Source organism: Chanodichthys erythropterus, chromosome 22 (assembly GCF_024489055.1).
Source record: "Chanodichthys erythropterus isolate Z2021 chromosome 22, ASM2448905v1, whole genome shotgun sequence".
NCBI lineage: Eukaryota > Metazoa > Chordata > Actinopteri > Cypriniformes > Xenocyprididae > Chanodichthys > Chanodichthys erythropterus.
Window position 1 is genome coordinate 34231657 of NC_090242.1, and position 72089 is coordinate 34303745.

General features: G+C 37.5%; 5 protein-coding genes across 7 annotated transcripts in view; 1 reads left to right on the forward strand and 4 right to left on the reverse strand.

Moving 5' to 3' along the window:
- Positions 1–3725: 3725 nt before the first annotated feature.
- Positions 3726–13358, reverse strand: LOC137012313 (oocyte zinc finger protein XlCOF6-like). Its single transcript, XM_067375437.1, has 4 exons — positions 13283–13358; positions 12748–12940; positions 5547–5669; positions 3726–4480 (listed from the first exon to the last, which is right to left on the reverse strand). Exons 2-4 carry the CDS (start codon positions 12803–12805, stop codon positions 3726–3728), a joined length of 936 nt encoding a protein of 311 aa, XP_067231538.1. The 5' UTR covers positions 12806–12940; positions 13283–13358.
- Positions 13359–17700: 4342 nt separating this feature from the next.
- LOC137013121 (gastrula zinc finger protein XlCGF57.1-like) lies at positions 17701–20644 on the reverse strand. Of its 3 annotated transcripts, none has more exons than XM_067376738.1 (3): positions 20572–20644; positions 18231–19424; positions 17701–18146 (listed from the first exon to the last, which is right to left on the reverse strand). In XM_067376738.1, exons 1-3 carry the CDS (start codon positions 20627–20629, stop codon positions 18022–18024), a joined length of 1377 nt encoding a protein of 458 aa, XP_067232839.1. In that variant the 5' UTR covers positions 20630–20644; the 3' UTR covers positions 17701–18021. The 3 variants fall into 3 exon arrangements, with proteins under 3 accessions (XP_067232839.1, XP_067232840.1, XP_067232838.1); XM_067376739.1 differs by having other exon boundaries at positions 17701–18597; positions 18844–19370; positions 20572–20629; XM_067376737.1 differs by having other exon boundaries at positions 17701–19424.
- Positions 20645–60706: 40062 nt separating this feature from the next.
- LOC137013126 (gastrula zinc finger protein XlCGF57.1-like) lies at positions 60707–63200 on the reverse strand. Its single transcript, XM_067376751.1, has 3 exons — positions 63117–63200; positions 62249–62416; positions 60707–62051 (listed from the first exon to the last, which is right to left on the reverse strand). Exons 2-3 carry the CDS (start codon positions 62304–62306, stop codon positions 61069–61071), a joined length of 1041 nt encoding a protein of 346 aa, XP_067232852.1. The 5' UTR covers positions 62307–62416; positions 63117–63200; the 3' UTR covers positions 60707–61068.
- A 1625-nt stretch (positions 63201–64825) lies between these two features.
- On the reverse strand, positions 64826–66423 carry LOC137012316 (zinc finger protein 501-like). Its single transcript, XM_067375438.1, has 3 exons — positions 66367–66423; positions 65858–66044; positions 64826–65658 (listed from the first exon to the last, which is right to left on the reverse strand). Exons 1-3 carry the CDS (start codon positions 66421–66423, stop codon positions 64826–64828), a joined length of 1077 nt encoding a protein of 358 aa, XP_067231539.1.
- Positions 66424–69654: 3231 nt separating this feature from the next.
- The window catches only part of LOC137013122 (gastrula zinc finger protein XlCGF57.1-like), a 3349-nt gene continuing 914 nt past the window's right edge, over positions 69655–72089 (forward strand). The window contains exons 1-3 of the mRNA XM_067376741.1: positions 69655–69712; positions 71147–71968; positions 72053–72089. The exon at positions 72053–72089 is cut by the window's right edge and continues 914 nt beyond it. Coding sequence (XP_067232842.1) covers positions 69655–69712; positions 71147–71968; positions 72053–72089 — 917 coding nt within the window. The remainder of the gene's footprint in view (positions 69713–71146; positions 71969–72052) is intronic.

The window sequence follows — 72089 nt, forward strand, 5'->3', positions numbered from 1 at the left end:
AATTTGAATATAATTCCAATTTTGCAAATATTTCAGAAAGAATTTTGAATTTAGCTTGTCAACCATTTTGACAGCCCTACACAAGATTGGAATTGATATTAAAAATGTGAGCCCACAAGAAGCTTGCCTTCCAAGTTGTCTGTGTGCCAATTTGACTTTACATGCTATATTCATTACCTGGTTGTTTACCTTATCAAATAGTTTGTTTAAAAAAAGACACTTTTGCACAGTTTTATATATATATTATATTATAACATATTATAATATTATTGTTAAATAAAATGCTTTGTTCAGTTCTGTTCTTATAACTGCCACAAACAGAAATAAGAAATCAATGAATAAATATTGATTCTGTATATCAGTTATCGGCCACATAAACATGCAAACAATTAGTATTGATAAAAAAAAATTGGTCGATCTTTACATTCAACTAGCTTTAAAAAAAAAAAAAAAAAAAACTGGTTCTGGAACAAATCGCCTACTCTGCCTTTAAGTGTTTTGCCCAAACAAGTTTCTTTTTTTTTTTTTTAGAAACAATTCAGCTCCTCTAGCTGATTTGTATGTTGCTTACATTCGATATGATTTACATGAATTGAAAACTGTTTACTAGGTTTCATTCGTTCATTGCACAAGATGAAAACACAAATCACAATCTTTAGGAATTGTAATATGAAAAACCAGCCAGAGTTTACGTTTCACGAGCGTAATGAAGCCTAGAGTCACTAAATGAACTGACTCGTTTGGTCGATTGGATTAGATTGGATTTTATCCTAATGATAAAATAAAGGTACTCACAGTCTAAAAAAAACAGCAGATTTAGATCAGAATCAACGGCTGTGTTCCACTTCACATGTTTATGTTCCCTTCCCTCGCTGGCTCGCTCACTTCTCTTCTTCTCTTGGACTCGTCTGTAATTGCTTCGGTTGAGCGCCCTCTACTGGCGGAAATCTAACCTTCATAGACTAGTTGCAGGTGTAATCTGCAAACACTATTTATCTGAAATTTAAAATAAAAAAAGGTAAATAGATAAAAATAAATAAATAAAAACTAATAATAACATAAATGTACACATGTTTAAATCCAGAAGCATACATAATGCACACCAATTTTTTAGAACAGGAAATATAATAAATTGTGACTATTGTATTTCATTAGAACATCAATCTTATAATTTAATCAAATCTAGTTTGCACATACTTTATAATATAACATATAGTTTAAAGTTTAACATATAAGTTTAATTATATAACAATATTAACTAAACTTGAAATGGTTACAAATAGTTTGTATAAATAATTTAATTGTTCCCAGAATGTTATAGCTACAAAAAGCAAAAAAACAGATTTTGTTCAAACACTTTCTAGACTCTAAATAATGACAAACAAATTAATTTATCTCATCAAAAGCTGTTAATATTAGAAATTTATATTTTCAGCAATTAGCAATTCTTCAATTCCCACAGCAGTTCAGAGAGAAGCTGAAAGAATACTGATGTAGCCTGATCGCAAAGATTTAACTTAAAGACTATATCATCATTTATAGCAGTACAATTAGACTTTATTGTATGTTATGTCTGAAATAAATGATTCAGTTGTTTGTGCGTCTTAAATTGTGTTTGCCAGGTTTCATTTATTCATTATGGGGAATTAGTTAGACCCCATAAAGGGATCAACCAGCTCAATAAAGACCAGTAGTCAAAGTTAAAGTCCAACAAGCTAAAAGAGAGTTTACCAAAGACCAAGTTCTCTGCACTTCCATAGGCCATAGAAAATTAGCAAGAGGATGCAGCTTCTAACTAACTTAGACATCATCTTTGAAGTTCTATATACAAAAGAAACTTTAGTAAGGGTCACAGGTGAGTCAATGTTTTGAAGGACTCTTCTCATCTTGGCTGCTGTTGAATACTCCTGGGGACTATTACTTTGGCATGGTCGGTCACATGCCACTACTTTAAATCTGCGTATTGTCAGAACTTCACTGGAACAGAACATCCACACAAGAAACATTACCATTTCATTATATAATACAAGAATAAATCCACACCCCTTCAATTACTATGACCCTGCCAAAATGTCCATGTCAAATGAAACTGATTTTAGCAAATTACCCTCTTAGATTAAATAACTCTATGGAAACTAATTGTAGATTTTGCTAAAAGGTACACTTTAACACTAACTTTTGAAAAAAACTGCATGCATTTTGCAGAATACCACTGTTTTGGTTGCGCTTAGGCTCCACTTGACTATGCGGATGAATATGATTATCCAACTGATTATAAAACATTCACTACTACCCTTAAGAGAAATAACCAGCTTAAATGAAAAGGATCTCGAGCTGACTAGCTGAAGACATTAGCTTTACCCATTAATAAACGGTACTTTCTTTAAAATAAATTCCAGCACAGCGCTACAATAACCATAATGAGCCTTCACAATAGATGATGCTTTACAATGAACTCTGTTAGAGTTACATATGGCAATTTATATGTTCAATGAAATACCTTACTCACCTTTTCCACATCACTTTTACAGTGTTAGGGATTACCGGTTTAGGACACGAGACCAGATATGATGAAAGAAGAGATCAGGAGTAAGAAGTGCAATCAATTGGAAGAAAATTTTACTGAAGAATAGTTTGCCATTTCAACAGCAGAAGACAGCTTCAAGTCTCACAGGTTCGTAAACCACTCTGCATACATTCACATTTCCACAGCAATTATACTCTAACAAAGTCTACTTTGACATTTGTAAAATAAACAATTATTACGTGGGTTAAACAATTCTGATTGGCTAAGAAAAACAGACAAAATTAGTAATCTCTAACACATGGACAGATAGTCAGATATATCATATCTGCATATCTCCATCCATCACGATGCTTTTGTTCAGACCTGAATTTAGGTACAGGATGTCCATACATCATGACAAGGCATCTGCAGGTCTCAGGCAGAATGCCAGTTGTCATCAGTACCAATACAAGACCTGGACACAGAACCCCAGTGCACATACAAAGACACACAGGATTCAAAGTTTCTTCAAGGCTGAAGTTGGCCCGAGCTTTAACTATTACAGGAAATATTCCCAAAACATAATGAAGTTGTACTCTCCTCTCAGTAAGCGTTACAGACAATATTCATCATTTTTACTTAGTTTTTGAAAATGAAAATAAATGCTTTAACATACGTTGAAGAAGTTATTCAAACAATTTAATATTTAGAAGGATAAATGTCGATTAATAACTTGATTATAAAAACACTCAAAAGTTATATATTGACACGGCAGTACATTCCAGAATCCAACATTTCAAATCCCTCAGTTCTCACCATCACCGAAAAGCTAATTTTGATTCTTGTCTTATTGCAAGCTCTGTCACATTCTCTTTTTGCCAGCAGAATCTCCTTTGGGCATTTGTTTAAAATGGGTGATTTCCCAGAGGTTTGAGATTTAGCTGCTCAACCTTTCTGGCTCATAGTGACAACTAACCTATGCCACTCCCACATGGGTCAAAGTAGCTGGAGCAACTTTTCTCTATTTACAGATATGACAAGATACAGTTTAATATATAAACACAACGGGCTTACCATAGTGAATAAAGGTAGGGCAAAATCATGTTTTGGAAGAAGGATTGATGGTGTATTGACTATTTATTTAAATTTTGTTCATTTTAATCTGAATGTTAAATTATTCACTTGAAAGTGAGTGATTGATCTGAACATGAACATTTGCTTATTGAGGCAACTTCTGGCAATGCTTTTTCTTATGAGTCTGTAGATGAGAGATTTGGGTGAAACTCTTCCCACATGAAGAGCACTGGTGCGGCTTCTCTCCAGTATGAACTCTCTCATGATCTTTCAAAGATTTTGAATAAGAGAACTTCTTTCCACAGTGTGAGCACTTGTACGGCTTCTCTCCTGTATGAATTCTCTGGTGTGATTTTAAGGCACTGGATGTAGTGTAGGTCTTCCCACAGTCAGAGCATATATGAGGTCTCTCACCAGTATGTACACGCTCATGCTGTTTTAAAGAGTGCAGTTCTGAAAAACTCTTTCCACAGAGAGAGCAAATGTGTCGCTTCACATCTACATGAACTTTAAGGTGTGCTCTTAAGCTTGATGCCAAAACAAATGTTTTATCACACTGATCACAGCTGAATGATTTTACTCCAGAGTGAGAGTGCATATGACTGTTGAGAATGCTTTTGCGTTTGAAACTCTTTCCACACTGAGTGCATGTGAACGGTCTTTCTCCAGTGTGAACTCTCATGTGCTCATTTAGGTGTCTTTTATGTATGAAACTCTTTCCACACTGAATACATGTGAACAGATTTTCTCCAGTGTGAATTCTCATGTGTCGCTGAAGGTCTGATTTATGCATGTAATATTTTCCACACTCATTGCAGATGAAAAATTCTTTGACTCCAGATTTTCCAGCTTGTTTTTGTGTGACATTCTCTTCAGTCTTTGAAACAACTGCATTTCCATCTTCATTTTTTAAATGATGAGGTTTATGAAACCCATGCTGTTTGTCTCCATTCACTTTCATCGAGTCTAAAATCAACATTTTAAATTCCCACAATCAATTCATCTTAATTCTCCTCAGCAGTCACTAAAGACAATTAAGGAATACGTCTCAGGTTACGACTGTAACTATGTTTCCCATAGAGGGTGAATGAGACACTTGGATTGATGCTATGGGGAAAGTCATCAACATGACCATTGTCTGAACCACGTGTGAACACACTCCAATTTCATTGGCTGGCAACGTCTGTGACATCATTAGCGGAGCACCCGGAAATATAAGAGGGTGCCTGTAAATAGGGCTGAATGATTCTGGAAAATAATCCAGAATATAATCTGCCTATCACTAAGGTCTATGAAAGCAGACCTCAGCACTTTTCTAGGTTGATTTCCGTGACAACTATAGCAACCATTAAACACCCAATTTCTTTGGCCATGTGCTTTGTGGCATGGATAGCTAGATCTGCCTCAGGCACAAACGTTAAAGAGTAGGTGCTCAAATCTCATCCCTCAAGAGAGCCGAGCATAGGTTGAGTTCCTCAGAGCAACCGCATCACAAAAAATACATTCAACTCCCTTGAGAGCCGAACACACTCCAATCAAACATTAGATTATCACTCTATTTAGAATCAAGCGAGAACAGAGTCTGCTATCATGAGTGCATTGCTATGAGTGCCTCCAACTCCCTCGAGAGCCAAACACACCCATGCAAACACTAAATTATTGTCCCTCAGGAGGAATCGAAGAACAATGCTCCTTACCACGAATGCATCATGATGAGCATATCGAGCTTCCTCATCAGTCAGACGTGCTGCACCGCAGTGTTTGTCTTAAACTCCCATACAAACAAGTAGCTCCTGAAGACAAAAGAGATGATGACTTGTATCACGGACAACCTCTTATACTTCCACTAATGACAGCCAATGAAACTGGAGTGTGTTCAAACATGTTTCAGAGATTGGTGACGCTGATGACTTTCCCCATAGCGTCAATCCAAGACACATTGTTGATTTCCACTTCGAAAGGGAACACCAACCTGTCTGTTCCTCTGTATCTTCATCTCTCATTCTGCAGGGTTCTACCTCATTCTCCATCTTTACAGTAATATGAAAGTTGTTCCTCCTGGAGCAATTCCTCTTGCTTTCCTCTTCACCTGTAGGAAGATGCGAATAGGGATTAATCAAAACAAACTTCCATATTCTGTAAAACAGGTTGCATCATTACTAGTTCAGGTCTTTTGTAGTGCTCCATTAAATATACAGCTTTTTTACTCAAGATGCCTTCAAATGAGCATTACCAATGTCCAGGGGTATCTGGTGGGTAATAGTGGAACTGAGGACCAGGTGCTTTGGTACAAAAGGGGATAATGAATTTGTAAAAAATGTGACAATACCAGTCTTTCTGTGGTACCAGTTTACAGTGCTGACTTAATTTATCCTGCATTCAAATGGTCCCGTGCATATTCGTGTTTGAGTTCTGAAGAGTGTGTAAAACAACATTTTTATTTGCAGAGTTGAACATTGTAGCCAATCACAGAGAAGTTTTTCTGCACATAAAATGCAGTGATGATCCAAAGATGATCACCGCTAAATTGAAGCACTTTAAAGATGATCACAGATAAACTGAAGCGCTTTATTATGTACTTTATTTTTTATAAATGTGATAAACCAGATATATATATAAACAAAACATACATAATATTACGACTTACAATTGCACAAAAGGCTGCGAATGCACAAGCGAACTTGACTGTGCTAGTCATGAAGGAGCAAGTTCTGTTGTAGTATTTACTAGTTCTCTGGACATTGAATGTGGTAATTTCATTGCTTTCTATGGGAGATAAAAAACCTTCGGATTTTAATTTGTTTTCCGAAGATGGTGGTGATGAGGGTGAGTACTTAATGACTGAATTTTTGAGTGAACTAACCCTTTAATGTGAACACCTCTATTGTTCAGTCAGATGGTTTTTCACCAATTGCAATCTCTAAGGTGTGCCAAGCCCTTAAATCTTTACATGTTTCAAAATTGGCAGTAGGGGTCGACCGATTATCGGCGTGGCCGATTATCGGCGCCGATATTAAGCATTTTTATTGTTATCGGCATCGGCCATTTTCAAAACCGATTTGCCGATAAAACCATTTTATTTTGAAATGCGCGATCTGGCACTGATCCAGCCACCTCAATCAGAGCGCGCCGCTCTGTGGCCTAGACTAAGCCCCGCCCATCGTCCGTCTGATTTGTTGGGAGTCACGAGCCTGGCCAATCAATACGGCTGGCGCGGCTGGAAAATGTTCCGCTCTCACACCGAATGCACAGGAGCTGCTTCAGTGATCATCATCACACATCAATAAGTTATCTCTCGAAGGTAAGAATGCAGTAAACGTTCCTGAAGTTGCAAAACACCTAAATATAATCGATTTATGATGACAAGCCCCGTTCAGTTATTATACTGTGAATTCCCGGTCAATGTCCGTCATTGCAGTGATATGCTTTAACAGATCATCACATCATTGCTGAGATAGTGAAACTAAAACCTACTTCTCTCACCATTCGGCCAACTTAACGCTATATTGTGAATAGATTATCAACACGAATGAATTCACTCACGTCTGCTGCGTTTTTTTTTTTTGTTTTTTTTTTTGTGTGTTGTTCACATAGCTTCACTGAACAGCATCCGTTCCGTTAAGGGCTCTTAGTCAAAATAATGCGCATATTTGGAGAAATATTGCTTTATTCTAACATGATTGCAAAATAATTTATCATACAGATTCAGAATTACCATTATGCAATTTTGAAGAGCTGAAAGGGCATCAAGCGCGAGCTCTGGAGCTCTGACGCCCTGACGCGACGCGAGCTCCCTATTCCTGATTTAGTTATCTCCGCGGCCGCGCTCTCTCATTTGACTAATAACCCAATAACGTAAATTGTCAATAATCTCACATTGCACGTTTCTGGATGATGCTGTCCTGTATACTACTAATTGTTACCCATTTTAATTTACTTGATAAAACTTCAGAGAGATTACATTTATTTTCCATTATTTGTTCATTTGTTGCTGTTTAAATTTGCTTTAAGTTTTACTTTGTTTATAGAATGCTGCTGATGGATGCTCCCAGCACTTTTTATGTTTGTTGTTATTGTTAATATTAATGTTGTTATTATGAACAGTTCTCAGAATTAAAGATGTGTTAAAATAATTTAAAGAGAGTCTTTGTCAGAGGCCTTTTTATTCTTAATTTTGACATTAATTTTCATTTTTACACTAGACACATATCGGTTCAAAATATCGGTTATCGGTCTCCGTGATCTGTAATAATCGGTATCGGCATCGGCCCTGAAAAATGCATATCGGTCTATCCCTAATTGGCAGGTCCTGAAAAACTGGGACCTTATTTTTTAAAGCTAGCATCCAATTTTATTGCCCCACCTCTTACTCATATTTTTAACCTTTCTCTTGTCATTAATGAAATTCCACTTATATGGAAATCAGCTTTCATTCTTCTCCTGTTTAAAGTAGGAGATCCTACACACCTGTCTGTCTGTCCTGGACAAAGTCCTCGAAACCTTTGTTAGCATTTAAATTAAGGGGCTTTCTTTCTTTAACTTGTTTGTTTTATGTATGGATGGATGTTATCTTCCCATTTGAGTTGTATTGCTGACAATCTTGGCCAGGATGCTCTTGCAAAAGAGATTTTTAGTCTCAAAGTGCTTTTTTCCTAGTAAAATAAAGATAATAATAATATTATTAATAATAATACATTTCAATAGAGTGTCAATGTTGACATTTAATCAAAACTAGATTATAACATAGTTTAAAGTTTAATACATCAAATTAAGTAAACTTGAAATGGTTACAATAATAAATGTTTAACGTTTTTGAATTCATGAGTTAAATAACGCCTGTGATATATTACCTGACAATACTTTGACGTTTTACCCACACCCATAGGCTATTCACACCAAACAAACAGTTTGTTAAAGGTGCAATATGTAAAATTTTCTGTCCATTTCGCTAGAGGCCTATTCAAAACAAAGGCGTAGCTTGATGATGCCAAGCTTGAGCACAGAATCTTGGGACATGTGGTCTTCACAGCCGGTGGGAAAGAATTGGGATAGGACTCTGGAAGAAATAATGTTAATGGATGCGATTATTAACGTTACCGTAGTATGAAGCAGAGCAGGACCGAGCATTGTGGGAGCTGAACGAGGCCGCTGGAGCGATTGAGCCTCACGAGCAGCAGAACTTTTATTATGCCACAATCGCCGGCGCTGCTTCCGCTTTTCCGCTCATGAGTATGAGGCAACGCAGCTCTGTTAATCATATTAGATACATTACTGTTGAAAACGTTAGAACATTACTCTGTGTGTTCGCTCGGTGGCTGCTATGAGACACTTTTTACACACTGCAGTAAGATATCGATTTTAGAATATTAATAAATGCTGGATGGCTTGTGTTGATAAATGGCATGTAATTAATTTTAAAACAAACTGTATGATGGAGAAAATGCTGTATTACTCTTAATAAAAATAAAGCTGCATCTGATTATGCTATGTTAGCTACTTGACAAAATTGTGTTTTTCTCTGAGGCATGGTAAAGCATGAGACTCACGGGAAAAAAAATCAAGAACCTTAGATTTGAACAATAAGACTAAACGTGTTGAGCTATAAATAGTTTTCTGACAATAAATATATCAAAACAGTTGTTCTCTTGCCTATTAAAATATGTAAATATTAAAGTGTTTTTGGTGTTTCCATGGTTTCTACAAAATAAAACCGGAAACCGAGGGTAACGCGGGTATGACGCAATTGACAGGCGACTCCTCACATGTCCCTTGGTTAAAATTGCAAATTTCCCACTATTTACAAATAGTTGGAAACATTTGGGATATTGTAAGTACTCAAGTGAACAAAATATATAGCACTGGCCTAGTGGTTTTTGGGTATTTTAATGCAAAATTCGTACATATTGCACCTTTAATTATCATAGGTAGAGAATTTTAATATTTCATTTGCATGAGAAGTTTTACATAACAGCTACTCAACACTGTTAATCTAACAGGGATGGTAACGGGGTTGGTTTTACAGAGGGATGCTTTCTGTCATTTTCTTAACAAGGGGGTCATCGAGCTCTGCTTGCATATGATTTATGATTAAATACTCTGTTTCATTTGTTCATGACATAAAAACGAAAACACAACTCATAATCTTCACAAATTGTAATGTGAAAAACCAGTCAGTAATGAGTTCACGTTTCACGAGCGTACTGAACAGTTGGTTCTTTTCAAATTAATTCCTGATCCGACTAATGATTCACTAAATTAAGACTCGATGTCTTTTTGGATTTATATTTTTCCTAATAAACAATAAAATATATGTACTCACAGTATGAAAAAAACATCAGATTTGGAGCGAATGAACGAATGGCTGTGTTCCACTTCACATGTTTATGTTCCCTTCCCTCGCTCACTTCTCTTCTTCTCATAAACTCGGGTATGTGTCATTGCTTCGGTTGCACGAACGCCCTCTACCGGCGAAAACCAATCCCTATTAAACTACGTAACCTACAAGACAACCAAGATACGATATCTTGTTTGAGATTATACAAAAAATATTTATCTCCCCAAATATGTTGATTTGAGATAAAGATTCAAACTTCAAATATCTGCAAAAGAAGTTTGCAATTGCATTTACTTTATCCTTCAACTGTTGCATGTTACAGATGCTGTTGATTTTAATATAAATCTTGGCTTCTTTTTAAATTTAGATGGTATTATTACTAAAAATGTGAGATATTATAGAGTTACGAGATATAAAAACGTACCTCCAGAACTGCAGTTCTCTCCAAGCAGCTCTATGCAAGTTGTCTGATTTCGATTTCCAATAATAAAAATAAAACCACAGTCTCATAAACAGTGAATTAAATCAGTTAAAGGTACACTATTTAATTTTTGGCACTTAATAAACAAAATGTAATGCCTCTTGCAAAAGAACACTGTGGCCGGAGCTACTTTCTATCTGTTTCTGATGACAAGTATACTTATAACTGTGTTATAACACAGGTACTCGAGTCGGTTACTCTAAAATAGTCAGAATATAAACACTTATTAGGTGCCTAGGTGTACCATAGTGATAAGACAACAACATGGTTTAGAAGATTGATTCATAATGTACTCTCAAAAATATAAATATTTGTACATTTTGAACAAAAAACATGTACATAGTGTACATTTAATTCATGGAGGAAAAAATTTTTTTTTTACTAATTTTAACATTACAAAATACAAGGTGTAAACCACAGTGTAAGAACTTAAATAATCTTACATTCTTTCATACTATATAGCAGCTGTAAAAACAAGTACATTACTGCTTCAATTGCCACAGACACAGAACACATTCATTTTTCCTGAGCAATTTTATCTTCTCTCAGTGATGTATTTGTCAGAGTCCATATTATGAGAGAAATCACCTCTTCAAATATATATAGAATAACAGAATGAGCTGTTACTATTATTGGTTCATTAGCAATGCTGAATACAATGTTAAACCCTTTGATTTAATTTAAACCACTATATCCACTATATAACCACATATATAAAAAAAAGAGAGGCCACTCCAAGTTCAGAAATCAATGTTAAGTGGTCTCTTAATTTTTTTCAGAGCTGTTTATAATCACATTTGTTAATTCTATTATCATACTTTCAGTGTGCAGTGATTTCAATGCAAAAAGGTCTCATATGCACAATTAATGAAAATAACTGAACTCAACAAAGAAACAAAACAAATTCCTTCACAAATCATCGAATTTTAAGACAACACACTAGTTTTCTTTACTCTTATTTTGACCTTCCCCAAAGGCTCTTCTTGACAATCAAACTCCACTACTAATTTTAGCGAAATATAGAGCTTTTGATTAATTTGTATGTCAAATTATTTACTTGTAAGAGCATTATTTGTAAGTGATGGATCTGAAAATGAACTTTCCCCATTAGACAACTTCGGACATTTTTTCTTATGACTCTGTAGATTGGTTAATTGGGTGAATCTCTTTTCACAGTGTAAGCACTGGTATGGTTTCTCTCCAGTATGAATTCTCTGGTGTTGTTTTAAGACACTGGGTTTAGTGAAGCTCTTCCCGCAGTCAAAGCACATATAAGGTCTCACACCTGTATGAATACGCTCATGCTCTTTTAAAATCTGCAGTCGCGAAAAACTCTTTCCACAGAGAGAGCAAAAGTGAGGCCTCACACCAGTATGAACTATAAGGTGTTCTCTTAAGTTTTGTTTAAAAACAAATGTTTTATCACACTGATCACAGCTGAATGATCTCACTCCAGCGTGACGCCGCAGATGATTTTTCAGAAGGTTTTTGGATCTGAAACTCTTTCCACACTGAGTGCATGTGAACGGTTTTTCTCCAGTGTGAATTCTCATGTGATCATTAAAATTTCCCCTCTGAATGAAACTCTTTCCACACTGAGCACATGTATGAGGCTTCTCTCCAGTGTGAGATCTCATGTGTCTTATAAGATTTGATTTGTGAATGCACCTCTTTTCACACTGTGTGCATGTTAAAGTTTTTTCTCCTGTGTGAATTCTTGTGTGCACATTTAAGTCCACTTTGTGAATGAAACTCTTTCCACACTGAGTGCATGTATAAGGCCTTTCTCCAGTGTGAATTATCATGTGCACCTTAAGGTGTGCTTCATGTTTGTAACTCTTTCCACACTCAGAGCAGGTGAACGGTTTTTCTCCAGTGTGCATTCTCATGTGTCTGTCAAGGTGAGATTTATATATGAAACTCTTTCCACACTCAGAGCAGGTTAAAGTTCTTTTGACTGCAGATTTCCCAGCTTGATTTTGTGTGATATTCTCTTCAGTCTTTGAAAAAATGAAATTTCCATCTTCATTTTTGAAATGATGAGGTTTTTGAAACACATGTTTCTCTTCATTTTTATGTGTCAGTTTTCCATCTTCATTTGTCAAATGATGCTGTTTGTCTTCATTCACTTCCATCAAGTCTAAATCAACATTTTAAATTCAAATAAAAAAAGACAAATGACAACAAAGAATTAGTTTAGTTATTAATTAGTTAAAAGTTAAGTTAAGTTAATTTAGCACAAATCTTGTTTACTACTGTGTCTAATAATATCTAATATTAAATGTATTGTTACATTTCAGTTTTCATCTAAATGTTCCTCAGTTTTTTAAGAGAATGAAGGAAAACACCAACCTATTAGTTCCTCTGTATCTTCATCTTTTATTCTGCAGGGTTCTTCCTCAAACTCCATCTTTACAATAGTATGTCAGCAGTTTCTCCAGCTTGCTGCTGCTTCTCTTGTGGGAATATTCCCCAGAATTTAAACTCCAATGAATGGCTCTTGCTCATTTAGCAGATGCTCATCACACTCACAATCGCTCAACTTCTGTTGAAACAATAAGATTATTTGATTTTTTTTTTTTTTAACTTACTTTACATTCTAACTCATCTGGCCGATGTTGCTCTTACATTACATTTGATTTATCATTTAAAATTTAGTTTACTAGGTTTAATTTTTTCATTACTTATAAATGAAAACAATTTATAATCTTCCTAAATTGTATGAAAAACCATTCAAGTTTACGTTTCACGACCGTAATGCACAACATTAGGCTATTCTTAATTCTTAACGGACATTAAACATTTAACACAACATTAAATCTAAATTCTTAACTGACTCGTTTAGTCGTTTGGATTTTTCCTAAAAAAATAAGATAAATATACTCACAGTATGAAAACAGCAGATTTAGCGAATGAACGGCTGTGTTCTACTTCTCATGTTTATGTTCACTTCCCTCGCTCACTTCTCTTCTTCTCCTAGACTCGGATGTGTGTCATTACTTCAGTTAACAAGTGCCCTCTACTGGCGGAAAACAATATCTAACCTTCATAGATTAGATACAACCTTTGTATAATCTGTTTGAGATTATACAAACAATATTTATCTCCCCAGATATGTTTGATTTAGGAAAAAGATTCAAACTTAAAATAATTGCTAAGGAGTTACTAATTGTATTTACCTTCTGGACTCTTCCTCCAACTCTTCTGTGTAACTGATGTTGCTGACTTTAATATAAATATTGATTTCTTTTTAATGAAGTTTGAGCAAAAACTGACAATACTGTGCCTAAAAATAAACAAAATATTGACGTCTGATTTAGTGATTAATTGATTTATTCGTTGAATAATATCACATTTGCACGTGCTATTTGGGACAAAACAGCACTTGTGTGATATACGTTGCTCATGTGATATTGCTTATTGTTGAAACCTTTTTTTTCATAACTGTTCATAAAAAAAAAAATGTGCTCATGACTTAAGCCACTCAAAAAGTACTAGTTTTGTTTCTTTATTCTTGTAACAAAGTCTACACACAAAGTATGTAGTGATGGTGCAGATGATTGCTACGAGTGAATTTGTGAGCAAAACTCTTTTCACACTGAGTACATGTAAACGGTTTTTCTCCAGTGTGAATTCCCATGTGTATCTTATGCTCTGATGTATATGTGTAACTCTTTCCACACTCCGAGCAGGTGAAAGATCCTTTGACTCCAGTTTTTCCGGCTTGTTTTTGTGTGAAATTCTTTTCAGTCTTTGAAATGACTGTTTCCATTTTAATTTGTGGAATGATGAGGCTTTTGCTTTTTGTCTTCATTCACTTCCACTGGGTCTAAAATATGGTTCAATCTCACTTTAGCACAAATCCAGTTTACTACTGAGTAGAGATGTAACAATATCAAAATCTCACAATATAATAATACCTCAATATAAAGTCCATGATATAAAATTTATTGCAATATTCAAAAAAAAAAAACCAACAAAAAAAACAAAACAAATGAAGACGTAAGTGTTCAACAATGATTGAACATTACAATGATGTACAGATTAACCATGTCATATCCTGTCCTCTTTTCTTTATCATTTCATCATCACTATTGCTTAGGGGTATGAGGTATAGTAGGTAAATGAGGATTAGGTAAATGACCTAAAACTCCCTTTTATAAAATTATTAATTCCACCAGCTGGACCTTGACAAAAGTAAAATCTATTATTATTTTTTTAAATATTCTCAAGAGTTTTATTTGTTAATATTAGTTAATGCACTATGAAGTAAAATGAACAGCTGTATTTTTATTAACCAAGGTTAACAAAGATTAACAAATACAGTAACAAATGAACCTTATTGTGTTATTCCTAATTCAACACAAATAAGATGCTCAAACACATGAACGATCCAGACAGGTGAAACAGAATATTTTTGTAAGTTGGATTCATAAAGACTTCACTTGTTTCTAAAAGAATGACTCAGTGATGGAGACATTTTCAACAGTAATTTCTGGCCACCTAGTGGCGTAACAATGCTGATTGGACGAGACACCTGTCAATCAAGACATGCAGAAAAATACCATAATAAAGCTGCAGCAGGAGAAAGTCGATTCGCGTGTTTATGTGTAATATCAGAGCATGCAGTTTTAAAGACCCTAAAATTCCAGATATAGGGGCAAAATGCCCCTGTATGATTGTCTTAACAATACAAGCAAGAGTGCTTTTTTCTGCACATGTGATACTTAGATCAATAAACAGTAAGTTAATATTATAAAATAAAATCTGTCAGTTTTATATTTTTAAAAACTAATTTAATTATAATTTTAATACGACATAGTGACAAACAGAGAGAACATACAGGACTAATTAACAATCAAGAAACTCATGAACGGAACAGATCAAAACACAAACTCTAAACATGAACAAAACTCAAAACATGACAGTAGGGCTGTTTTATGATTATTTATTTTATTTAGTGAGCTGATGGCATCACCTACTGTGAAACATAAAAAAAAAAACATTTTGCAATAATGACAATGCAAAACGTTCACCTGAAAATAATAAAAAATAATAATAATTTCAAAGTTCAGTCTTATCAGTATAAATCATGTTACAGTGGTTGAGAAAAAAGAATGGCAATGTTTGACCAACCTGTCACCAGATTCAAACTTAATTTCTAATTTTATCAAATTACCCCTTTAAATCACTCTATTAAAAGAATCTGAATGTCAAATTATTTGTAAGTGCAATATTTGTAAATCATGTATTTGAATGTGAACTTTGCTCACTTAGACAACTTGCAATGACTTTTCTTATGAGTCTGTAGATTAGATGCTTGGATGAAACTCTTCCCACATGAAGAGCTCTTTCCACAGTGTTAACACTTGTACGATTTCTCTCCAGTATGAATTCTCTGGTGTGATTTTAAGATGCTCAATGTACTAAAGCTCTTCCCACAGTCAAAGCACATATAAGGTCTCACACCAGTATGAATACGCTGGTGCACTTCTAAACATAACAGTAGTGTAAAACTCTTTCCACAAAAAGAGCAAAGGTGAGGCTTTACATCTACATGAATTTTAAGTTGTCTTCTTAAGCTTGATTCCAGAACAAATGTTTTATCACACTGATCACAGCTGAATGACTTCACTCCAGAGTGAGAGTTTGATTATTGTTGAGAGAGCTTTTGGATCTGTTACTCTTTCCACACTGAGTGCATGTGAACGGTCTTTCTCCAGTGTGAATTCTCATGTGTCTCTTAAGGTTTGATTTATGTGTCAAACTCTTTCCACACTCAGAGCAGGTGAAAAATCCTTTTACTCCAGATTTTCCAGCTTGTTTTTGTGTGAAATTCTCTTCATTCTTTGAAATGACTGAAGTTCCATCTTCATTTTTGAAACAAATAGTTTTTTTAAACAGATGTTGTTTGTCTTAATTTTATATGTCAGTTTTTCATCTTCATTTGTGAAATGGTGTTTGTCTTCATTGACTTCCATCAGGTCTAAAACCAACATATTAAATTCAGTTTACAAAAGGACAAATAAGAAACAAAAAAATACAATTAATTCTTAATTTAGCACAAATCTAGTTTACTACTGAGTCTTTGGTCACTTTTCCTGAGCAATTTCATCTTCTCTCAGTGATGTGTTTGTCACAGTCTATATTATGAGATGGATCGCCAATTTAAACATGCATAGAAAAATATTTGGTGCCATGCAGAGAGCGATTTCAATGCAAAAGTCTTCAATATTTCAATGTAATTTAGTCTTCTACACATAAAGTGCATTGTGTTCGCGTGCATCCCGTGCCTATAGAAGCTCACACAAACGAGGATGAACAGCAACCAGGATCTTTAATAACAGAACTCAGAGAACTCTTAAAAAACACTATAAAGTTGACGCATACATTGACAAGAAGGGAAAAAGACTAAGCCAGAACTGAGGATATAAATAAATTAACCAAGCAAAGGAACTAATGAGGGAGTATATGAACACAGTTGGAAACTAATTACATAATTAAGACTGACAGACAGAAACAAAGAAACACAACACAGCAGACATGTGACACACATGCGCTTTGATTTTTTTTTTTTGCACTAGTTTGTCCACAAGGTGTCAACTCTGAACCGGCAAATGTTTCACATTATGAAAAGAAACGGAGAAGACGGAACAAGTTTAACAACAAACAGACATTTTTTTCGTCCATAACATTTTGAGAGAGAAAAAGCAGAGAAACTGAACAAGGATGAATCTCTCTTGTGCGCATGTGTCATATCTGTATCTGATTTAGACTGAACAAAAAACTGTAATAAATATAATGACCTATAGACAAAAAATAAATAAATAAATAAAAATTGTCGACCTGACATTAGTCACATAACAGCTGACTTAAAAATCTCAGGTCATTCAACCCCTACTAACTACTGGCCTGGCATGCATAATATATATATATGAATTAAAAAAGGTTAAAACATTCACTGATGCTCCAGAAGGAAACACAATGCATTAAGAGCCTGGAGCATCAGTGAATGTTACAACATTTTTTAATAGTTGCATTTGAGTCCCTCAGTTGTCATCAGTGTGAAAAGATGGATCTCAAAATTGTTCAGTAACTGTTGTAAAGGGTTCAAATATGCAAAAGATGGTGGAAAACTGAAGAGTCTGCAAGACCTGGAGGATTATTCTAAAGAACGTTGGGTAGTTTAACTGTTCAAGACAAACAAAAGACTCATAAACAATCATCACAAAACAAACAGTCGTGTATCATCCAGGTAATGACACACATTTAAGAACCAATGGTTCACAAACTTTTGAACTGGGTGATTAATAAATTCAGCTATTTTTTTGTTTTGTTGAATGTATGTAATATTTTATGTAAATTATTTTACTGAGGACAGTACTAAATAAAAAATAACATGCATTTAGTATGATCTCTCATTTTGTTAAAATTATTCACATTTTCACAGATTCTGCAAGTGGTTCACATACTTTTTCTTGCACAATTAATGTGATTACCTCCTCAGAATTAACAAAGCACATCCATTCATAAATTGTTGCATTTAACTCACACACTTTTTTTCTGAACTATTACTTTGACCTTCCTAAAATTTTCTTCGTCAAATGACCAAACTTCACTATTATTTTAGCACTGGTGCACATTCTCTCTAGAATGAATTCTCTCATGCTTTTTCATGTTTCCTGACTGAGTGAAACTCTTCCCACAGTGTGAGCATTTGTAGGGTTTCTCTCCAGTATGAATTCTCTGGTGTTTTTTTAAGATGCTTGGTGTAGTGAAGGTCTTCCCACAGTCAAAGCATATATAAGGTCTCACTCCAGTATGAATACTCTCATGCACTTTTAAAGAGGTCAGTAGTGAAAACCTTTTCCCACATGAAGAGCACTGGTGCGGCTTCTCTCCAGTATGAATTCTCTCATGCACTTTCAAGGATTCTGAACGAGCAAAACTCTTTCTGCATTGTGAGCACTTGTATGGTTTTTCTCCAGTATGAATTCTCTGGTGTGTTTTTAAGACGTCTGATGTAATGAAGGTCTTTCCACAGTCAAAGCACATATGAGGTCTCACTCCAGTATGAACTTTAAGGTGTCTTCTTAGGTTAGATGAAAAAACAAATGTTTTATCACACTGATCACAGTTAAATGACCTCAGTCCAGAGTGAGAGCGCAGATGATCTTTGAGAGAGCTTTTGTGAGTGAAACTCTTTCTACATTGAGTGCACGTGAACGGCTTTTCTCCAGTGTGAATCCTCATGTGATCATTAAAGTGTTCTTTCTGGGTGAAACTCTTTCCACACTGAGTGCATGTGAATGGTTTTTCTCTAGTGTGAATTCTTGAATGCACATCTAAGTGTTTTTTCTGAATGAAACTCTTTGCACACTGAGTGCACGAGAATGGTTTTTCTCCAGTGTGAGTTCTTGTGTGCACATTTAGGTGCCCTTTATGTACAAAACGCTTTCCACACTGAGTGCATGTGAATGGTTTTTCTCCAGTATGAATTCTCATGTGCATATTTAAATCTTTATTCTGAATAAATCTCTTTCCACACTGAGTGCATGTGAATGGTTTTTCTCCAGTATGAATTCTAATGTGCATATTTAAGTCTTTTTTCTGAATGAAACTCTTTCCACAATGCATGCATGTGAATGGTTTTTCTCCCGTGTGAATTCTCATGTGCACATTTAGGTGTCCTTTATGTATGAAACTCTTTCCACACTGACTGCATGTGAATGGTTTTTCTCCAGTATGAATTCTCATGTGCACAATTAAGTCTTTTTTCTGAATGAATCTCTTTTCACACTGTGTGCATGTAAATATTTTTTCTCTAGTGTGAATTCTCATGTGTACAATAAAGTTTTTTTTGTGCATATACGTTTTTTCACACTCGGAGCAGGCGAAAGATCCTTTGACACCAGATTTTCCAGCATGTTTTTGTGTGAAATCCTTTTCAGTCTGTGAAATGACTGTGTTTCCACCTTCATTTGTGAAAAGATCAGGATGCTGTTTGTCTTCATTCACTTCCATCAGATCTAAAATCAACATAATAAATTGTCAAAATTCAAATAAAGACAGAAAAAGTATTACAAAAAGAAGTATAGACAATTATAGAAGTATATGACAATTAAAAAAAAAGTTCTGTCATGACAACTCAATGCGCTATGTTTGGTATGTTTGGTCTAGGCAGAATAGCTCTGCTGCACTGTTGCTGTTGACTTTGCTGCTGCTGCTGCTGCTGCTGCTGCAGAGCAAGCACAGGACTTTCTTCTGCCAATATATACATATACATACAATACATACACAGACACGCTGCTGTGAGCATTAAAGACATTCTGCTGCTGCACAACATAACATTGACTGAATTACATGTGGCAGATCCATACTAGAGATCTATACAAGTGGAGCTGGGGAAGGTGGCGGGTTTCTGAAAGCAACTGCTATAGCTGCTTTGCAAATGCTGACCAGTATTTGTAAGTTAAGCAGCAAGTTCATTGCCTGCTGATGCAGCAGGAAACAATCAGAATGATGTGGTTGTTAACAGATTGAGTTATGGACTTGTCTGGCTTTCACCAGACCAAGCTCAATTTAAAATTGAACATTGGTCTTATTCACGCAATTGGATAGTCCTTCAACCAATCAGATCAATGATCCGGGTGACGTACTTTGCAGAGCGACGCGAAAACTCCAGACAGGTTTAGTTTGTATTGGTTTGTAGCATTGATTAGCGGTTTGCAGAAGCAGCAATGGCATCGAGCAATTTTTGAAAGAGAAAGTGAGTGGTATTTACACACACTCGAGCGATTTGTTTGCTAAACTAAAGAAGTCATTCAGCATCGTCGAGAGGTTAAAAGGAATTGGATTGACGGTCGTGCTTGCCGTCTCTTCTCTATCGTCATCGTGTTATAGCCGCCAATAGCGAGCAAGGTGGATAAGCCAGTCTGTGATTGGTTCCCGCAAAAGTGTAACAGAAGCAGTAGAAATGAATGTACAGGTTTCCAGACTCAGTTTCCGGGCTAAATCAAATCGCCGGCAGATCAGACTGGGTTTACCCAGTCTAGTTATGGACCGATCAACCAGCACCATCTAGAGTTTTATGACAGAAATTTGTTTGTATAGATTATTGTTCTTGTCCTTAATGTTCCTCAGCAGTTGTTAAAGAAAATTAAGGGACACACCAACCTATTTTTTCCTCTGTATCTTCCTCTTTAATTCTACAGGGATCTTCCTTTATCTCCATCTTTACAATAGTATGTCAGTAGTTTCTCCTGGAGTAATTGCTTGCTGCTTCTTCAGCTGTGGGAAGAGAGGAATATTCTTCAGGATTTAAACTCTCATGAGATGTGTATTGTAGTCGCTGTTGTTGTATCTGGACTGGACTAGATTTCCAGAGAGGCGTTATGAGAAATTTGTGTTTCACAGACATACTTTGCAATTTTAATCCTCATCTTGCTGGATCTGTCAGATGCTTTCGACAAAGTTAGCCAGATACTCCTGTCAACCCTCATGACAAATGGCATGGAACTGCACTCCAATGTTTCAAGTCTTACCTCTTAGGAACGTCCTTCAGGCTATCACGGAGGGTCCTTGATATCAAGTCGCAACATCTAGCTACTGGAGTGCCTCAGGGCTCAGTGCTTGGACCACTTTTCTTTTCTACCTACATGTCATCACTAAGATGTGTCATTCAGATGTTTGCTGCTCGCATCTCAACCTGATATTTTTCAGACATTTCTTGCTGGATGAAGGACTACCACCTTTAACCTTGCGAAGACAGAACTGCTTGGTTCTCAGCCAACCCAACACTTCATCACAATTTCTCCATTCAGCTCACATCACACCTCTCTTTATAAACTTACACTGGTTGCCAATTTCCACTCATATCAAAGTCAATGCACTGATGTTTGCCTACAAAACAACCACTGCCTCTGCACCCCTATACAACTCACTACTTGAGACGTATGTGCCCTCCAGAAGCTTGTGTTCTGCAGGTGTAGTGCCATCTCAAAGAGGCACAAAATCAAATTTCACTGACCTTTACCTGCACTGTTCACTGCTGTTTGAATGACCCGACTAACTCAACCTGAGACAGTTTTTATTTTTGTCAGCACTTGACACACTAATTCTAACACTTACTATTCTATATACCTAAAAAAATAACTTGTTATGTGTATTTTCCTAGACTAATTGGGACTAGTCACAGCACTTGCATATTGTTGCACTTGCATATTGTTGGTTTGATTGCTTCTGTTGTTCTCCTTATTTGTATGTCGATTTGGATAAAAGCGTCTTAATGAGTAAATGTAAATCTAAACCCATCCGAAACTGCCAAGTCTGTTTTTCTCAGGCTAAGACAGGACCATAAACCCATATGTATGGTTAAACTGTGTAATGTCACTTTTATATTGTTAGAAACTATTAATTAACTTAGTTGATTTCTTATGTTACATCTAACTGTGAAAATATACTTCACATTTATACAGTCTAAATTAGATGTACTTTAGATTTGTATTTAACTCCACTTTAAAGAGGCAAATATTTTACTTTTTGTGAAAACTGGCATTTTGCACATCATGGTTAGTACAGTTTTAGGCTATTTAGATATTACATATTGGTTAAAAATTATGAACACTATATAATAGAAACACAAAAAATATGGTCTTATTATGATGCATTGCTGTATATTAAACTTGCTTGACATTAATTATGGTGAGTAATTAAATGAGTTTTCATTTTGGATTAAATATCTATACAGTGTTTTGCTCAAACAACTGTTCAGGAACAAGGGGGAGTAATTAATGACATTATTTATGGTGAGTAATTACTAGGGATGCTCCGATCGATCGGCCCGAGATCGGAATCGGCCGATAATCATATTTTATGACTCGATCGGTACTCACTAACTTGGCCGATCTCACGAACCGATCGCAATTTGATGACGTCAGCGCGTGAGTGTGAGGACGCGCGGGAACATAGCGCTGCAGACATGTCGTCACCTGTGTGGAATTTCTATGACGTTGCGAGAAACAATGAAAAATTCGCGATTTGCCGTGTATGTTCTGAAGAAATCTCTTGTGGAGGAGTATTGTCCAAAACGTTCAATACGACGAACCTGATTCGGCACCTGAGAACAAGCCACCGCGAGACTTATGCTGAATATGAAAAACTGGCAACTGCAAAAAAGGCAACGGTAACAACTAGTAATACGACTCTCACTCAGCCATCCATTACAGACATTCTGAAAAGTTTTTAAGTTAATTCAGACTACTCCATTTTAGGAGATTAAATGTTTATTTTGTCCTCAACATTTTACTATGGGACAGTTTTTAAGTAAACCTAATGAGCTGCATCACACTTATCCGATTTGTTGTTTTAGGACTTTAAATGTATTTTTCTTGGTTATGTTGTCCTGCTAGGACTGGTATTGGACAATGTTTAAGTTAATTCAGACTTCTCCATTTTAGGAGATTAAATGTTTATTTTGTCATCAACATTTTACTATTGTACAATTTTTAAATAAACCTTGTGGGCTGCATAAGACTGCTTCATTTTGTTTGTTTGTTTTTTTCTGTGCAGGAACACCATTTTAAAGGCATATTAAAATATTCACTGTATAATGAATAATTGTTGTGATTTAGTGCATTGTTAAAACTATAGTTGCATTACATACATTACCATAAAAATGGAACAAAAATAAAATAAAGGCAACATCTATAGTATTTTTTTATCTGGAGAAAAGGTGATCAAAGAGCTTACAAATCAGTGAAGCATTGAAATCGGTACTCGGTATCGGCTGATCACCATGACAAGAAATCGGTACTCGGTATCGGCTGCCAAAATCCTGATCGGAGCATCCCTAGTAATTACATTAATTTTCATTTTTGGATGAACTATCCTCTTAAGTGTTTTGTGCAAACAACTTTAAAAACAATTCAACTCCTCTAGCTGACTTTTTTGTGTTGCTCACTTCGGTAAAGTTGGTTTTATATTCGCACATTCGGACTTCTGATAGATTCAGACTTTCCAATAAATGTGCAATAAATTAATGTTTGCGAATTTTAAGCAGCGAAATGATATTGACAACCAACGATTGTCAACTTACAACATTTTTCACAGTCGATCAAAATAGGCAAGTATTGTTTTAATGGCATATTTACTTGTGAATGTCCACTGAATGTCTAGTGTGATTAACAAGGCTATTGAATACTGATGTCCGAATGTGCGAATATAAAACCAACTTTACCGAAGTGTGTTGCTCCTACAATAGATACGATTTACATGCATTAAAAAACTCTGTTTACCAGGTTTCATTTGTTCATTGCATAAAATAAAAACACAACTCATAATCTTCACAAATTGTAATGTGAAAAACCAGTCAGTAACGAGCTTACGCTCCACGAGAATAATGTAGTCGTGTAGACATCAGTCGGTTAATTTCTGAGTGATTCACTAAATTAAATGATTCGTTTAGTCGTATGGATTTACATTTCTCTTAATAAATGAAAACGAATGTACTCACAGTCTGTAAAACATCAGATTTAGCGCAGAATGAACGGCTGTGTTCCACTTCGCATGTTTATGTTCCCTTCCCTCGCTCACTTCTTTTCGTCTCCTAGACTCGGATGTGTGTCATTGCTTCGGTTGCACGAGCGCCCTCTACTGGCGGAACAACGGTGATGGGAATTATTTAATTTAGATAACAGGCAATGCGTCGCGGTAAAGTGAAAGAAAGTTGCTCATTTAAAGAGATGCCAATACATTCTGTCCGATCTTGAAAACTTAGGAGGAAGCAATCTTTTCTAAACTCCGGAGTGAAACAGAATAGACCTTTATCTGTGTGATTTCTCACACATTATTCCTTTATGAAACTCTTTAGGCCTAAAGCAATCTTTTCTAAACTCCGGAGTGAAACAGAATAGACCTTTATCTGTGTGATTTCTCACACATTATTCCTTTATGAAACTCTTTAGGCCTACACATTTTCCATGAAATTCTTTTTAGTCTGCGAAATTCCTTCTTCATTTGAGAAATGATAAGATTTTTTAAATGAATCCTGCTTGTCTACATTCACTTCTGCTGGGTCACGAATCATTTCCCATAATTCAATTAAATAAAGGGCAAATTAAAAACAAAATGAAAGAGCTGACTTTTGGCCTACTGAGTGCTGTTATTTCTCTATGGCATTTTAGTCTTTTTCTTCTGAAGTGAGAAATTCAGAAGAAAAAGAAATGAGCTCTATATTTCCAGCACAGTTAAAGGATTAGTTCACTTTCAAATAAAATTTTCCTGATAATTTACTCACCCCCATGTCATCCAGGATGTTCATGTCTTTCTTTCATCAGTCGAAAAGAAATTAAGGTTTTTGATGAAAACATTCCAGGGTTATTCTCCTTATTGGACTTCAACGGCCTTCATAAGGTTGAAGGTCAAAATTACAGTTTCAGTGCAGCTTCAAAGGGCTTTAAACAATACCAGATGAGGAATAAGGGTGTTATCTAGCGAAACGACCAGTCATTTTTGAAAAAAATACAACTGTATATGCTTTATATAGATAATCGCCTTGCACGTGCTTCCGCTTTCTATATTCTTCAAAAAGCTTACGCTGAATGTCCTACACCTTCCCTATTCAACTTACGGAATGAACATGGTGCCAATTTAGTTTTTTTCCGTAAATAGGGAAGGCGTAGGACATACAGCGTAAGCTTTTTGAAGAATACGGAAAAACAGACAATACCATCTAAAATATAACACAATATTAACATCTTTATTGAACTGTTGTATAAAATCAATATCACACTTGCACTATTCTGGACAAACAGCACTTGTGTTGCACGCGTGTGTGTCAGCAACAGAAGAAAAGAACACCAAGGTAACAGTTCAGAGTGTTTATTAGCAAGTAAACAGGTATATCAGCTAAAGCAGTGTTTCCCAAACTTTTTTTCTGGGGACCCACATTTTAAATTCGATAAATTCTTGTGACCCAATAAACATTAGGCCCATATAGTTCATATATCACAAAGAGAATTTATGCATTAACAAAATATGTATGACCATTTTTAAGGTCAGTTAAGCTTCCACTAAACTATTTAAAAGAGATACAGATATTTGACAAAGCACAATTATTTTTTATTTACCTGTTGTTGACAAAAAGTAAAATGCAGAGGTGAAATGAGAAAGGAAGAGTTGACAGGGCATCTCATTGTTTTCATATTCTCATCATTACAGTGTCAAGCTGGCCTCCCTCGGGGACGGTATTTTGGCTGTTGGCAGTGTTAGCCTGGTCTTTAGCTGTTTTTTTCTTCTTAATTAGCTAAGCATCCATTTTTATGGCTGGTTGCCGAGTGCAGAGCGCAGCTAAAGAACAAAAAAATAAATAAATAAATAAACGGAAGAAAACGATGATCTCCCTCATGCGGTTAATTCTTGAACTACACATATAGCGGGCGAGAGCCGTGAGGGAACGGCGCGAGTGTTAATGAGCTTCACCTGGGAGGCGCACCGGCCTTGAGTCCCTCACGGAGGAGCTCCGGGAGCATAAAAGGAGGAGCGACTACAGTGAAGGATGAGAGAGGGCCAGGCCTGGACTTAACGTTATGTTTTATTATGTTTGTGTGGCCGGCAGACGTCCGCGAGCGTCTGCCGGCATTACTTTCGTTTTGTTCTTTGTTTATTTTGGTATTAAAGTTATGTTGAACGTTCGCCGGTTCCCGCCTCCTTCTTCCCGTATCTACGAACTGTGTTACAAGCACACTGAAAAATAGTGCTCGACTTGGCGACCCATACAAAATCTCCCGCGACCCACTTGTGGGTCGGGACCCCGCCTTTGGGAATGACTGAGCTAAAGAACACATACGTTTGATTTCCTTAGTGTACATATGTGCATTTTTAAGACGTTTTAAGGCCAACAATAGCTTTAAAACCATGTCAACAAATACATGCATGCACAGTTTTGAGACAGCTTTAATCGCATGTTTGGTAATTTCATGACTTAACTTACAACAGAACAACGGACAGTGCATGCTCGTAGTTTCTTTTGCGCTTTATCTATATAAATATGGATATAGATCAGTGGGCAAAATAAGAATCTAGACAAGGTTTGTTCAAGGAGTTGCAAGATTTGTCCCTAAACTTTTGAAGAAAGTCTCAAAAGGGGCAGGGAAGGTGAAGACAGGTGTGGTGAAGTTTTACTATATTTATTCCCTACAGCTCTACTTGGGAGGCGGCAGAAGGTCTTCAACATCTGGGGATCTCAGTGAGACTTTAAGAGGCCGAGATGCGAGAAAGAGACTTGTTGAAGCTGGGCTTGCTGCCGCGGAAACGTGAGGAGACACAATTATCTACAACTCTGGGGATATTGAATCGCTCTCAAAGCGAATAATATACTCAGCAAGTAATTTGTACGGACTTAAAAGTGTAGAAAAGTACTAGAGACTGTCCAATGTAAACAGTTTTCCTTACTACACAAACTTGCGGATTCATGATAAAATGTTTGACTTTATGTATTAAATACAGAATAAAAACAAAATGTTTAGTTGCACTCAGAGATAATGGATTAAACAGTTTGATGCTGACTAAAGGGGTTGCTTGAATGCAAAAGGGGCGGACTTGGAAGGGAAATTCGAAGCAAGATAATCCATAGCGTTTAATAGTCTAATAGATTACCTACTGCCTTTTACATCAGGCATTGAAAGCCCAAGCACCAATAGGGCTGCTTGGATAAACCTTAAACTTGTCATCTCAGTTAGAAATGGCTAGAGGAATCCCATGGTTCTGGGGGGATTGTTGTTGTGGAAGTGGTGCAAATACATTGCAAAAAGGCCTGATCAACATAGGCCCTGTCCTAAATTGCACACTTCATAGCACTTTCAGTCTTGCGGACTTACAATGGCTGCCGTGTGCGTGTGTCCGTTAAGTCCATGAGACTGTAGGATGTCCCATTTGTCAAATTTAGGTTTCAAAAGGGTGCTCAACCGTTTTCCCAACTGTCAAAGTGTCAAAATAACAAGCCCAATTAAGGATCGTAAAAAGTCATTATCAAGTATGAATGTAAAGCATTTGAAGTAAATAAAAAAAAAGTTGTAATTTCTTTATACAGTACAAACAGCCTGTGAAAATGAAAATTTTAAATACAATTATAAAATGTTAAAGCTGCAGTCCGCAACTTTTTTTGGTTAAATATTATCCAAAATCAATTTTTGAGCAAGTACATAATCAGCCAGTGTTCAAAACTATCTAATTTTCTTGTCTCGACTCACAACAGTAAGCTTGTAATAATGTTTTATAATAAGAGCGACATGGCGGATTTCCGCAAGAAATTTGAGCATGCAGCAGTTCCTCTGTGCGTCATTACGTCCGTAAACAGAAAGAAGGAGTCCTGTGGAGAGGCTAGTCAGTTATATCATGTGAGGATGCTGCCGATAGGAGCACATTTATAGCCTTTTTCTGTAATCCATGAAAGGTCCAAATGACAATCATCAGTGAAAACAGGAGATTCACCCGTAGCCAAAAAGCATAAGACTTTGACTGTGGAGTGGCTACAGAAATTGAAATCTACAGGTAACGCTAATACACACTAAGTACACGCAATGCTGATGTTGTTAACAATAACAATTTGAGAACAAAGTAAAACAGTAATAATAATTTGCACGTTTTGGCATGATCCGAGCTAAGCGATCGTTAGATTTAATCATCATTGGCAGCGTGATTTATTGTAGCCCAAATGCTTTTTATCTCAGTTGGTCAGTACAAAAGTGGCAGACATGTTACTTACTTGTTCAGATGATACTTTCCAGTGAAAATTCTTATATTGGTCATACTTTCAAGATGTAGAATCTGTGATTCTGAAGTTCAGTATCCACCAGTGCGGTGACTGACAGCAAGCATTAGATTCATCTGCGCTGACGAGCCGTGCCGACTCACAACGCACGCACAGATAACTGTTCCGCATATGACTGCAATCGCAAAAAACTAAACATTCAAACAAACCTAAGATACCTGAGAAATATATCTCGTCTGTGTATTTATTCCTCTTCTCGTGCTGATTAGAAAGACCGTTTGAATGTGTTTCTCCCAAACTTTGTTTATAAAACATAATTTGTCGGTTGAATTCTGCATTCTTGTGAGATGCAGACATCCAAGAGGTGGACAATTAACTGTATAGTTTAATTAGTGACACTATAGCTTACATTTTAAAACCTTTATGGCAACAATATGTCATCGTTTTATTTTGACTGTGGGAACATTTTTATTAAAAAAAAAACATTTATTTGAATAGGGCAACATTTGTATTTTAAAACCTTTATTTTAATATGGAAACATGACACCTCATTTTACAATATTTTTATGATTACATCACTGACTCCTCCCCCATCAGCCAATCACTGTGTGTACTCCATAGCAACGAGGTCAATCCCGCCCTTACTCTTAGCTTAAGACTTCAGTCTGTTCCTTAGTGAAAGTTGGTCTCAGCAGCTTTGTGAATAGGTTTTAAGAGAAAACTCTTAGCTAAGAACTTTTACTGCTATTTAGGAGAACTCTTAGTGGTAAGATAAAATGTTTTGTGAATACGGCCCGTTATTGTTTAATGTTGTTTGTGTTATCTGAGTTTTATGTGTCACCATTGTGCTGAAGGGTAGCTCTTGTGCTTCAGTCAGTGATGATCCAGAAACACTGATGTTCTGCTGCATGTTGCTTTATTTAAAGACAGTAACTGTGTAGTTGCTGATGCAGTGATACAGCAGTTACATTAGTTCATGTGTGTGTTTTTGTCAGCTAATGATTTAATGCAAGAGATTTGCAATTTAAAGAAAAGGTTTCATAATATTAATCCAGGAAATACCTGTAAAGAGCTTTAAGTGAAAATAGTTTTTGTTTGAACAGCCACTTTTATTAGTCAAGTTTTTGACAAGGGCAGCGGGGACCTTCTGAGAACATTTCCAAATAAAGTATGGTTCCCTAAACGTTCAGAGAATGTCTTGAATGTTCCCTGAAGGTCCACCAAATAACGTCCCCCAAACCTTAAAAGAACTCCACATCCCCAGCCAACATAGCATGGTGGGGCCCAGATGGGTGTCACCTGGGCAGCCTAACTAGGGCCCAGACATTTTTGTCCATGGTTTCCATGGAGGCCCCACATGGGTTAGCCCAGATGAACTGAACACTGCTCAGTGTCTGTTTTTATTTCGGCTCCCACATTTAACAGGTTGGAGTTTGCACACTGAGACAGGCGCGCTCGAGCCACGCAGAAAACGCGTGCACGCTAGAAATAGAACCGACGCGTGTTCTTCCAGCCATGGTTCCAGCAACGGGAGTGTTCTCTGACTAGAGTGCAGAACAGCGGAGTTTGGATGGACCGAAGTGCATGTCTGAGCTTGTGTTTTGTTGCTTTGACGTTGTGGAAAATAGAATAATAGAAACAAAATGTATTAGCATTTTTACCCGTTGTTAGAAAGGCCGAGTTCTGTGCGCATGCGCTGATTCCATCAGTCATCATTGAAGAGAGAGTGACTCAGCAGAAGGTGCAAGGGCGCTGTGTGTATGCAACGTGTGCGTTGATAAACAAATGTAAGTTCTTTACATAATCAATAGTTGATAAATATTGATTAAGTGTAGGTACTGCATTAGTACAATGTTATACTGTTCATGACAGACGAGTATTTATCATCATTGAAGCCATTATCGCGTGCTGTCGAGTGCCCATGAATATGTTGATTATATTCAATATTACTAAGATATATCTTGTAATCAGTGTTTGATACCTATGTATGGATGTATTATCATCACATTTGTTACTGATATATCTGCTATTTATAGTTTGTGTACGCGATGTTCCTGATTACATGCTGCTCGTTTGAATAATTTTACGATTAGTTTCGTTTTGAATGTTTTCCCGTTTTTGACCACTGGGTGGCAGTATTGTATAAGAATTCATGGCTTGTATGGTGATTTCTTTATTTAATTCTAGATTTAACTTGAACTTCTTTATTTGAGAGATTTGTGACTGTTAATTGAAGTAATGCTGTGTAATAATAGCCAAGATGTTTGTTAATATATATCTTTATTTCTTTCCTTTGTAGACCACACCTAAATTTATACACACAAAAGCCTGTAAATCCTGTGTAATGCTGTGTTGTGTACCACCCAAATTGTCAACATTAAACCCCCTTTCATGGAACTGATCTGATTCAGTGTGTTCTAACCGACACCCCATTGAGGAAAGCTAGAAACAGACCATCACCTAATACAGTCCGACCTTTTCAAACCTGCTATTGAACATATGGTCCTTCGAGCCGGATCTGGCGTTTCTCATGGATAAAGCCTTGATCAGTGGCCAAATGCAACCTGAAGGAGCATCAGCACAGATTGTAAGACCCAAACGTCAGGTTCATCCTCCTGCCTACTTTAAAGACTTTGACCTTACGACTGTGCGTCATAGAGTACTTAGCCAGCCGGCATTACCTGACACAACACAGCATACACAGGTTCTTGGAGATGCTGCAGAGAACATTCCTTCGCCCTCTACCAGAGTATCGAGTCCCATAAGTCAAGGTCCATGGGATACAGTGGATAAATGGTCCATGGTCGGCGAAAGGGCTCCTTCCTTTCAAGTTATGGATAATACTGAACTGCAACCACCTAGTGCCAGATACAGCCCAGTGCAGCCAGTTCATCATCCTCAGTCTTCTCCATATCATCGGCCATGGGAAGAGCATCAGTCCACGCCTTCGCCTCAGATCTCTTACACTCCACAAACTAAGAGAATCCCACATCGTGAGCAAGCATCCTACCATCCACCATCTATGTTATCTCCATCCTTGGGCCCATACCAACCCTTTCATATCAACCCTGGTAGCTCCTCACTTAGTTTGAATCAAGGGACTGGTTATCATATTATGTCCAACACAGCAATGGAGAGAACAGTAGAGCCTCAGAGTGCCACAAACATGCTAGACATTTTGGGAACAATGATGGGTGAACTTCAAATTATGAAAGATCATATCCTGGCTGCCACACCTACTAAATCACGCATTGATTTAGCTCAGACTGGTGAACCTCCTCACTTTAATACACCTCCCTGGCAGCATCCTGATAAAACCAATTATCAGAATACAGCTCAACCAATACCAGACTTCTATGTTAATACTCCTGTCCCTCACTGGCATTCAAGAACATTGTATGAATCACCTAAGGAAACAATGGAATATCCTGAACAAGAGCGTTATCAGTACAAGCAACCCACTGGGCTGAAGTTAGCACCTAGAACTAATTTTCTTAACCTGAATCCTGCAGGACAAGAAAGCACCTACAGAGGTCCAGTGCCAACCATCCCTAACTTCTGTACTAAAGATCCCAGCGAGTTTACTCGATTGAAGATAGCCCTTGATAACCTTTTACCACCAGATGCCACAGAACTGTTCCGATACCAAATCCTACTAGATCATCTGAAGCTAGATGAAGCACGTCTGGTGGCAGATTCCTATCTCAACTCACCATTCCCTTACTCAGATACTATGGCTGCTTTGAACGAGAGGTTTGGCCAGCCACACAAGTTAGCACTTAAGAAGATAGCCAAAGTGATGGATTCCCCAGATCTCCGAAGAGGAGATATCGAGGCATTTGACAGATTCGCTCTACAAATTAGCGCTCTTTTTGGTATGTTGGAGACTCTTGGAGATGAAGGAGAATCTGAGCTGCAATGTGGGTCACATGTGGAGAGACTGTTGAGTAAGTTACCCGCTGAAATGAGATCAGGATTTCGAAGACAGATGTACCACCGTCCGGGGTCGGTGTATAACCTCCGTGAATTTTCTAAGTGGCTCCAGTATGAGGCTTGGTGCCAAAGCAGTGAGTCGCAGATCAGTTACAAGAGCCAAAGACCAGAGCAGAGACCAGAACGCAGGCGAGAAACCAAACCTACTGCTCGTACAGCAACTATCCTTCATGGGGCAAATGACACGGTCACAAAGGTACCCCTGCAGCAGCCCAAGTTAAGGTGGAGAAACCCAAAGTCTCACCTAAAGCCTTCTGTCCTTTCTGTGATAAAGATGACCATTTTCTAAGTCAGTGTATGACCTTTAAGTCCTTTGATAAACAGCAAATGATTGACTGGATCCAAACCAATCATCGTTGCTGGCGATGTGGACGTGCACACCAAGCAGCCCAGTGCACACTGAAGAAGCCTTGTAGCATCTGCAAAGGGAAGCACTTGCAAATCCTGCATGAGGTCAACACCAGGTGTACCAGAGAGGGTTCCTGCCTGGTTAGTTCAACTACTGAGACACTGTACTTGGATAGACCCACTGACTGCAAACGTGTTCTGCTTAAGGTCATCAGGGTTCTGCTGCGCTATGGAGGCAAGACGCTTGACACTTATGCTGTTATGGATGATGGGTCTGAGCGCACAATTCTTCTTCCTGATGCTGCTCGTGTACTTGGTATACAAGGTCAAGCTGAAAATATAGCCTTGCGGACCGTCCGCCAAGATGTGCAGACCATCAGTGGTACGTCAGTTGACTTCCACATATCTCCTGCAACTCAACCTCGGAAGACATTCAAGATCAATGCAGCATTCACTGCCAAACACTTTGGTCTGGCCGATCACTCTTATCCAGTGAGTTTGCTAGAGAAATACAGGCACCTGAAAGATCTCCCACTGCAGGCCTTTGAAAGAGTGAGTCCTTCACTTCTCATCGGTGCTGATAATACCCACCTAATCACCCCTATCGCACCTGTCCGAATTGGTCCTCTTGGTGGTCCAGCCGCCATAAAGACGAGGCTTGGATGGACACTGCAGGGACCAGCCAAAATCCTGGAGACCCAATTGCAGCCACAACAGTGCCTTTTCCTGTCTCTCACCCCAACTGAACTAGAACTCATAGGAGACGTTAAAAGGTTATGGCAACTTGATATTTTGCCTTTCCGCTGTGAAAAGCAGGTGACAAGGAGCAGGGAGGATCAGGAGGCCATTAATCTCTTAGAGAGCAGGACAACCCGCGTAGAGGTGAATGGTATCTTCCGCTATGCTACACCCTTGCTGCGCAGAAAGAATTCACCCCTCTTTTGTGCCCCCAAAGAAGCTGTGATGCCAAGTCTTCGGAGCATGGAACGACGACTGGCCCAAGATCCAGAGAAAGCAGCAGTGTACAATGCGGAGATTGAGAAGTTAGTACTGAATGGCGCAGTTACCAAACTCTCATCGAGTGGAAGCAATGTGACAGAAGAGACCTGGTATATCCCACACCATTTAGTCAGCCACAATGACAAGGACCGCATTGTGTTCAATTGCTCCTTCCAATATAAGGGACTGAATCTTAATGATTCCTTGATGCCTGGTCCAACCCTGAGCCCCTCTCTTCTGGGTGTTCTACTTCGTTTCAGGGAGCATTGTGTGGCGATTAGCGGCGATATACGTGGAATGTTCCACCAAGTCCTCCTCCTACCTGAGGACAGGCCCCTCCTGCGCTTTCTGTGGCGCGACATGAGACGAGATGACCCACCTGACATCTATGAATGGCAAGTACTGCCGTTCGGAACCACATGCAGTCCCTGCTGTGCCTCCTTCGCCCTTCAAAGGCACGTCTTGTCACATAGCACAGCAGATGAAGATGTGAGGCATTCTGTTGAAAGATTCTTCTATGTGGATAATTGTCTGCAGAGCTTACCATCTGCTCAAGAAGCAAGACAGTTACTAGACAAAATTCGTAAGTTGCTGGCAACAGGAGGATTCGATATCCGCCAGTGGGCCAGCAATGTGCAAGAGGTTGTCAGTCACTTACCCCCAGAAGCCAGATCTTCTAAGCTAGAGCTGTGGCTTTCACATGATAAAGTGGACCCACGTGAATGCACCCTGGGACTGAATTGGCTCTGTGAATCAGACTGTCTAGGATTCCGGCACAGACCTGTTACTTACCATGCTCTGACTATGCGGAACATATATCGTGTCTTAGCAAGTCAATACGACCCCCTTGGTGTTATTCTTCCGTACACTACACGTGCCAAGGTGATTGTTCAACAACTCTGGACTAAGGATAGGAACTGGGATGATCCACAACTTCCTGAGGGTCTTCAGCGGGCATGGAAGGTGTGGGAAACTGAGCTTCAGTACTTACCTCAAGTAGTCCTACCTAGGTGCTACACTCCATCCAGCATGGACACACCGAAAGTTACACGTGAGATTCATATCTTCACAGATGCCTCGGAGAAAGCTTACGGGGCAGTTGCTTACCTTCGTTCAGAGGATCCTAGTGGGAGGATACACCTTTCCTTCCTCCTGGCCCGGTCACGTGTAGCCCCACGTAAGCAGTGCTCAATTCCTAGACTTGAGCTATGCGCTGCTCTCATAGGAGCGCAGTTGGCCAAACTAGCTGAGAAAGAGCTCACCTTGAACATCCAGAAAGTCATTCTCTGGACAGATTCAACAACTGTCCTCCACTGGCTGCATTCTGAATCCTGCCGCTTTAAGGTGTTTGTGGGAACGAGGGTGGCAGAGATTCAAGAATTAACTGATCTCAAATCATGGCATTATGTTGACTCTGCCAGGAACCCTGCGGATGATCTTACCCGTGGTAAGATCCTGAAGGACCTCACTGTACCCAATCGGTGGATACAAGGACCAGAATTCCTCATTCAACCTCAGAGTAATTGGCCATCACCACCAGTCATGCACAGCTCAGAGCCTGAGGATGCCACAGAATTAAAGCGTAGTGCCTTTTGTGGCATGATTAACTCAGCACCGCTGACAGCAGATGGCCGCAAGTTCAGTAGCTGGAAAGACTTGGTTGAAGCAGTAGCACAGGAGCTTCAGGGGGCGGCAGAGCAGAGGGGCTCCACTCTAGCAAGTGCTTACCAAAAAGCTGAGATGTCTGTACTAAGACAGATCCAGATGGACAGTTTCCCTGATGACTACCAGCTGTTGAAGAATGGTAAGCCCGTTCGTTCCAGCAGCCGGTTACTTTGTCTCTCCCCAGAATTCGATGAAGCCAGTGAATTAATACGTGTTGGAGGACGATTAAGACGTGCGGAAGGACTCGACCCAAGCACACTACATCCTATTGTATTGGATCCCAGTCACCCTAACACTCGGTTGCTCATAAGGGATTACGATGCTCGCCTTTGCCATCCAGGACCAGAGCGAGTGTTCGCTGAGCTTCGTCGAAAGGTATGGATATTGAAAGGGAGAGAGGCTGTGAGGAAGCACCAGCGATTGTGTCCTGAATGCTGCAAATGGAGGTCGAAGCCAGCCTCTCAGAAAATGGTTGATCTCCCTCCACCTCGGCTTCGATTGTTCAAGCCTGCATTCCATTCAGCTGGAATGGACTGCTTTGGACCTTTCTTGGTCAAAGTGGGACGTCGTACAGAGAAGAGATGGGGACTTCTTTTTAAGTGTCTGACCACTCGGGCTGTGCACCTTGAGGTTCTGACATCCATAGACAGTGATGCTTTTCTCATGGCACTTCGCCGTTTCATAGGTCGCCGTGGGAAACCAGCAGAGCTATACTCAGACCAAGGCACCAACTTCCGAGGAGGTAACACAGAGCTGAAAGAAGCCTTCCGTCAGCTCAGTGGCGATCTACAACAGCAACTGGCTAAGCATCAGATTAGCTTTCATTTCAATCCTCCAGCTGCTCCACACTTCGGAGGAGTGTGGGAAAGAGAAGATTCGCTCTATCAAAGCTGCACTTTACACAACCCTGGGATCAGACACAGTAACTGAAGAAGTGCTTCGAACTGTCCTCATAGAAATAGAGGCCATCCTGAACTCTAAACCTCTTGGGTATGTTTCAGCGGATATTGCTGATTTGGATCCCATCACCCCAAACTGCCTTTTGATGGGGCGGCCAGATGGTTCCCTGCCTCAGGTTATATACCCAGTATCTGAGCTCCTGGGAAGACGTCGGTGGAGGCATTCACAAGTATTGTCTGACAGATTCTGGACAGCCTTTATAAAGAACTACTTACCTGAACTTCAGACCAGGACAAAATGGCAGACTCCATCAGCAGACATCCAACCTGGCATGGTTGTAATGCTCGTTGACCCCCAGTTACCACGTTCGTTCTGGCAGATTGGAAGAGTAGTAAATGTATTCCCTGGGGCTGATGATCGAGTACGAACAGCTGAGATACAGATAAGGGACAGAGTCTATACAAGACCCATCGCTCGCTTGATTGTTCTGCCAGAGATCCAAGATGAAGAATATCACATCCAAACTAGAGACTAATGGTAACCCATATAGTGTCCGCCTTTCAGTGGAGCAAATTTGGGACCAAATTTGGGACCAAATTTGGGGGCGGCTGTGTTAGAAAGGCCGAGTTCTGTGCGCATGCGCTGATTCCATCAGTCATCATTGAAGAGAGAGTGACTCAGCAGAAGGTGCAAGGGCGCTGTGTGTATGCAACGTGTGCGTTGATAAACAAATGTAAGTTCTTTACATAATCAATAGTTGATAAATATTGATTAAGTGTAGGTACTGCATTAGTACAATGTTATACTGTTCATGACAGACGAGTATTTATCATCATTGAAGCCATTATCGCGTGCTGTCGAGTGCCCATGAATATGTTGATTATATTCAATATTACTAAGATATATCTTGTAATCAGTGTTTGATACCTATGTATGGATGTATTATCATCACATTTGTTACTGATATATCTGCTATTTATAGTTTGTGTACGCGATGTTCCTGATTACATGCTGCTCGTTTGAATAATTTTACGATTAGTTTCGTTTTGAATGTTTTCCCGTTTTTGACCACTGGGTGGCAGTATTGTATAAGAATTCATGGCTTGTATGGTGATTTCTTTATTTAATTCTAGATTTAACTTGAACTTCTTTATTTGAGAGATTTGTGACTGTTAATTGAAGTAATGCTGTGTAATAATAGCCAAGATGTTTGTTAATATATATCTTTATTTCTTTCCTTTGTAGACCACACCTAAATTTATACACACAAAAGCCTGTAAATCCTGTGTAATGCTGTGTTGTGTACCACCCAAATTGTCAACATTAAACCCCCTTTCATGGAACTGATCTGATTCAGTGTGTTCTAACCGACACCCCATTGAGGAAAGCTAGAAACAGACCATCACCTAATACAGTCCAACCTTTTCAAACCTGCTATTGAACACCCGTTATTATCAATTTAAATTAATCTCGTTTTTAATTTAACTTAATTTCGTTTTTCTTTATTTAAATTTCGTTTTTTTCTTTATTTAAATTTCGTTTTTTTCTTTATTTAAATTTCGTTTTTCTTTATTTAAATTTCGTTTTTCTTTATTTAAATTTCGTTTTTTTTTTCTTTATTTAAATCTACCCTTACTGTGCCAATTTGTTAGAAAAATATTAGACTACCTTAAAAGTATTGCTTAATTTAACAGACGTGTGTGTGTGCGTTTTATAATATCACTAGTGCAGTGTCCGTTCTCGGAGCATAAGCCCTGCCCGCGTGAGGTGCGCCGCTTCCCGCTCGCGCTGCTCTGACTGTATTTTACTAAAAGTTGATTAATTCTTAATGTGTCGCGTCTCGCGTGTCCATCTATATTGCATCAAATGCGACACTGCACTCCCTTGTGAAGTCGAGTGGATGAACGGTTCTCGAAATAATAAAAATGCAAACGGACATACAGACACAGATTCCTGCCTTTATTAGAGAGAAAAATATGTTCAGCCCCTCTCTCCGAAGCTTCGAATAGTCGATGTTCATCAAAAAATGGTATTCGGACCAGCCCTAAACTTTTTCCTCTTACAGGGCTATTCCTGAATTCAGTATTATTCTGGGGGCCGGATGGAAATCTCTGGCGGGCCGGATTTGGCCCGCAGGCCACCAGTTGACGTTGCATGGTCTAGGGCTTTACCCTATGTTTTACCTGATCTCTGATCAGTTTTATACATTTGTAGATGTTTTAATTATACATTAGAATAATTAAAATTAATAATGGTAGTTATTAATCTCTTATTGGCCTGTTTAGCTTGAGCCATGGAACAAAGAAACAAGCCTTTAAAATTGATAAAAGAACAAATATTATATTTACTATATTTAATCTTATTAGATGATTAGTTAATTCCTTTTGATTGATTTTACTTTCAATAAAACTTCTGCAATACATATTTAAAGGGTATATGCATGTTTGACCTGAGTTTTGTAGCATTTCCACTGTTCTGACCACTAGGGGTCACCGTGGAGACGGGTGTCAAATTGTTTCGAAGCCTCGAATCATTACGGCACATTTGCTTCAACTGTTTCAGTGTTTCACGAAGCCTCGATCTGCCCATCACTACAGATTCAGCACAAAGTTAATCACAAATTGCTCATAAAAAGTTCAGTCTGTGAACATAATGGGAACGTTACTCAACACCAGTGGGGACGTTCTGAGAATGTTCTGGGAACGTACAATTTCTAGCGGGGTAGTGACTAGCGGGGTAACGTTTCACAGATTTAGGAGCTAGTTTTAGCGCTAAAATACTTACTGTGCAATACTCTTAGAGCAAAACTTTAGGACTCCTGAAATTAGGACTGACACGCCCATTATTTTTAAGAGTTTCTCCTAAATCTGCAAGTTAGGAGCTACTTTTAGACTTAAGATGTTTTGTGAATACGGCCCCAGATTTTCTCCCAGCTGTTCATGAACACTTACGATGTAATTTGTTTGTCGATTTCCGATCCGTTTTGGAGCGCGCACAGACAATTCAGCCTGAGGAACAGCGTCTCGTGTGCGGATTATTGTGCTTTCAACGTTTTAAACCGTTGATAATAATTATCAAACATTTACTTCAATTTAGCAATAGTAAGTAACAACAATCATCAATTGTGCTGATTCTGATGTTAAGTTTGGGTTTAGGGAGGAAGGAACGCGCACAGCTGTGAAGAGAATGAAGGTGTGCTAGACGAAACTAGTTTTTAGTTTTACCTCAGATATCTTCTGTCTGATCCTTGGAAGCCAAAATCGAAATAAATCAAAAATAAAATTAGCTTAATATCAGAGCACAGGCCTAAAGTGCAAGCAGACATTTAGTTGTTTAGTTCTCTCCTCCATCGTCACCAATAAACAGGCTTTCATGTGAGCGGCTGCACGCACTGTAGCTCCTGAGCTCGTGAGCGTGATTTCTCTTCTGGATTGCAAAAGCAAAAATGCATCATAGACAAATGTCCTAATATTATTGCATACAGACACAGCTGGCGACTCTGGCGAGATAGAATTTGCAAGATAATGTCTATATAGCAATAATAAATGTACGTGTATTTCTCCAGTACCGATAGCAGAACCGTTATCGTCAGAGCTTATCGATACACTGGTCTTTCATAATTTAGCCCCGGGGCCAATATAATACCGGGTTTCGGTACCCATCCTTAGTTACATTTCTGTTCCGCATTGCCACTGTCTAACGGATGTAAAAAACAACGATCACAAAAAACATTTCACACTCCACATTTAGGGAGGCCACAAGGGGGTCCAAGCTTGTTGTCACAGGGGCACTTTTTAGGAAATTTAAAAAAGGTTTTGTAAATTATCGCACCCAGTACTGTGCATTTACGAGATGAAGGCATAAACTGTCTGTAGTAACTATATCGGTAAAGCCAGTAACTCGTGATTGAGGGGAGGGGCCATGCAGTGGCTCCAATGTGTCATCAAGCCCTGATTTCAGACCTGCACAAAAAATCCTGAACACAAAAATGGTGAAAAACTATTTAACGGACTAACTCTATAATTCAGTATAGTTCACAGTCTTTGTAATATGTTTCTGAATTGTCTTTCCACAGACTTTAAAAATGTTCTAATATGTATGCCTACCATTTAGGTACTAAAATGTACACTTTTGATACCAATATGCATGTACCTTTGAGGTACTAGTATGCACTCTTTAGGTACAAAGTTGTACCGCCCCATTGACAACTTTTGTACTTTTTTTCTGAGAGCATTCATCAACAACATTTTCACTTCTATATACTTCCTTCCCACCTCTGTCGCAGATGAAAATATACAGTATATGATCAAGTTATTCAAAGCTGACAGGTTAGGATGGAATGGGAAATAATCAGAGCCTATTTACCATTTTAATGTTGGCTTGCATTTCTTCTGGGAATAAAAAGATCAAAGCCCTCAGAATTTCCATTTTGGAAAGGAGGAAGAGAAGAGGATCAGTGTGCAATAGATGTCTATGTTATCAGATATTTTTAAATGATGTATTTGTTAAGAAAATGTCTGACTTTTGCTTGCTGGCTGGATAAATAAGAAATTGAAAATTAATGCCAGGTTCTCCTGAAATTTGCCCTTTGTTTTACATATGTCTCAGTATATGATACATATTTATCGATATTTAATGATTAACTATAAAAATGTAAAAAGAAACAAACATCATAACTCAAAGATGTGTGCATGAAGTTTAATTTATTCATACCCAGCAGGGTCAGAATTTGTAATATAATATGATCATCATTTCAAAGCACATGAGCAGTTTAAATTCAACAGCTGGTTTAACATTTTCAAAAAATATTTCAGAACTGCTATTTCATGCAACATCACGGGAAAGCACGCTTAATAACTCTCATGGCAGGCACCATGAGCTCCTTGCTTTTTTGGGCGTATTTCACCAATGACTGTGATTTGACTTGGATCCCAAACACAGTCTTCCTCAAGACCGCTTGGCACCATCCCACAGTTTGGAGGGCACCAGGCAGTGTCATACCCATGAGCATGCCAGGTTTTCTGCAGTGGATGACCTTGACGGTCAATCTTTTTCACTTTTCCAACATTGACCTTCACTCTCAGAACCACTCTCTGGCTCTCAGGTAAATGCAGAGGGTATCTGGAGGCCTTCTCTAGATCTCGGCTGAGGTAGACACCACGTCCAAGCATGCCATCAGCAGACTGTTTGAAGCCAGATTTTTTGATATTTTGTGCACTCTCCCTTGATGTGCCATGATACATTCTGTAAACTTTACCATGATCTGGTTCTATGCAACTCTCAAGACGTGGTGGAGCTCCTGCAACCAAGTCCTCTTCAGCCCACATGTTTGCACCTAAACAAATAAAATCTTAAAAGATCAGATCATAATGACCAAAATAAGCACCAAATACTTTTTCACAGACAAAGTGGTGCCTTACCTCTGATGTCGCTTCTAATGATGATTGTGTCCTTCTGAAAGCAGGTATATAAATAGCACATCTTTCTGGGTGTGTTCCATGATGGAATGTTTAGAAGTTTCAGTTTTTTTTTCATCATGATAAACTTATGGATTGCAAGAAAACATTACAGTATGTATTGAATTTCTGGTTGAACAGGTTATGATGTGACCTTTATCAAACTGTTATAAACTCTATTTAACTTCATAAAATACTATATATAAAATACTTAATAAATATAAAGTATCGATATATGTGTGGTAGTGAAATGAAAACATAATATAACTTTGAAATTCATGTGTGTTTTTTTTGTATGTTTGTTTTAAACAAAGTTAAAGGTTAGTTCACCCAAAAATTATATAATTTATTATGACATAAGGGTGCAATAAATGACATAATTTACATTTGGGTGAACTAACCCTTTAAGTTTTGTTTTTGCTGTTGAGGACTGTTTTCCTGTAAATGCCCCACCTAATCACAAACGATCTACATAGATATGACGCACGACATAACCTGATATTGCTGAGTTCAACATGTTCCAAGGTCAACATTTTTGTTGATCCTGGAAGAACATTCAAATCAACCAATCAGATTTGAGGGACAAGTTTACAGATTATGTCAAGTTTAGGCTTAAAATCATGAATTGGTACTTCTACATCAGTGTTATTCATTTGTCATTTCCCTCTGATTTTGGGGATAACTTATGGGTAGGGTTAGGTTTAGCGGTAGGAATAGGGTTAAGACTACATTTTCAGACTAGAACGTTGTTCCAGGATCAACAAAATATATTGACCCAGGAACGCATCTAACTCAGCAATATCATGCATCAGATTATGCTATAGCTGAGACAGATGTCTGAACAGTGCAGGTTAACAAACAATGAGTACAACCAGTGGCGGACTGGGACAGTAAATCAGGCCGGGAATTTGACTCCACCCCAGGCCACCTCTGCTGCTGCAGTCACCACCACCAAATTCATGTGTCCACCAGCCTGCTAAACTTATAGGGTAACCCTGTTAGTTGATGTAACAGGTAGACTACCATTCATAATATGAATGGATAAATAAATAAACCCTCAAAAACTCACTAGGAATAGACCATCTATACCACACCAAAGACAAATATAAAATTGGCTTACACATTTTAAGAAGGGATAATAAAAGATACATATTCACATGTTAAAATATTTATATTTTATATATTTCCAATGCTCAACTCAAGTATATCAAAAGTATCAGAAACACAAACAAAAACAACACAAAACAAACGGTTCGGTTTGTTTCATAGTTTTAGAGTCACGGTTTCGGTACCGTTGTTGCTATATTTATGGAAAAACTATACTTTCAAATATATATGGGTCAATATATAATTGTGGGAGATTTTGAGTTTGAATAATTCTGGGAAAAAATATATTTATTTACAAAATATTATTATCTTCCCTGATAAATCATCCCTGAAATATTTTGTTTTTAGTAATTGCCAAGCTCAGGCATAATTGATTTCAGATATTTAGTTTTAAAAACAAGAAGTTTACTCATTATTTGGTCAACTATGTTACGGACAAAACCTATAAGTTTTAACTTTATGTAAATGGCAGACATTTAAAAAAATCATTACTCTTGGAAGAATATGTGTCTATTTACCTACCTTTTCAATTAAAATACCCAATTAATTAAGAAAATACACATTTTGTTCAATTGAAACCCCAAATTTCAAGTACTGAAGTAACCAGTCTGTATATTTTGTTTCCAAACTGCTTGATTCATGATAATTTTCTTGATTAAATTATGCTGAGGTATATATTTGACAGCTACTCAGTTTCTAAATATTTACTTGGAGATTAGGGAACCATTGAAATACATATATTTTTTAAAAAACATAATGGTAACTTAATTGACAGCCCAGTATCATAGTTGACAAAAGTAACATAGTTGACTGGACATGACAAAGTAGGATGATGTATTTAACAAACACAATCCTAAACTATATCAATTATTATATGTTAACTAATCTTTTATTGCATTTATTAAGACCTGTTGAATATTTCATGACATAAAGGAGAAATACAGACGCACATCAGTTTAAACTGTTTGTGTCAAAACTAAATTTCCTTCTCATTTAAACAGTCAGTGCCCCCAAAATGCTTAGTTCCTTTGGCATTGTGTAAGCACTGCAAGTCAAAATGTTTAGATGTTTTGTCACTATGGCAAATATCCCTCATGTCCACCTTTCAGTCTTAGTCCAGTCCTTCACTGACAATGGTTACTGTACAGTTTTTGTCTAGCTAACAGAATACAATTGTGTGTAAAACTGAAAAAAGACAGGATTTTAGGGTAAGAGTAGCCTCCAAGGTTTGACATCATATATTGCACTCATACTGCCAAGGAAATTGTAACCATTATCATTCACACACATAAAGTAACTTCCATACATCAGAGTAAAAGGAAAATGTATACAGCATAATATACTGTAATATAAACACACAAACAAAAAATAATGAAAATTATATGCAGCCTACAGTGCTGTAAATAAAGCTGGAGTTTCACAACTAACAGTTCTTCACTGGTCGCTCGTTTCCTTCCAATGCCATTATTCTCTACAATAGCGTAAAAAAAGAAAACATCAAATCAGTCATACAGAAGAGTCATACACTACATTACAGACAATTACATAGGAATGTTCTATGTTCTCCACAACTTCATTATACTACTGGCCACTACTCCAGTGGTTCCAAACCTGGGGTACATGTAGCCCTATGCAGAGGTACTACAGGGGGTATTTGACAGAAAGGGGAGGGGGAAAATCATCAATGACTAGACTTACTGAAATGTTACAGTAAAACCCACAGTATTAGATTTACATGGGAGGCACTAATTGCAGCTCTTTGACCCTTTTCTTATTGTATGTTATATTCTTCAAAATAAGGATTATAATGATAATTGCATCATACAGTAAGCTGCAGTTTTTAGGCAAAATGTTGAAGTCAGATAAGTCAAATACTTTCATACCTGGATTACCTGGATACACAAATGAGGTAAAGTGGGTACTGAAGCCAAACAAGTTTGGGAACAACTGCTTAATTGTAAAAAAGTTATAATGATGGACAACCAGTAACTGACTTACATGTTACATGTTAGTCAAGTTCTAGTTTCACCTGATTGTCAATTGCTGTAATAATTTATCAAATGTTCCAAGGATTCATATATGGTATTCATGGTATTATGTTCTTGACTAATTTTGACAATTGAACAAACTATTGTGCGTGTGATGACTTATACAATGAAATGACGCTGACACGTTTTGGAGCAAACAACCATTAGACTGAGAATCGACAATCAGTTTAGATCAACAAGATCTATTCACTTGGAAATTGTGCTAAATGTAGGCTACCTGTACTTAATCATTTGCAAAGATGTAGTGAGACATTGAGACATGTACTTAGACATTTGCAATTTGCAAAATGAATGAGAAATTAAATTCTGTTGTGAACAATTGCCAAGTGGTTTAGAGGTTTGTCCATGTAGTTTTGAGAATGTAATTTCTGTTTCAAGAAATGAGCCAAACCAATGGAGAAAAAATGTAAGATATGATTTGGCAATATCTTCCCATCTCTTTTTATTTCAACATGACGTGCTGTCACGTGCTGTGGGGCAGGAATCAACCTGAGCACATCTTTTCTGCAGCAGATAATCGTGGCATTTGCCTGAAAACAAGTTTACTTTTATAATATTTATTGCAAAGTATTTTATAGTTACTGTACAATTAGAATATTAAATGAACTCCTGAAAACTATAAGAACATGTCATGAATGTCAACTATGTTACTCTTGGTCAACTAAGTTACCTTTGCAGCGTAACATAGGTGACTGGTAACCTAGTTGACATTTTTGCTGTTTTAGGGATAAAATCAAAATGGTTGCCTAGCACCAGACACCACATGGCATTTTACGGAGAGGTTCTTCTAAATAGTATATGTACAACTGAGTGGAATTGAAATTCAAAGTTATTTATGAATTCATTGTAGTAACATTGTTGACATATGATAAGTACACATTTGCCCTAAGCACTACTTTAGGTGAAATAACTGAAAATGTGGAGGGAGAACATACCTTGGAGTCTTGCTACTATTCTTTTCAGGAGGAAATGACATCATGTGGAGCAGGTCATGTGATTTGGAAAACACACTCTTCCTTGAGGGGTGTATTTGCTATGGGTAACTTAGATGACAGCGACTTCTCGGACATATATTCAATTTGTCAATTTCTATTGAAAATGTGACATATTGCCCAAAAAGACACATTGTTCACAATTACTTCAACTTAATGTAAATAATATAATTAAAACTGTTTTTAAATAAGTTTTTTAAATGTTTTTTTAGGTAATGAGATTGTGGTTGTAATTCATTTCGGACGGTTATTTAGTTGACATTTTAGGGATATCTAGTAAATTTTTATAAATATATGATTATTTCCATAATAATTAACTATGAAATTTGTAAAGACAAGATCATGAAGAACACTGAAGACTTTTAAAATTTTATTTTAATAATCATGTTTGCGAGATAAATCTCATGGACATGAAAACTCCCTCAATTATATATTGACCCATATATATATTTTCTCATATTATTTAGAATATTCTAACTACAAAAAAAAACAGCACAATTAAATATAATAGATTAAAGATACAAATAAAATAAACTGACTTCAGTTTTTTTTAGGGAGGTCTGGCATTAGTTTTTAGGTACTGAAATTGAATAAAGTAATAATGTAAAACAGCATTGCATTTTGGACTATACATTAAAGATTATTCTTTATTAAAGTTACAAAAGCTTTTTAATCAAGAGCAGTGAGTGATTTCTTCGTTGTTGCTGTTCAATTAATATAAAGACTGTCACTTTAAGAGAATGCACTGATACAGTGTTCGTATTTAACAAGAGTGAATGGTTTGTCCACGGTTTTATTTTATTTTTTTCATCACTGTTGTTGTAATGTCTGGGAACCCAATATGTTCATCCATCAACAGAAACATATATTAACTGAACCCTGATTGTTTTACGTGTTATTTATATTAAACCATATTACAGATGCTTCGTCAGATTTAAGTAGAACAGCGGTCCGAGCGCGTGCCGAACCGAGTGTGGAGAACCGAACGGATCGATTTTTTTCCCCACCCTTGGTAAATATTATGTAAATGTAATTCTGACCGACCTGTTCCCTTACCGGCGAACATGGCTGGGATTTTGCAGCAACTTGCTGCGTCTGTGGCCAGGGCTTTTCTCATTTTTATGCGTTCCCTCTCTGCTCCTCCTTTGCGTTTACGCTCCATTTTTTGCACTATTTTTCAAGATAAAGCCTGCCTCTGTATATAGCCAATTATGCAGCGCTTCGCTGATGTTGGGTCATGTGGTGTCATTTTCACTCCGCGATCGCCTGATTCGTAGATTCATAAGTGCGTCAATTAATTCGCAGTTGCATACACGTCAGTCTGATCGACAGCACAGCGGCAGCCGGCAGGCCAGAATAACCATCAGGCCACCGGGAAATGTCCCGGTGCTCCCGACGGCCAGTCCGCCCCTGAGTACAACTGACCTGATGTGCTCAAACAAGTTCGATCAACACATGACTCCAAAAATTCACTATTATTTGAGGTCAAAAAAGAAAAATGAAATCGAAAAAGATGAATATCACTGTTTCAAAGTTAGAAACTCTCTCCAGACCGGTATATTTTACAGGGTATTTCAAGCACAGAGTGGAAGGTGACAATGAGGACCATCTTACTGCTTTGCATTTTTGTTCCAAGAATATGAATATTTGCATATCAACAGAATAAACATGAGATATAAATAAAAAGATGGATGATGTTATAGTATATGGATGAAGACATACAGTTTTTTTATTTCAGCATGTGTCAGATTAAAAATACAGGGAGTGCAGAATTATTAGGCAAATTGATTTTCTGATCATATTTTTTTTCCAAGCACATTTTACCAATTCCAATCCACATCAATCTTAATAACTACTATTAATATTGTTTTTAATCATTTATAAGTGATATATAATTGTTCATGAAGGCTGGAAATGAAGAATGCCCTATATTCAGGTGTGCAGAATTATTAGGCAGGTTTTCTTTTACAGATAAAATGAGCCAAAAAAGAGATTTAACTCAGACTGAAAAGTCAAAAATTATTAAATACTCATGAAAAGGACGCAATACTAATGTAATACTAGAAATTGCAAAGTTAAAGCATGACCATTGGACAGTGAAATGCTCATTGGGTCAGCGGGGTCATACAAAAACAGCTGGAGAAGAAAAGACACGTTAACTGCAAAATAATTAAGAATTAAGGTGAAGAATTAAGTGTGAAACCATCAGGAACCCTTTAGTCTCCAGCGCCACCATTTCCCAGTACTGAAACCTACCTGGAGTCTTCAGAAGTGTGAGGTGTCAGGATCTCAGAGACTTAGGTTAGGTGAAGAATCCTAAAAAATGACCTGCTCTTAATAAGAATCACAAGCTGAAGTGTTATAAAATACATGAAGACTGGGTTTTTATAGGCCTTATAGACAGACAGCTTGAGAGTGACTCCTGAAGGACCAGCACCACATCCTCTTGTACCACTGTTTGAAGAATTTATCTTCCAGAATCTGGCAGTAAGGTGTGGGAGTTCACTTTTAGTCCATCTCTTATCCTGAAATGTCCATCTTGCAGAGATGGACTAAATGATCTTCCAAAACTTACTGCCAGATTCTGGAAGATAAATTCTTCAAACAGATGCCTAACTAGCTTCCGCCAGACTGCCTTCCGTATTCAACTTACGAAAAGGCGACATCAGTTAAGCTTTTTCGTAAGTTGAATACGGACGGCAGTCTGGCGGAAGCTAGTTAGGCTATTTTACTTTGTAACTTGTTAAATATGGATATTTTTCTTACACAAATGCTTCGCTTCACTTCAGAAAGCCTTTATTAACCCCCTGGAGCCGTGTGGAGTATGTTTATGATGGATGAATGTGCTTTATTGAGCTTCAAACAGGTGGTTTCCGTGCACTGACATTATAAAGCAATACACACCTGATGGCTTGAGGGTGAGTAAAGCTTGTATTATGATACAAATAATACAAGACAAAGAAGAGGATGACGTTATTCACAGGTGCCCTTTTATACCCCATTGGCGTAGGCTGCCACCTGCCAATGTCAAGTTCATTGTCGTGTTTAGTCTCATGCTTCAGACACCTGGCAAGCCAGAGGCATTCCCCATAGCAACCCCTAAGGGACATATAGCACGAGTTCCCTTTCGAAAGGGAACCTCTCTTTTCTAATGTTCTTTGCAGCCTCCATGTAACCAACCACAAACATATTCTCACCTCCTTGAGCTGTTTTAGATTCTCTGTTGTTGGGTTTTGCTTATGCTGTATTTCCTGAATTTAAATTTCTTGTTCGAGTTTGTTTTGCTTTTCTATCCTCCTTTTTTTTTATGTGGAAGAACATGAAATAATTTTCCCTCTTAACAAAGCTTTAGCCGCCTCCCATAATGTTATGGGTGATGTGTCCGGTTTATCGTTAAGTTCTAGGTACTGTTCAAATTTGTGTCTTATATATGTTTTAATCTCTGGCCTTCCTAATAATGACGTATTCAACCTCCATCTACTACATGAAGGTCTTTGGCCAACTTCCTATATCAGTGACACAGTAGCATGCTCAGATAATGAGATATTATGAATTTCACACTCTTGTGCTCTATAGACTTTGCTTTTTGGTATAAAGAAGTAATCTATCCTAGAATATGTCCCATGAGGATGCGAGAAAAAGGTAAATCTCATTGTTTTGGATGTAAGAATCTCCAGATATCTAAAAACTCGAGTTCCTCACAAACATTCTTAAGGGCTTTGGCCATTAATGTCTGAGGTGAGGATGAGGGTGGATATTTATCTAATAACAAAGAGATTGAACAATTAAAATCTCCCCCAACCAATAAAAGGCCCTTTGCTGTTCATGCTATTACACTTAAGATGTTTTTTATAAATTGTGGTTTATTGTCATTCGGTTTATATACATTACACATGGTTACCCCATCTATCGTTCCATTTACTATGATATATCTCCCTTCTTAGTCTTTAAATATTGAATCTAAATAAAACTGAACTGACCGATGTAATAAAACCACTCCTCTCTTATGGCCTGAACTGTAAGAAGAAAAGCAAACCTGTGGAGCCTAAAACTTAATTTATTCAGAGTGCATATTTTTAAGCTGATTGGGTTATATAAACCTTTGACATTATAAGATACTACCCTTTCATTTACCTTGTCATATTGGATTGCACTTTACTCTCCTGTTTTAACCAGCTTAACACTCTAATATTACTGCACCTGTCCCTTAAACCTTGACATGATACCTACATGTATTGTTGTAAGTCCCACTCTTTTAATACTCTTACAATAAAAAAAAGAACATTAAACCAAAAATAAATTAAACCTATATTGACAAAGAACAACAACAATAAACAATATATTGTGGAGACTGAAAGAACATAACCACTTCCACAACAACAATCCCTGGGATTCCTTTAGCCATTTCTAACTGAGATGACAAGTTTAAGGTTTATCCAAGCAGCCCTATTGGTGCTTGGGCTTTCACTGCCTGATGTAAAAGGCGGTAAAGCAGGTAATCTATTAGACTATTAAAGAATATGGATTATCTGCTTCAAATTTCTCTTCCAAGTCCGTCCTTTTGCATTCAACCAACCCCTTTAGTCAGCATCAAACTGGGTTTAATCCATTATCTCTGAGTGCAACTAAACATTTTGTTTTTATTCTGTATTTAATACATAAAGTCAAACATTTTATCATGAATCCGCAAGTTTGTGTAGTAAGGAAAACTGTTTACACAGGACAGTCTCTAGTACTTTTCTACACTTTTAAGTCCGTACAACTTACTATATTATTCGCTTTAAGAGCGATTCAATATCCCCAACCAGAGTTGTAGATAATTGTGTCTCCTCACGTTTCCGTGGCAGCAAGCCCAGCTTCAACAAGTTTTTTTCTCGCATCTCGGCCTCTTAAAGGTGCTTAAGAGGATCTTTTCGTCGACTGAGAAACCAAAGACTGAAACAACCCCCCTCCTTCACAGCTCATTTCGAGGGAACGCCTCCCAAAACTCATGATTGACAAGCCAGAGGGCTGATGTTTTTAAGGCCCTACCTCGTGCACAGATGATGTATATTAATATCATTCCTTTCAGTGCACCTAATAATAAATAGTCTTTTATCAGTTAGTAAAGACAGTTTCAAGTAATATTGCAAAAATGTATAAAACAAAACATCCTCTTTAGCACCTTTAAAGTCTCACTGAGATCCCCAGATGTTGAAGACCTTCCGCCGCCTCCCAAGAAGTGCTGTAACTCACTTCTCCATCTTCAAGCTGAACTTTCAGTATCGCTGTGTAAGGTGACTTGAACTTGATCTTGCGTTTCTGCTGCTTGTTGATGTCTTTATACTCTTCTCATTTGCATTGTACTGCATTGGAATAGTCATGATCCAGCACGACACGGCTCCCATTAAACTGCAAATCCTTAGTAGCCCAGGCTTTATGTAAGACCCGCTTTTTCTTCTGAAAATGCAAAAACTTAACCACGACTGATCGCGGGGCCGCGTTTGGATTTGTCGGTTTCATCCCGAGCGATCTATGTGCATGCTCTATACCCACGCCCTCATCCTCGGACAGATCAAGTATAAGCTTCAATGTTGTCGACACAAATTCAGTCATGTTTCTGTTTCCTTCTGCACCTTCTTCCAGTCCATATTCTCCAATTTGAACACCTGATGCTAATTCTTTCTTTGGATTCGTCCATTCGTTTTTCGAGTCCTTTTATCCCTTCATTTACTTGCTTGATTTCTCCAATTTTCCAAACTTCTCATTTATTTCATTCCTCATGCCACGCATTTCATTTAGTATTTCAGAGGTCAGCGAGTCACTGAAAGCATTCAAGGGTGCGTTTCCCAAAAGCATCGTTAGCCAACTAACATCATAAGTTCCGTCGTTACTTACATAGTTCAACGTTTTGGTGTTTCCCGAAACCATCGTTCAAACGAACATTCGCAAACTGCATCGCAAACTTGTGTGGTTGGAACGACAGTTCTCGAGCTGTGGTTAGAAGCATAGTTTCTTGTTTTTATGACATGTGGACTTAATAAATCTCTTCATAACACTAAGGTTGAACCACTGCAGTCTCATCGACTTTTAACAATGTCTTTGGTACCTTTCTGGAATTTGAAAGTGGTCGTCATTAAAAATATCTTAATTTGTTTTCCGAAGATGACCAAAAGTGAGTAATTAATGACAGAAATTTCATTTTTGGCTGAACCCTTTAATAATTTTATATTACATTTCATTCAAACTCAAATGACAAAAAATTCAGAAGAAAAGAAACATGTATCAACCATTCCCCCCAGGTTATTCCATTAAATAATAATAATAATAAAACATTAAATGTTTTACTTTACAGGTCTGATTTCCTGTAAATGATCCACCTATAACAGAAACTAGATGTGACTGTTAGAGTCTGAATGGGTCACACAATAAAGAACAATAAGCGCAGATGAAATGCTCAAATTCATGAATAGTTGTATAATGACTGTGTGATGCTGACTAATACCAATCACTGTTTTAAAGTCTACTTTCATCTTCAAGCACAAAGAGGAGGGTGATCTTTCATGAAGGATGCAGTGAGCACAAAAGAAACATGAATACTTGTAGCTGGGTGTGTCCATGACTGAAGGTCACTGAGTTTCAGTTTCTTTTCATTGCAAGTTTTGCAACAACACTTTACAATAAAATTTGTGAATCATCATGCTGTAATGTTTATTGATATGATTTTATGTTTATAAAATGAAAAGACTAATTATAAAACTGATTATAAGACTCTTTGGTAAAACTGTGTTGCTTTTTTGTTTTCTCCAACATCCAAAAGCCAGGAGTCTCTCGTACTATATATTGATAGTGATTGTAACCATTGCCAAAATTCTATAAAACAAGCAGAAACTGAAATTATCTCAGTTTCACATTAACTTTATAAAATACTTGAACTGTTGAATGATGTGATAAGAATATTTTGGTATCATTTTACAATAAGGTTCATTAGTTAAACATTAGATAATGTATTAACTAACATGAACTAATCATGAGCAATATATTTGTTACTGTATTTACTAATCTTTGAAAATGTTAGCTAATGAAAATACAGTTGTTCATTGTTTGTTCATGTTAGTTCACTAATGTTAACAAGATTTTAATAATGTATTAGTAAATGATGAAATTAACATTAACTAAGATTAATAAATGCTGTATAAGTGCAGTTCATTATTGGTTCATGTTAACTAATGTAGTTAATTAAAGTTAACTAATGAACCTTATTGTAAAGTGTTACCAATATTTCTAATTAATTCATGTAATGTATTGAATCGTATTCATACCTGTCAACATTGGGATTTGAAAATAAGGTAAATGTTTTGTATTCCTTAACATCTTCTGTAATCAAGCGATGTTTAATTACAAGTCCGTGTAGAATTGTTTTTGGAACAGTTCGATGCAGTTTATTTATAAAAGAGTCTCTGGGGTTTTCTGTAGATTTCAACTCTGTGCCACTCAGAAGAAGAAGGCCTGTTTTTCTCTCTGTCTTGGGGATCAAACTCTGGTGTTATCTTCTTGCAGCTGAAGTTGTGTTGTCTTTTTAACAATGCTGTAAAGTATTTGAGTAAATGTAGCTAGTTACTGTACCTAAGTATCTTTTTGGCTACTTTGTAGTTGTACTGAGTATCAAAGATACTCAACTTTTACTTTCTACTTAAATATTTTTGAACAAGTAAATGTACTTTTTACTCCAATAAATTTGTGATAAGATAAAGATAAGATAAGATAAGATAAGATAAGATAAGATAAGATAAGATAAGATAAGATAAACCTTTATTCGTCCCACAATGGGGAAATTTCTTTGTTACAGCAGCATGAAACAAAAAATAAAAAGATAAGTGCAATGTAGCGAATTAACTCAAAGGGGAAATATTAATAATTATTCATAACTCATTATGATTATTAATTATGATTAATTATGAATATGCAAATCCGTTAATCAGATTAACTGGACATAGCTACATTAAAATTAATATTACAATCAGTTAACCTGTTCGTCCAGTGAACGCTCAGTGTTGATTGTTTATTAATTCTAAGAAATGTTAATTTCCAAGTTATGGAAAAATAATATTTCTTATTGTACTGTACTACTCAGAGCAGGTAGTCCGGATCTATCACTTAAGCGGCAATTCATTAGCAGACGGAGTCAGAACCAAACATGTCCTGTGCACAATCTTTATTAACTAACTCACAAACACATAACTAAACTAACAAACACGTAACATAACATACACAAAGGGTCACACACACATACACAAGTCAGAATGAGTAATGATAGAGTTGAACCGGAAGAGATGCTGTTACTAGAGCTACATGAAATGTCAAAGGCAATCTGGAAAGGAATCATCAGTTTCTTCGGGAATAGCAACGGTACATCTTACAAATTAATACTAAATTGCTATTTAGTGTTAAAATGTACGATACTTGTAAGGTGCTCTTAGGCTGAGGAGCATCGGCTTTGCCATCTGAGGAGAGGTCTTGAGGATTCAGTTCGGAGTTTTTATCAGTCTTTTCCATGTTGGATGAGGAGCACATGGCTCGTTTGTAGGCCGAGGCCTACAGGCCTTGCAGGCCTCGCCTAGGCCGGCCGCAAGGACAATCCGTTCGGTCGTTCAGGAGCAAGGAGAAAGAGAGGGAGTGGCACTATCCACTGACTTTTAACCTCTGGTCAAAGCCAACCTCTTAGGAATGATGTGGGCCAATCAGGATGTTGTATTTCCGGGTGACATACACCTCCCCTTGTTGGGGCTTTTATGACCGATTAAGATTAAACTGGCTGAGATTTGAAGGACTATTACAAGATCCTTGTAATACTTATGTGTTGCGCAGGTATGGACATGCCGCATACACAAACATTCAAATCTTCCCGCTGGGAACCCGTAGACACTAAACATGGCATGATTGAAGTTACCTTGCATGTCATACTACTTAAAAATCATAAAACATGTAAATACAATGAGTACAATACAACAACAGTAATAATGGATACCATTTCATGAGAAGGGTTCATTTATAGCACAGTCTGTCTATACATTAATGCCATAGAGTCTGTGTTCTGTGTGGAAAATGCAGGGAAGATGCAGATTTTCTGTGTCTCTACTCTGTTCTCCATGCAGCAACCACATTCCTCAGCGCAATAAACTTGTAACTGAAAACTTCCCGGGGGATGGGGACAGACTCCAGAGTGAGCTTAAACTAGTGGTTAACTAACCAATAATTGTGTCTGATTTGCCTCAGTCATTACAGCAAATATATAAAAGAGTAAACAAATAAGACATACTATAATATTACAAATATATACACAACACAATATATACATACAGATGAGGGAAAGTACGTATTGCAGGTTATATTGCACACAGGTGGTATTGCACATATTGCAGGTAATATTGCACAAATTTCAAGTGATATTGCACATATTGCAAGTAATAATTGCGCGAATTACAGATATTTCACACAGTAGTATTATTAAATAATAAAACAGTAAAAAACAGTAACTATTTCACCATTGAACAGTAATAGCAGTATGTATTTTTGGTAATGGTTCACTGGGAGCAGCTTTTATTGTACAGTCTAATAGCAGCAGGGAGAAAAGACCTTCTGTATCGCTCCTTCAGACACTTAGGATGTATCAGTCTGTGACTGAAGGAGCTGCTCAATGAAGTAACAGTTTCATACAGGGGATGGGAGGCGTTCTGCAGTAATGATGATAGTTTTGCTACCATCCTCCTTTCTCCCACCTCTTGTACAGTGTCCAGGGGAATCCCCAGGACTGAGCTGGCCTTCCTGATCAGCTTGTCTAGTCTCTTCCTGTCTGCAGTAGAAATGCTGCTACCCCAGCAGACCACTCCATAGAATATGGCTGATGCCACAACAGAGTCAAAAAAGGTCTTCAGTAGCTCTCCCTGCACTCCAAAAGACCTTAGTCTCCTCAGCAGAAAGAGTCTGCACTGCCCTTTCTTATAAATTGCCTCAGTGTTGTCTGTCCAGTCCAGTTTATTATTCAGGTAAACACCCAGGTACTTGTAAGAGTCCACTCTCCCAATATCCTTTCCCTGAATGTTTACCAATGGAAGTGATGAAATGTGTTTGTGTCTACGGAAATCCATCACCAGTTCTTTAGTTTTCCCCACATTTATCTGGAGGCAGCTCCGTTGGCACCAGTCCACAAAGTTCTGTATAAGTTATCTGTACTCTCTGTCATCATCATTCGTAATCAGACCGACGATGGCAGAGTCATCAGAGAACTTCTGTAGGTGACAGGTTGCTGAGCTAAACATGAAGTCTGCAGTGTAGATGGTAAAAAGAAACGGAGCAAGAACCGTTCCCTGCGGGGCTCCAGTGTTGCAGACAATCATGTCAGACTCACAGTCACGAGTCCTCACATACTGTGGTCGGTCTGTGAGGTAGTCCAGTATCCAGGCTGACAGATGATGGTCCAATCCCATGTACACCATCTTATCCCTCAGGAGCACAGGTTGGATGGTGTTAAAAGCACTAGAGAAGTCAAAAAACATGACTCTCACAGTGCTCCCAGCCTTTTCCAGGTGTGAAGTAGCCCGATTTAGGAGGAAGATGACTGCGTCTTCCACTCCAATGCCAGGTTGGTAGGCAAACTGAAGTGGATCCATTGATGGGGTCACCAGAGGTCGAAGATGAGTGAGCACCAACCTCTCCAATGTCTTCATCAGATGGGAGGTCAGTGCTACTGGTCGGTAGTCCCCAAAGTCTTTTGGGCGCGATGTCTTTGGAACAGGCACCACGCAGGATGTTTTCCATAGCTGTGGCACCTTCCCCAGCTTCAGGCTCAAGTCAAACATGTACAGCAATATGCCGCACAACTGGTCTGCACAGGTCTTTAGTAGCCTGGAACTGATGCCGTCCGGGCCCATAGCCTTCCTCGCTTTGATCTTCCTGAGCTCCATTCTCACCTGGGCTTCTGTAAGGGGCAGTGTGTATTGAATGGAGTGTTGGCTGGAAGGAAACGGCAGGGAGGAGAAGTTAGGTGTATTGTAAAATGACTGTGAGCTGATAGCTGTGCAGAAAGAGTTGGGGCTGGAGCTGCTTACTGTGAAAGCAGAGAAGGGGGATTGCAGCAGGGGGGACTGGATGGGGGCAGGGGAGGGTAACTGATCAAATCTGTTAAAGTATAGATTAAGATCATTCACCCACTGCTGGTCACCCTCAGCCTGAGAGCTGGACTCCTTATGACCAGTGATGGTTTTGAGCCCCTTCCACACACCGCTGACGTTATTCTGCTGCAGCTGATCCTCCATCTTCCTCCTGTAGCATGCTTTTCCTTCCCTGATCTTCTTTCTGAGTTCTCTCTGGACAGTTTTCAGCTCTTCCTTGTTTCCCGATCCAAATACCCTCTTCTTCTCTTTAAGGAGAGTCTTTATATCAGGGTTAATCCACGGTTTGTTGTTGGGAAAACACCGTACAGTCCTGGTGGGTACAGTATTCTCCACACAGAAATTAATGTAGTCCGTAATACAATCTGTTAAACTGTCAATATCCTCCCCATGTGGATTGCACAATTCCTCCCACATAGTTGTTTCAAAACAGTCTTTCAAAGCCTCATCGGTCTCATCAGACCATGTCGTCACTGTGTGAGAGGTAGCTGGTTGCCTGCATACAAGGGGTTTGTACACAGGTAGGAGATGAACCAGGTTGTGATCCGATCTTCCCAAGGGGGGGAGGGGTGTTGATGTATAGGCCTCGTTTGAGTTTGCATAAAATAAATCCAGTGTTTTATTGTCTCTGGTGTGGCATGAAACATACTGAGTGAATGTGGGCAGAGTGGAGGATGGAGGGGCATGATTAAAATCTCCAGAGATAATGAGAAGGGCATTTGGACTCTGTGTTAACAGTCTGTTAACAACAGAATGCAGGCCATCGCATGCCAATTCATTGTCAGCAGAGGGGGGAATATACGCAGCTATCGCGATAACATGCGAAAATTCCCTCGGCAGATAGTATGGCCTCATGCTAGCGGCTAACAGCTCAATGTCCTTACAGCAGATCTGCTCTTTAATAGTAATGTGTCCAGTTTTACACCATCTATTATTCACAAACACTGCCAGTCCTCCTCCCTTTCTCTTACCGCTCTCCATCGTTCTGTCCGCGCGCAGTAACTCAAATCCATCCAGAGCCACGGTCGTATCCGGTGTTAGCTTGGTTAGCCATGACTCCGTGAACAGCATGATGCTACACTCCCGGAATTCCCTCTGATGCCTGATAAGAGCCGCTAGCTCGTCCATCTTGTTGGGTAGAGATCTTACATTTCCCATAACAATGGACGGGAGAGTTGGTCTATAGCGTCTCTTTTTATTCCGACACATAGCTCCAGCACGGTTCCCCCGTCTTCTCCTTCTTAGCTCGCGGGGAATATCCGTTTTTTCTTCTAGTAGCATCGGCGTGTTGCGGAATGCTAACAGCTGATCCCTGGTGTAAACAATAGGACCGTGGCTGTGAACAGAGTTTCCAGATGCAACTGTGAACAAAGTCCAAAAAAGCAAAGAAAGTAGAGCAAACTCGGTGGCTTTGTTTATGTCCATTGTGCGGCTTCCAAGTTTACACACATACACTTAAAAAATTAAAAACACAAAGTGCCGGAACACTATAAAATAAAATAAAAAAGCACAAACTTAACGGGAGCTGCTGCAACAGGCTGCCACTTGGGCGGCGCCTAAATCTGAACTGTCCTCAACAACCCAGAGACATGCTGGTGAAAATAAGATGAGTGATGAGTAATGCAATTACATATTACATTTTTCATGGCACCTAACTTTTTCTGCAGCAGTTTATTTCTGCTATAAAGAAGCAATATTGCCATCTAAGGGCATTAAAGGTACTATATCTTGTTTGTTTTGCCCTTACTCACACAAATTGTCAGCAGGGTGTTTGATTTAGGAGATGAGGCAGAAACCAGCACATCTAGTGCAAGTAGGCTTTCACTATTTAATTTTACTTAACATTATTTTATTTATCCACAATACTGACAAGACCTTTTGAAAGATATTGGTTTACTTATGGCCTTTTTGTGCACTTGAGCTTAACTGAGACTTGAGAGTTTGTAGATGTTTAAGAGGCTGTTGTGTTGACCTTGATTTATCATACTGAGGTGTTCATTTATTTTATTTTATTTTAGAAAATAAACATTATTTCTCATCTTACAAATCAATTGTTTCTTATTTTCACCAGCATGTCTCTGGGCTGTTGAGGACTAGTGTATCTTTGAGCCTACATTCAGTATGAGTGATACTTAAGTACTTTTAAAATCATCTTTTATGCAAGTCGTGTTGGAATTGGTGACTTGTAACTTGTAATGGAGTCGTTTTTGCTGTAAGGTATCTGTACTTTTAATCAAGGTTTTCAGGTCCTCTTTACACCTCTGCTTTTCAACCATTTAATCTGGAGTTTACTGCTCAACATTTATAACGTTCTTCCTTAGCTAGGCTCTTTATTTGAAGCTTGCAAGGCAATAAAGCCCTTAGCTGGGGGTCTTGTAGCCTGAATGGAACTGCAAATGACAGATTCTCTGATTTTGGGTCCTGCGTGTTGATTTGGGATCTGGAGTGTTGAGATGAGTTTTCAGTTTTCAATAGGATTCAATTAGATTATCCTATTTATTTTTAAGAAACAAACTTTTGAAGATTTGCGTGGCTTTCGTTTTCCTGCAGAGTACTTCCGAGCCGTAGTACAGTCAGGGAACATGTCTGCTACACTACAGTTGAAATCATAGCAAAAATTTAAGGCCACATTATTTTTGGCGCAAAAAATTGACATTTACAGCTCAGCTTTGGTCACTTGATCAACCTCAGAAACGTTTGTAGTTACAAATCTGGCATGTTTCAAAAGTTTGTGCTTTGCAGATTTGTCATGTTGGCTCACATCACTTTTCTCTCCACTAAATCTGTGTAGCTTATTTGACAAAAAGCATGACTTTGCCCGATGTTGCTCTTGGTTAAGTACGAGTAAGCCTCCTCCCATTTTTTGAGATACTTACACAAATGTTTTGCCTTTTTTACAGGTACTCCAATGGCATCTCTCTCACGTTCCTCCATCCTTGAGATGATGGTCTTCTTCTTCGACCGCTATTCTTCTTCTTCTTCCCTTTTTTGGCAGTTCACACCAATTTCGCAGATTGCCACCACCTACTGTGACTATTACCGGAGGGGAGTGTAGCAAACATATCAAATGTGCCCAGTGGGATTTTTTTTTACAGAAAGATTAAAAATACGGGAGAAATACGGGAAAATATTTACATGGGATGATAGTGAGATATAATGGTAAAATATGGGAGAATCCTTGGAAAAAGGGGAGGGTTGACCGGTATGGCTCACAGCTAGGCGTTTTCAGCAGAGTTCCTAGCATTTTCGGTGCATATAAGGCCTTCTGAAGCGAAGCGTTTGTTAAAAAATAAATAAATAAAATAAAATAAAATAAATATGGATATATTTTTTTACATTGATTAGTCTTTCAGACTGGTCACAAAGCGTGCATTCTCCCAACCCAGAGTCTGTTTCGACTGTCCCTATTTAAGCTTGAGCCATTCATAAAATGCTCTGTGACTGGCGATTGGTGGCACAATCCCCAAAGTCAGAGCCTTATGTCAGCAGATTAACAGGCGGATCCTCCACTCAAAATTCATACCTGAAACAGACAAAGTACACACAGACACACACACATATGCAGCAACATATAGGCCTTGAGTAACCCCCCTGGAGCCTTATGTACACTTTTATGATGGATGGATGTGGATGGAATCGCTTTCTTCAGCTCATACTCGTAGGTCCCGTTCATTGCCATTATAAAGCTTGGATGCATCAGTGTATTTATTAAAATATCTCCAAGAGTGTTTCTGAGAAAGAAGGAAGTTATATACACCTAGGATGGCTTGAGGGTGAGTAGGCTTGGGCTAATTTTCATTTGAAAGTGAACTAATACTTTAAGAATAATACAGAATGAATCAACAAAAACATTTTATTTGTCAGGTTAAAACGCACTGCTGATTACACAATTAGAAGCCAGTTCAGAAATAATAAATACATAACATTAATTGGTCAAAGATGACTCTAACAGTAATAAATGCATACACACAGTGGTGTGTGAGTGTTTTTAAGACACTCACCCATCACTGCATGGGGGTCTTCTGGCTACAGAGTTTCCAAAATGGCTGCTATGCTATATTCCCTTAAATACCCAGACCAGAACAAAAGAACTGTAAATATTTACAATCCTAAAATGAGTGAGGAGAGAATTTTGGGCAAGGTGGTGTTGTTGAGATCTTCTCTCCTAATTAATGAGATTTATTGTTTTATTGCAGGAAAACCAAGGCTTAAAATCCTTTGCTTAATCTAAATTTCAAATTAGACTCACTTAGACACTCTCGGGCAACACTTTTTCTTATGAGACAGTAGATAAGAGGAGCAGGTGAATCTCTTCCCACATGAAGAGCACTGGTGTGGTTTCTCTCCCGTATGAATTCTCTCATGATCTTTCTTGTATCCAGACTGAGTGAAACTCTTTCCACAGTGTGAGCACTTGAAAGGTTTCTCTCCAGTATGACTTCTCTGATGTATTTTTAAGGCACCGGATGTAATGAAGGTCTTCCCACAGTCAAAGCACATATAAGGTTTCACACCAGTATGAATACTCTCATGCACTTTTAAAGAGTTCATTTGTGAAAAACTCTTTCCACAATAAGAGCAATTGTGAGGCTTCACAGCAGCATGAATTGTGAGGTGTTGTCTCAAGTTTGATGAAACAACAAATTTTTTATCACACTGATCACAGCTAAATGATCTCACTCCAGAGTGAGTGCGTAGATGATCTTTGAAAGAGCTTTTCTGAGCGAAACTCTTTCCACACTGAGTACATGTGAACGGTTTTTCTCCAGTGTGAATCCTCATGTGCTTATTTAATTCTATTTTCTGAATGAAACCCTTTCCACACTGAGTGCATGTTAACGGTTTTTCTTCATTGTGAACTCTCAGGTGCACATTTAGGTGTCCCTTCTGAATGAAACTCTTTCCACACTGATTACATGAATAAGGCCTCTCTCCAGTGTGAGATCTTAAGTGAACTTCGAGCTTTGATTTATATAAGAATCTCACTCCACACTGAGTGCACGTGAATGGTTTTTCTCCGGTGTGAGATGTCATGTGCACAGTAAGCTTTCCTTTCTGTCTGAAACTCTTTCCACACTCAGAGCAGGTGAACGCTCCTTTGACTCCAGTTTTTACAGCTTGTTTCTGTGAAGAACTATTCCATCTGTGTGAAACTAAGCCATCTTCATCTTTGAAAATTTGAGGTTTTTGAAACATCTGCTGTTTGTCTTCATTCACTTCCAATGGGTCTAAAATCAACATATTAAATTTCAGTAATTCAATAAAAGAATGAGAAATGAGAAACAAAAATAAATATTGTTTAAATTCTCAATTTCACACAAATCTAGTTTAATGTTAGTATCTAGTTTTAGATGTATAGCTATATGTCAGTTTTCATCTTAATGTTCCTCATCAGTCAATAAAGAGAATGAAGGAAAACACCAACCTGTTTGTTCCTCTGTATCTTCATCTCTCATACTGCAGGGTTCTTCCTCAAACTCCATCTTTACAATAGTATGTCAGTAGTTTCTCCTGGAGTAATTCATCCAGCTTGCTGCTTCTTCTCCTGTGGGAAGATGGGAATATTCCCCAGCATTTAAACTCTCATGAACGACTGTGGGAGGAAATGAATAAATTAGTGAATTGTGGTCGTTGTTGCTTATTTAGTAGATGATCATCACATTTACAATCACTCTCAATTAATCAGCTTTGTGTTACTTGGGTAAAGTTGGTTTTATATTGGCACATTCGGACATCAGTATTCAATAGCCTTGTTAATCACACTACATTGGACATTCAGTGGACATTCACAAGTAAATATGCCATTAAAACAATACTTGCCTATTTTGATCGACTGTGAAAAATGTTGTAAGTTGACAATCGTTGGTTGTCAATATCATGTCGCTGCTTAAAATTCGTAAACATTAATTTATTACACATTTATTGGAAAGTCTGAATTTATCAGAAGTCCAAATGTGCGAATATAAAACCAACTTGACCCAAGTCTTTGAGTTTTGCTCAAAAAATCTGTTTAGAAACAATTCAACGCCTGAAGCATTTGTATGTTGCTCTTACATTAGATATGATCTATATGCATTTAAAAAAAACTGTTTACCAGGTTTCATTACATAAAATGAAAACGCAACTCATGATCTTCACAAATTGTAATGTGAAAATCACATCAGTATAAGTTTACATTTCACGATGTACAACACAGTCGGTTCATTTCGTTTAATTTCTGAGCGATTCGCTAAATAAACTGACTCGTTTGGATTTAGATTTCTCTTATTAAATTATAAAATGAATGTACACACAGTCAGGAGATTTAGATCAGAATGAACGGCTGTGTTCCACTTCTCATGTTTATGTTCCCTTCCCTCGCTCACTTCTCTTCTTCTCTTATACTCGGATGTATCATTGCTTCAGTTGCACGAGCGCCCTCTACTGGCGAGAAACCAATCCCTATTAAACTATCTAACCTTTATAAAATTAGATACAAGACAGCCAAGATAAGATCTGTTTGAAACAAATATGTTTGTTTTGGGGAACTTCAAATTTCTGCTAAGGAGTTTGCTATTATATTTACCTTCTGGACTCCTTCAACTGTTTTATGTTAATGATGTTGTTGATTTTAATATACATTTTGATTTCATTTTAAAGTAAGATGGTACAAATAGTCTATTATTAATAAAATGTGTATTATTAAGAAAGATAAAGATTTACCTTAAACTCCAGAACTCCAGTTCTGTCCGAGCAACTCAATGCAAGTTGTCAGATTTAGATTTCTCTCAATAAAAATAAAATCACAGTTCTTACAGTTTGATAAACACAGTGAATTTAAAGGTTCACTGTAGCCTTTGGTGCTTAATAAACAAAATGTAATGTGTCTTGAAGAAGAACATAGACCTTTTTCACAGCAGCGCTATTGTCTAGACTTTTTTTCTAATGAAACTTCATGGAAAGATTTTTTGCATTGTTTTGTCAGCAAAAAAAAATTATTTGTCAAAATTGTTGTGTATTGCATTTTAAGTGTTGCTTGTTTTACAAAACCCTGTATTGCTCCTCTCTTGTATTGCACATTGTATATGAGGTGAACTGAGCAGTAAAGCAACAATGTGAAAATGCTCATGCCAGCATAATCGCTCAAGCAGTGCATGGTCATCTCATACAGATGTAACAAAATAATAGTTCAGAAAACTAGTGTGTTGCCATAAAACTCTATGATTTATGAAGGAATGTTTTATTTCTCTGTGGAGTTTAACTATTTTCATTGCACATATGATGCATTTGTGAAACAATGATAGTCTATAATTCATATCAAACTTGTTTTTAGTCTTGCTGTTTAGAAGTGATGCATTGAAAATTTGAAATCACACTCTACACTGTATAAATGTGAGAAATATTAATAAAAGGAACTTGTGATTTATTTAGATGTAATGAATAGATTTAGCAGGAATAAAATAAATAAATAAATAAATAAATAAAATACACTAAATGAGTCAGGTGAACTAAATTTTTATTTCACATATTTTCAAAATGCGCAATCATTACATTACACAAAACATTTAAGATGCCATAGATACAACAAACAACTATTAATAAACCCCATTCAACCATAAGCTAGCCTACCCCATACCACAACTTGAATGATTTTGATATATTTTGTTCAGTTTCAAACACCATAAATCAGCTCATGATCATTCATATAGTCTGAGTGATTTCAACACAAGAACGCCTTTCCAATATGTTCTCAATGCTTCACTGAACAGCTAAGCTAAAAAATGCTTTGTTTTGTTTGTGAGATGATAATTTAATGAACTAATGTTCAAGATGTTTTAGAAATGATCAAGATAAATTTAAAATAAAATTTTCCTATGTCAAAAGATCAAACTTCACTTGTAAATTTTAACAAATTACCTTCTTAGATGAAATTCTAATTCTAAATTTGGTCTAATTCCAGTTTATGCTTTTCTTAATCATTTACTTGCGAGTGTTAAACATGAAACTTTTCTCATCATTTGGACTACTTTGGGCAACGCTTCTTCTTAATATGTAACTGCAGATTAGGTAAGTAGTTGAAACTCTTCCCACATGAAGAGCACTGGTGTGGCTTTTCTCCAGTATGAATTTTCTCATGAGATTTCAAGTATGAAGACGAAGAGAAACCCTTTCCACAGTGTGAGCACTTGTACAGCTTCTCTACAGTATGAATTCTCTGGTGCACTTTTAAGCCACTGGATGTAGTGAAGGTCTTTTCACAGTCGGAGCAAACATAAGGTTTCACACCAGTATGTATCCGCTCATGGTCTTTTAACTTTTGTAGATCTATAAAACCCTTTTCGCAAAAAGAACAAATGTGAGGCTTCACACCAGTATGAACTTTAAGGTGCCTTCTTAAGTATGTTGACGAAACAAATGTTTTATCACACTGATCACAGCTGAATGTTCTCACTCCAGAGTGAGAGCGCAGATGATTGTTGAGAACTCTTTTCTGAGCAAAACTCTTTCCACACTGAGTGCATGTGAACGGTTTTTCTCCAGTGTGAACTGTCATGTGCTCTTTTAAACATGCTTTGTCAACAAAACTATTTCCACACTGAGTGCATCCGAACGGTCTTTCTCCTGTGTGAACTCTCATGTGTACATCCAACTTTCCTTTCTCTGTGAAATCCTTTCCACATTGAGTGCATGTTAACAGATTCTCTCCAGTGTGAAATCTCATGTGTCTGTTAAGGTCTGGTTTACGTGTGTACCTCTTTCCACACTCAGAGCAGGTGAAAGGTCCTTTGACTCCAGATTTCCCACCTTTTTTGTGTGTGAAATTCTTTTTAGTCTTGGGAATGACTGTGTTTCCATCTGCATTTGTGAAATGATGTGATTTTTGAGATCGATGTTGTTTGTTTTCATTCACTTTCATTGGGTCTAAAATCAACATATTCAATTTTCAATATTCATTTAAAGAAAGACAATGCTACTGTCATGATTGATCACAGGAAGCTAATGCGAGTTTACAGATTTATTAACAATGGTCAGAAAATGAGGTAAACACAGTCACAGTAATGGCGGATCTCTGGTGACGCAGGGATTGAGATGATCGGTAGATGGTTGTGCAGAGAAGTGATGATGATGATAATAATCCAAGGTCCAGACAAAGAACACCGAACTGGAACAGGAGAAGACACGACTGGAACTCCGAGCAGGAACAGGACGAGACAACACAGCACAAACAACCAAACAACGATCTGACGGAGGAGAGAATGAGGTGAGCAGATATAGGGGAGATAATGAGTAGCAGCTGGTGAGGTGATGACTTGCAGGTGACGTTATGATGAGCCACGTGGCCTGGAACACACACACACATCCACGCCCACTGCTGTCACAACACAGAACACGCGACAGAAAGGAAACAATGCATCTGCGAGCCGTGACAGCTACAACAAGAAGGAATGTAAGTGAACCTCTATTTAGCAAAAATCTATCTAGTTTCAGATGTATTGTTATATATCAGTTTTCTTCTTAATGTTCCTTATCAGTCAATAAAGGGAATAAAGGAAAACACCAAACTGTTTGTTCCTCTGTCTCTTCATCTCTCATACTGCAGGGTTCTTCCTCAAACTCCATCTTTACAATAGTATGTCAGTAGTTTCTCCTGGAGTAATTCCTCCTGCTTGCTTCTTCTTCTCCTGTGGGAAGATGGGAATATTCCCCAGCATTTAAACTGTCATGAATGGCTGTGGGAGTGGCTTCACTGACTGAAGGTGTGAACTGTGCAAATGATCATCACTTACAATCAATCTGGATTATTCAGGTGAAAATGTTTTCTCAAATGGTCATTTAGCATCAATTTCTTTATTTGAGTTTTTACAGTATAAGGCTGGAAGATTAAGCTGCAGAAAGCATTTGAAGGATGACATGCATAATTCAGTAATTAATCTGACTCCAATTTAATTAATTATTTTTTAACCTTTTAAAAGTAAAAATATTTTTTGGAACTGATAGATAAACACAGGATTTAACCTGAACATTTAGATAATGTAAGTTACAGCTTTCAACATTAACAGTTCTCAAAGCATTTAAAACATGCAAATGTATTTATTAAGTTACATGATTAGATATAGCGACAGTAGAATGGAACCAAATACTGTATAGAAAAACTGCTGTAAAAAATAATGCACTGCTGTGCAGAAGATGCCGTAAAAGCCTTTCTTGTCTATGAGGTTATGCTCTGGTGTGCAAGAGTGGCAGAGTTAAAACCCTTCACCAAGATCACCAGTTTACCTTGAGCATTGTTAAACATGAGTGGAATAGAGATGTTAAAACCAACTGACAGGAAACCAAAAGACCATAAACTTGAAGGCAAATGGGTGGTGATGAAGAGGGGGAGAAGTATGTTAACATATTCTCCTCAATGCATGTTTCTGCAATGGTACTACACATTAGGATACTTTAATATCTCTATTAAGTACACCACACTTCAGTTCATTTTATAAGCCGCCAAATGAGACCAAACATTACATAGTTACATGTTAGAACACAAAAGAAGATAAATAGTATGTAGTGGAAAGCACGTGTTTTGTGAAGCAAATGGTACAAATGGTCGTTGAGGTGCAAATGACTCCATTTCAACAAACAGAGCCATCCTGTGTAGTGTCCCAACAGTCTTCAGTCAGCATATCAATGAATCCTTGGCATTAGGATACTGTGATGAAGAAGGTCATTGTCCCACATTCAAGTAATTTGTTCAGCAAACCATACACTGGTTGTGCTCACATAAGTTGTCAACTTTAGATTTATTCTAGTTAATGAAATTAATACACTTAATGTACTCACGAAGTGATCAACAGCAGATTTTGAGTCATTTCATGAACCACAATGGACTCGAAAATATCACACCAGTAACTAGTGACATAACTAGATAACTAGAAACTACACATAATCATAATGACTCATCTGGTCAAAAGCTGGATAATTTACTGAAATTAGTATGGAGGTTTGATTGTTTGACAAGAGGAACCTTTGGGAAAGGTCAAAATAATAGTTTAGAGCAACAACTGACAACTGGCTGCTTGAGACCTGAAGATGCCTTGCCATGATCTATAAGGACATCCGGTACCTAAATCCACGGTTCCAGCATCAGCATCGTGATGGATGGAGATGCGCTTCTGACTATCTGACCATTTATGGAAAATTACAAATTTTTTAAATTTTCTTAGCCAATCAGAATTGTTTAACCTAAGTAATGATGTAGTTAACAGACTTTGTTAAGAGTAAAATTGTTGTGGAAATGTTAATGTGCGCAGAGCGGCCTACGAACTCCTTGTGAGATTTGAAGATGGCTTCTGCTGATGAAACTGCAAACTATTCTTCAGTAAAATTTCCCGTACAGTTCAATCAAATTTTATCGAGGTTGTTAAGGGAGTCCCCCAAAGATCTGTTCTGGGGCCATTTTAATAACTTTATACATAAATGGTCTTGATTCCAATATTGTTAATGCAAAGTTTCATTTGTACGCAAACAATACTGTTATTCAGTATATTACTGAAGGGAGATAATCAAAATTCCCTTGCCTCTTCACTATAGATACATATATCCTTTTTTGAATGATTGACGTGAGTGATTATAATAAGAGTGATAATCAATAATCAAAATGTAACCTCTTTTAATTATTAATTGATTTGAGGTCTGTATGAAAATTAGGGCTGCTTTTCTTAGGACATGCCTGTTAAAAATATCTTAGTGAGATTTTCCTGATTAAAGGTATAAATCACTCTCTGCACAATGTGAAAATATGATAAATAAAAATGAACAAAATGTGATCATAATAAAATTATAGGCTAAATTGAAGTTTTCATTAAATCAGGGGGTTTCATTTTCTATTCAGCATTGCTAAACAGTAATGGCACCAGATGTTTTTCTATGTAAATTTAAAGAGGCGATTCATCCTTAAAAATGTACTCTAACAAACACAAATATAAACTAATAATTTAGCAATACATTTATTTTTTTCATATGGGGTTGAAGGAGTCTAGAAGGTAAATACAAATGCAAACTCCAGCAGATATTTGAAGTTTGAATCTTTGTTTCAAAGCAAACATATTTGGGGAGATAAATAGTGTTGATGTAATCTCAAACAAGATAACAGATCTTTTCTTGGTTGTCTTGTAAACATTCTAATCTATGAAGGTTAGATAGTTTAATAGCGATTGTTTTCGCCACTAGAGGGTGTTCGTGCAACCGAAGCAATGACACACGAGTCCTGGAGAAGAAGAGCGAGGGAAGGGAACATAAACATATGAAGTGGAACACAGCCGTTCATTCTATTATATTAATTTCTGCTGTTTTTCAGACTGTGAGTACATTCATTGTATCATTTATTAGGAGAAATCTCAATCCAAACGACATTTTAGTGAATCAAAATAAACCGTTGTACATTATTGAAACGTAAACTAATTTTCTGACTGGTTTTTCTCATTAGAATTTGTGAATATATGATTTGTTTTCATTTTCTACAATAAACAGGTGAACCCTATTAAACAGAGTTTTAATGCATCTAAATCATATTTAATGTAAGTCAAGAACAACATAAAAATCAGCTAGAGGAATTTAATTGTTTCTAAATAGTTATTTTAGCAAAACACTTAAAGCTGGATAATTGAGAGTGATTGTAAGTGTTATGATAATCTGCTAAGTGAGCAACAGCGATCACAATTCACACTTTCAGTCAGTGAAGCTGCTCTGACAGCCGTTCATGAGAGTTTAGATGTTGGGGAATATTCCCATCTTCCCACAGGAGAAGAAGAATCAAGCAGGAGGAATTACTCCAGGAGAAACTACTGACATACTATTGTAAAGATGGAGATTAAAGAAGAACCCTGCAGAATAAAAGATGAAGATACAGAGGAACAAATAGGTTGGTGTTTTCCTTCATTCTCTTTAACACCTGATGAGGAACGTTAAGATGAAAACCGACATATCCTCCTGAGACCCAGGCATAGACTTTTTTTCCTCTGTAGAGGACATTATATTTTAGTGAATTTCTCTGAGACCATACATGTCCCAGTTTTGTATAGAGCACATTCAGGGCTTTTCAGAGTTTGGAGGTTTTACCATGAAAACTCTCCTTTTTATTTTTAAAATTAACTGACATTGACTGAATGATCAGATTTAGCACTCACTCACTTACGGAAATATGATAATATTTTGTAATTATCATTTGAATCTGACTCATTTTCAAATTGTCATAAATAAACATCTCAGGAAAACGTTATGGGGTTTCGAATCATAATATGTCTTTCTGTTATGAATGAGGTCATTGATTTCTATAGAAGACACCTGGACTTACAGTATATTTATTAGGCATTTTGAGGGGAAAGGCAAGGCATGTTAATAGGAAAAGAATTCTTATGAAAATGTTGCCAAGTTATTACTCCCATTATTACACATCTTTTTTCATGACATGTTGCCTCAAGAACACATTAATATGCAAATTAGATACATTGTATAGAATTCGACTACCCATTACTACTACCTTTATGGCAATTTTACACATATTGCATAGAGTAAATAAATGGTATATCAAATGATTCTTTTACATCTTTCATAACAGTTAAGAATCATCTTTATACAAATGTAGCAAATTGGCTCAAAAGGGAAATGTAAATAATTAATAACTTATAATTATGAATATTTGGATCAGTTAATAGAATTAACTTTTTGTAACTGAAATAATATTACAATCAGTTAATCTATTCGCTCAGGTGAAAAAAGTACACTTCCATATAATGTACTTAAAGTGCTCTATTTTCACGCACTAATTTTGTGCTTAATTCTAATGCCCAGTTTCACAGACAGGGCTTAGCCTAAGCCAGAATTAGGCCTTAGTTCAATTAGGATATTTAAGTAACTTTTATAAACTACTTGAAAAAAAACATTACTGTTGATGAGCATCTTGAGATAAAACAATGGCAGTGACATATTTTAAGATGTGTCAGCACAAGTTGCTTTCAGTTAAAGCAGCTCAAACATGCATTTTAGTCTAGGACTAGCTCAAGCCTTGTCTGTAAAACCGGGAGAATAATAGTACTTCTTAAGATAATCTTAAGTACATCTAAGTGTACTCAACTGTGCTATTTTGAGACATTTTTAAATCCTTTTGTTTCTTATGTTTCAAACAATGTAATAACATTAAAAAATAAATTCACATAAAAACTGGTTCTCATGAGGATATAACAATACATAAGAATTTTGCTAAATTAAAAATGAACTTTAAAATGAAAATTTTTTTCTTTGTTTCCCATTTGTCTTTCTTTAATTGAATTTTGGCAATTTAATATGTTGAACTTAGACCCATTGGAAGTGAATGAAGACAAACCTCATAATTTCACAAATGAAGATGGAAAACTGACATATAAAAATGAAGAAAAACAACATCTATTTCAAAACACTCATTTAAAAAATGAAGATGTAAATGCAGCCGTTTCAAAGACGGAAGAGAATTTCACACAAAAACAAGCTGGAAAATCTGGAGTCAAAGGATCTTTCACCTGCTCTGAGTGTGGAAAGAGTTTCACACAGAAATCAAATCTGAAGAGACATATGAGAATTCACACTGAAGAAAGACCATTCACATGCTCTCAGTGTGGAAAGAGTTTCCTTCACAAAAGACATCTAAATGACCACATGAGAATTCACACTGGAGAAAAACCGTTCACATGCACTCAGTGTGGAAAGAGTTTCATTCAGAAAGAACACCTAAATGAGCACATGAGAATTCACACTGGAGAAAATCTGTTCACGTGCACTCAATGTGGGAAAAGTTTTATTAAGAAAGGAGCCTTAAAAGAACACATGAGAATTCACACTGGAGAAAAACCGTTCATATGCACTCAGTGTGGAAAACGTTTCACTTACAAAAGCGCTCTCACCTCTCATTTGCGCTCTCACTCTGGAGTGAGATCATTCAGCTGTGACCAGTGTGACAAAACATTCATTGCGGCATCAAGCTTAAAAATACATCTTAAAATTCATACTGGTGTAAAGCCTCATTTTTGTTCTTTTTGTGGGAAGGGTTTTTCAGTAAGGCACACCTTAAAACTGCATGAGCGTGTTCATACTGGTGTGAGACCTCATGTGTGCTCTGACTGTGGGAAGACCTACACTACATTGGGTGCCTTAAAAATACACCAGAGAGTTCATACTGGAGAGAAACCGTTTAAGTGCTCTCACTGTGGAAAGAGTTTTGCTCGGGCAGATTACTTAAAACACCATGAGAGAATTCATACTGGAGA

Bases quoted from the DNA above. Each gene is read 5' to 3' on its own strand.
- LOC137013121 (XM_067376737.1), bottom strand. From the start codon at position 20,629: ATGGAGATAAAGGAAGATCCCTGTAGAATTAAAGAGGAAGATACAGAG. The intron at 19,425-20,571 runs GTTGGTGTGTCC...TGTTGATTTTAG, and splicing joins AGATACAGAGGAAAAAATAG to ATCTGATGGAAGTGAATGAA.
- LOC137013126 (XM_067376751.1), bottom strand. From the start codon at position 62,306: ATGGAGTTTGAGGAAGAACCCTGCAGTATGAGAGATGAAGATACAGAG. The intron at 62,052-62,248 runs GTTGGTGTTTTC...TGTTGATTTTAG, and splicing joins AGATACAGAGGAACAAACAG to ACCCATTGGAAGTGAATGAA.
- LOC137012316 (XM_067375438.1), bottom strand. From the start codon at position 66,423: ATGGAGTTTGAGGAAGAACCCTGCAGTATGAGAGATGAAGAGACAGAG. The intron at 66,045-66,366 runs GTTTGGTGTTTT...CTCCTCCGTCAG, and splicing joins AAGAGACAGAGGAACAAACA to ATCGTTGTTTGGTTGTTTGT. The intron at 65,659-65,857 runs GTGACTGTGTTT...TCACAAATGCAG, and splicing joins ACCAGAGATCCGCCATTACT to ATGGAAACACAGTCATTCCC.
- LOC137012313 (XM_067375437.1), bottom strand. From the start codon at position 12,805: ATGGAGTTTGAGGAAGAACCCTGCAGAATAAAAGATGAAGATACAGAG. The intron at 5,670-12,747 runs GTTGGTGTTTTC...ATCTTCCTACAG, and splicing joins AGATACAGAGGAACTAATAG to GTGAAGAGGAAAGCAAGAGG. The intron at 4,481-5,546 runs GTTCCCTTTCGA...TAAAAAATGAAG, and splicing joins AGAGGAACAGACAGGTTGGT to ATGGAAATGCAGTTGTTTCA.